Source organism: Micromys minutus (genome assembly GCF_963924665.1).
Source record: "Micromys minutus genome assembly, chromosome: 31".
Classification (NCBI taxonomy): Eukaryota; Metazoa; Chordata; class Mammalia; order Rodentia; family Muridae; genus Micromys; species Micromys minutus.
In genome coordinates this window covers 14,019,535-14,083,750 of record NC_137966.1, presented here as the reverse complement: position 1 = coordinate 14,083,750, position 64,216 = coordinate 14,019,535, and the positions used below count along the sequence as shown (strand labels likewise).

The 64,216-nt window shown below is 50.0% G+C and overlaps 5 protein-coding genes across 8 annotated transcripts in view; 3 read left to right on the top strand and 2 right to left on the bottom strand.

Moving 5' to 3' along the window:
- Nucleotides 1-4,165: 4,165 nt before the first annotated feature.
- On the top strand, nt 4,166-34,973 carry NPRL3 (NPR3 like, GATOR1 complex subunit). 2 transcript variants are annotated; one of them, XM_080942333.1, is made up of 13 exons: nt 4,166-4,232; nt 7,395-7,433; nt 10,718-10,847; nt 12,314-12,388; nt 15,766-15,919; nt 17,946-18,027; nt 24,136-24,273; nt 25,895-26,051; nt 30,268-30,374; nt 30,734-30,863; nt 32,707-32,896; nt 33,549-33,741; nt 34,478-34,973. In XM_080942333.1, the coding sequence occupies exons 3-13, from the start codon at nt 10,764-10,766 to the stop codon at nt 34,641-34,643; spliced, it is 1,476 nt and encodes a 491-aa protein (XP_080798459.1). In that variant the 5' UTR covers nt 4,166-4,232; nt 7,395-7,433; nt 10,718-10,763; the 3' UTR covers nt 34,644-34,973. The 2 variants fall into 2 exon arrangements, with proteins under 2 accessions (XP_080798459.1, XP_080798460.1); XM_080942334.1 differs by lacking the exon at nt 7,395-7,433.
- A 137-nt stretch (nt 34,974-35,110) lies between these two features.
- Nucleotides 35,111-41,981, bottom strand: MPG (N-methylpurine DNA glycosylase). Its single transcript, XM_080942335.1, has 4 exons — nt 41,799-41,981; nt 40,689-40,883; nt 38,091-38,295; nt 35,111-35,869 (listed from the first exon to the last, which is right to left on the bottom strand). Exons 1-4 carry the CDS (start codon nt 41,973-41,975, stop codon nt 35,445-35,447), a joined length of 1,002 nt encoding a protein of 333 aa, XP_080798461.1. The 5' UTR covers nt 41,976-41,981; the 3' UTR covers nt 35,111-35,444.
- Nucleotides 41,982-46,243: 4,262 nt separating this feature from the next.
- On the top strand, nt 46,244-58,714 carry RHBDF1 (rhomboid 5 homolog 1). Of its 2 annotated transcripts, XM_080942073.1 has the most exons (19): nt 46,244-46,331; nt 51,898-52,038; nt 52,116-52,246; nt 52,511-52,615; nt 53,063-53,276; nt 53,592-53,801; nt 53,893-54,015; nt 54,088-54,245; nt 54,641-54,898; nt 54,975-55,086; nt 55,196-55,270; nt 55,354-55,515; nt 56,398-56,498; nt 56,627-56,690; nt 57,070-57,164; nt 57,379-57,454; nt 57,539-57,639; nt 57,749-57,902; nt 58,089-58,714. In XM_080942073.1, the coding sequence occupies exons 2-19, from the start codon at nt 51,922-51,924 to the stop codon at nt 58,506-58,508; spliced, it is 2,676 nt and encodes an 891-aa protein (XP_080798199.1). In that variant the 5' UTR covers nt 46,244-46,331; nt 51,898-51,921; the 3' UTR covers nt 58,509-58,714. The 2 variants fall into 2 exon arrangements, with proteins under 2 accessions (XP_080798199.1, XP_080798200.1); XM_080942074.1 differs by lacking the exon at nt 52,511-52,615.
- A 936-nt stretch (nt 58,715-59,650) lies between these two features.
- On the bottom strand, nt 59,651-62,624 carry SNRNP25 (small nuclear ribonucleoprotein U11/U12 subunit 25). Of its 2 annotated transcripts, none has more exons than XM_080942243.1 (5): nt 62,438-62,624; nt 61,609-61,699; nt 60,960-61,065; nt 60,139-60,213; nt 59,651-59,931 (listed from the first exon to the last, which is right to left on the bottom strand). In XM_080942243.1, exons 1-5 carry the CDS (start codon nt 62,477-62,479, stop codon nt 59,874-59,876), a joined length of 372 nt encoding a protein of 123 aa, XP_080798369.1. In that variant the 5' UTR covers nt 62,480-62,624; the 3' UTR covers nt 59,651-59,873. The 2 variants fall into 2 exon arrangements, with proteins under 2 accessions (XP_080798369.1, XP_080798370.1); XM_080942244.1 differs by having other exon boundaries at nt 60,960-61,048; nt 61,616-61,699.
- The window catches only part of LOC308440265 (interleukin-9 receptor-like), a gene marked incomplete at both ends in the record, with an annotated part of 13,035 nt that continues 11,296 nt past the window's right edge, over nt 62,478-64,216 (top strand). Inside the window, one exon of the mRNA XM_080942280.1 lies at nt 62,478-62,645. Coding sequence (XP_080798406.1) covers nt 62,478-62,645 — 168 coding nt within the window. The remainder of the gene's footprint in view (nt 62,646-64,216) is intronic.

Sequence of the window (64,216 nt, the reverse complement as noted above, 5' to 3'; positions counted from 1 at the left end):
GCCATGAGCCCAAGGCCAGCCTTTTCTCCAGACCAACCCAGAAAGACACCAGGTTTTACACGCACAGACATGGATTTATAAGTTATTTTAGAAAACATAAATGACTGTAAGGTCTAAGTTGGCCTTGAACTCTGCATGCCCACTGTGGGGGATAACTGCACACCATCCTGATAATCACTTCTGTACATAAACTCCGAAAGTGTACCCAGCGAAAAATAAAATACCGTGCCACCCCTCCCTCCAGCCCCTCAACAGATCGCAGGACGCTCGTTTTTTATCTTGTAGCATCTGCCTTGAAGGTCTTTCGAGTTCTTGAGCACACCCCTGGCTAGTTGGGAACATGAATAGCCTTCCTCTGCGGGTGAACATTGTTCTCCCTAATATGATGCAACGGGTCTTAAGTTACAAAGACCAAGTCTGGACCCCTTCCCTAATTCCCCTAAAGGGCAACTACCTTTACCATTTTCCAAACCTATCGTTTATACACAAGCATGAGCACACATATCCCAAGTACGTGTGGAAACACACTGCCTATTTTCCTTCCTTTCTCTCTGTTATTATTAATAACACCACCGCCAGCCACCTTGTTCTTTTTAATGGCTGTAGTGAATTCCATGCGATGAGCATGCTATGGTTTATTCACCCTGCCCTCTGTTAAGGACAGCTTTTTTCAGACTGTCGGGACTGCGCAGGTGGTTTGGCACTTGATCTGCAAGCATGAGACCCTCTCTGTGGGATTCCCAGCACCTATGTAGAAAGCGTGGCTTGGCTGTGGTAATGGCATCACTGACAGATAGAGATGGGCTGATCCCGAGGGTTCCTGGGCAAACCGCCTAGCCTGAAGGGTAAGGTTCTGATTAAGTGAGAGACCCCCTTTCAAGACAGTAAGGTAAAGATAAAGGAGGAACTTGACATTTTGCTCTGGCTCATAGGCCACGTACCCATGTCCCAATCCCACCACCACCACCAAAAACTGCACAAAACCACATATCCTTTCTGGAAATTATTATTTTGTAGAATATCTGTGGGAACAAACCAATCTTGAATCATGTGGTTGAATCTGAGGGCTTATGATCATGTTCTAAACAGATTAATGTTTAGTCTTGATTAGTCTGATGACAAGAAGCTACATCTGATAGTTTTAACTGTGTGAGGTGTTGTTGAGAGCAGGCATGTTTTTCTCTTTCCAGAGCTGTTTGGATTCACCTTTCGGAGAATTCATATCCTGTGCCTGACTTTTTCTTGAGTTTTTCCTTTTAGACTTGAAAGAATTATTTATATATTTTAAGTTTAAAAGTAAGACATTTGGGCCAGGAGTGATATATGTCTTTAATCCCAGCACTCTGGATGCAGAGGCAGGCACATATCTCTGAGTCCCAGGCCAACATGGTTTACATAGTGACTTCCAGATTAGTCAGAGCCACATGGTAAGATCCTGTCTGAAAAAAAAAAAAAAAAACAAAAACAAAAACAAGAAAAGGAGGTTTTGTGTGTGTGTGTGTGTGTGTGTGTGTGTGTGTGTCTTTTTTTTGTCACAATAGGTAGCCAGTTTGCTTTTTCTGTATGATTTTTGTCAGAATTTTGATTTCTATGGTGTCATGTTTTCAGTCTAGTCTCTTGTGGCTTCTGAGTGTTCTTATCTGTAAGGCCTTCTGCTCTGGGAGATGATAATGTTATTTTGTTGTTTTGAGTCAGAGTTTGTCTCTGTGCTCCAGGTTGGCTTGGGATTTACCATGTAGAATAGACTAGCCTTAAACCGATGGTACCTACCTTCTCTGCTTTTGGACTGTAGGATTTCAAGTGAGCACACCCAGGCCCTGACTTTCTCAAGATTATCAACAAGAGACAACTCCTAAGTTTTTCTTTAGAATGCTTAGTGTCTTGTTATAAAGCTAACTTATTTACTTAAGACAGGGTCCCAGTATGTATGTATCCCCGGCTGCTTGGAGTTAGACCACACTAGTCTAGAACTCAGGGAGATCCTCCTTCTTCTGCTTTCTCGGTGCTAGGATTAAAGGTGTGCACCGCCACTCTTGGCCTTACAATTTATTGATCTCAATACAGGGTAGGGGCTCCTAAGAGCTAATATGGTCAGTGTACTTTCCAAGAGTTAAGTGTGTGTTGAGTCCTGTGGCTGGCTAGGCTTGTGGCTGTATGGCTGTTGGATCTCCTTGGGTGTTAGCCTTCAAAAGCCAGCAGAAAGTAAACTTTCTATATGTTTATATTATCTTGCTGAGTAAGTCTCATCATCTTTACCCATACTACATCCCAGTGTTTATTTTGTAAATTTTATCCTTTGATACAAAGTCTCATGTAGCCGAGGATGACCTTTCACCTCCAGAGTGCTGGGATTGCAGGCGTCTACTCTAATGTGCTTCTGTGTGGACCTGGGGATTAAACCTAGGAACTGAATCTAAGTCCCCTCAAAGAACAACCAGTATTTTAATAGCTAAGTCATCTCTCCAACCCCTATTTTTAGTTTGTTTGTTTGAGACAATATTGGATGCCTTTCCCAATCATTTTGTTGCTTTTTTTTTTTTTAAGTAAGGCTTATACTGAACTTAGAGATTAATCCTTTGGCTAGAGTGGAGGCTTTGCAATTTACCTGTTTGTAGCCCCCATTACTAGGGCTATAGGCACATGCTACTATGTCTGGTACTTTTTGTGGATACTGAGGATCTAAACTCAGGTTTTCATACATGCACAGTAGGCACTTTGCCCACAGAGCCATCTCCTTAGCCCTGTTTTCTGTGTCTTTTTTTTTTTTTTTTTTTTTTTTTTTTGAGACAGGGTCTCTCTCTGTCATCTTGGCTATTCTAGAACATGCCCTGTAGAGCCAGGTTGGCCTTGGACTTGCAGCAGTCCTGCCCCCTGCTTCCTTTTTTAAAAAATATTTATTTATTTTATGTATATGAACACACCATTGCTGACACACCAGAAGATCCAGTTGCATCAGATCCCATTACAGATGGTTGTGAACCACCATGTGGTTTCTGGGAATTGAACTCAGGACCTCTGGAAGGGCAGCCCGTGCTCTTAACCCTCTGAGCCATCTCTCCAGCCCCTGCCCCCTGCTTCCTAAGTGCTGAAATTATAGGCATATGCCACCTCATTGCATGGTTTTCTGTTCGTTTTTGGTTTCAAGATAGGGTTCTCTGTGTAGCTGTGGCTGTTATGGAGTTCTCGCTGTAGACCGGGCTGGCCTCAAACTCAGAGATACGCCTGCCTTTGCCTCTTGAGCCCTGGGATTAAAGGCATGAGCTACCACACCTGGCTCATCACATTTTTTTTTTTTTTTTATTTTAAAATCATAATGTTTTAGTAAAGAACATGAAGGTTAAAAATTATTTTCTCTTACCTAATCACTATCACACATTAAGGGTGTTTATGTGCCCATCTCCCATACATATAATTATGTAGATTCAATTTTTTTGTAAGAAAATTAATAGCCATAGCTGGGGCATGGTGGCCACATTTGTAATCCCAACACGCTATTCTCCAACATTTAGGAGCTAGATTAGGATAGATTAGGAGTTTAGGTCTAGCTTCAGCTATGTAGAGGGTGGGACTCGTCCTAGCATTTTAGTGAGATCCTGGTCTCAACTCCTCCTCCAAAAAAATAGCATTTTATCATAACTTCTTGGAAACTGTGCTATAATTTTCTTCTGTGTTTCAGAGAGACCTAGTCTGTCTCATACATGCCAAGCAGTGCCACCGAGCTACATGCATCCCTGACTCCTGAGCATGTTTACTATGGTGTCATAGATACAGTGTAAGATTTGCCAGTTTAATCTTTGGAAGTGTATGACTCAGTAGCATTAGCTGCATTCCTCCCATTGTGAAGCTATCACCACTACATATTTCCAAAACTTTGATCTGAAGTTAAGTTCTGTAATGATGAGTAATGGCTTACCCTCCTGCTTCTAGCCACGGTTAATGCTAGAACATTAACACTTGACTGTGTGCCATAGAGGGTTTTCATAGAAGTGATAGTTGACACTCTGTATCAGACTGACTGTGTTCAGTCTAATATTCCAAGATGTACAAATGTTGGTTCCTCTTTGTAGATGAATAATTGTTAGACAGTGGAAGCTGGTGTTTTAATAGCTCCGCAGTCCTGTGTGTGGAGCATTCTTAGCCATTCTTCCTTTGTCTCCCTCAGATAAACCACGTAGCAGATACGCTGTCAACAACACAGGTGAACACGTTGATGACCAAGATGGTGACTCCAGGTAAGGGCTCAAAGCCATTCTGGGCAGGAAGGCTGGTTCTCTTTCTAGGCCTGGGCAGAGCTCCACCCTCCTGCTGACCCGGATGTTTGTCCCTCTGAGAAACTGGTGCCCTTTGCCATAGAGTGGGTGCTCTTAGCTGGAGTTGCACTGCTAGTCCCTGACTGGGTATAGGAGTCAGAGGATGGATGAGGCATGTCATGTGGCTCATTTCTCTCCAATGAAAGGATCTTAGAGGAAGGCAGATCCTTTGTCATTCTCAGACCTGCTTCCATAGCACATGCCCAATAGTGAGGTGCCGGTGCTCAGGCGCATACCGCCCGGGCGCAGTGGCAGCTGCCGCTGCTCCTTCTGTGCTTGCTCTTCTCTGTGTCTAGGAGGACTGTCAAGGTCTAGATTCGTAAGCTGCACTTCTGCCTTCTTATGTGCATTTGAAAGGTTAGTAAGAGGCAGCATAGGCCTAGATAAAGGAGAGAAGATTACAGTTTACTTGCCTGGATTCCCTAAAACACAGACAGGGCCTGTGTGAGGTAAAGGATAGGGTTTCCAGCCTGGTGGTGGTGGCTCACACCTTCCCGGCACTCGGGAGGCAGAGGCAGACAGATTCCTGGTGAATTCAAGGCCAACTTGGTCTACAGAGTGAGTTCCAGGACAGCCAGGGCTACCCAGAGAAACCCTGTTTCAAAAGACCATTGAAAAAAGGGTAGGGCTTCTCTCCCAGGAGAAGGCAGCTGAGACTCCACACAGGGTCTTTGATGTATAGTGAGTCAGCGCTGTGTCCTGTCAGATCTTTAAAAGGCACCACATCCACCATTCTGGTTTACAGTGCCAAAAGTATGTGGGGTTTTGCTTCTTTGTTTTTGTTTTATTTCACCTCAGGTACTGGGATGACAGGCCTGTGCCACTGTGTCCAGGCCTACATGCATACTATCATCAACAACACAGGCAACCATGTTGATCCATGCATCACATCCTAAGCTTTCAAAGTGTGGCTTTTCAATCCTCTCCTATGAACATGGTAGAAGTGAGGGGAAGGGTAGTATGTTCGGGTGGCTGGGGATAGAAAATTGCTGGTTCTTTCAGAGGAGGGTCTTGACATAGTTTTTCCTTTAAGGCTGGTGGCTTGAAACAAATGTGTCACAGGCTTAGAGAAAGCTTTTGCCCCAGCAGGTTGTGGCGGTACCCTCCGTAATAATAGCACTTGGAAGGTGGACATAGGGATGACCAAGATTTAAGTCCAGCCTTAGCTCTTAGCCAGTTTTGAGGCCAACCTGTGCTACAAGAGACTGTCTCAAAACAACCAAACCCTTTGTTGCTGTATACTGGGCAGGTGTGTCTTGTTTTCTGTCTGTCACAGATCACTGTGGAGCAAAATTCACCTCCCATCAAGATTCACCGGAGCAGAGCCTTTGGACAGGCTCTTTTCAAGACAGGGTTTCTCTGCGTAACCCTGGCTGTTCTGAAACTCTCTGTAGACCAGGCTAGCCTTGAATTCACTGAGATCCACCTGCCTCTGTCTCCTGAGTGCTGGCATCAGAAGTTAACATGCAACCATGTTTAGCTTTGAACAGTCTTTCATATCTAGGTCTGACAACAGCATCAAATTCTTGCAATTGAATTTCAGAGTCTTACAAAGATGTTTTCTAGGGACTCCATTTCAGTACTGAGCATAATAAAATCAGAAAACCTTGGAGGTGAGAGCGCTTTTGTCTTAAGTTCTTCAATTGAACTTGAGAATTGCTTCATTTGGTATTTTTAACTTTATAGCATCTGCCAACCTCTGTACCACATGATTAAAAGATGTAGATTAATTCCCAGTGGTCCTCAGTTTTCTGCCAGTCCCTTCATAACTCCTCAGCTCAGAGCTTCTTTCTGAAGCGGGGCAGTGCTACAGCAAAGCCCACTTTCTGTCCCAAGGGTGCTCCCTTCCTGGGACTTGCAGGGTTTTCCTCCTTGGTAGCTTCTGAGGTAGAGACTTAGCTGAGTGGGGTTGTCTACCTTCTGTAACTAAGGACCAGAACTGCTCTTTAGTCAGGATTTCAGACACTGGCCAGTGTGGCTATTACACAGAAATACGTGGCTTCCAGCCCTTCATAAACTAAGCATGGTGGTGAATTTCTGTAATCCCAGAACTCAAGTGGATCAGAAGATCAAGGCTGTCCTTGGCTATACAGTGGATTTGTGGTTAACTTGGGATATGAGAGTCCCTGTCCCAGAAAAAATAAACAAAATCAAGTAAACACAACTAACCACTCAATAAAAAACATCTCTGAAATTAAAAATGAATCCAGCTTCTCAGTCCTCCCTCACTTGAGGTGCTCAGTGGCTACCAAGTTATGTTTGCACTCTTGGAGTGGATCCAAGTCCTGTCTGTTGGGTGGTCCTTTGTGACTAAGCTGCCAGGATGCGGAGGGAAGTCTGTTCACCTCTCATCCTCCATGCTACATAATCTGATGACGAAGTGTGGAGCTGCTAGGGAAGGGCACTCTTGTACATATTTCTCTTTGGCCATGTGTTTCTTGGGGAGAGCAAGCTGGGGAGCCACAGTGGCCCTTTTGAAGCTTTTCATGGTTGCTTGGAAAGCAGCATGTTCTAGAGTCAAATGTTCTTCATACGAACGTAAAACATTAAAGTACTGAAAATCTAAATCAGCTAGTACAAAGACCCCAGGGTTCTGACAGACGGGCTTGCATCTATTGTGACCTCCTTACCCGCTGGGTGGAAGCTCAGGAGGTGAGTGTGCAGGCGCCCCACACTGTTTCCAGATCTGGGGCTGGATGATATTTGTGGCACCATAGTTCAGAAGGCTTTTCTGTCTGGGCATCTTATTTATCCTCACACATATAAGAAACCTACTTTTGGGAAGATCAGATACTAGGGTCCGCTCTTCCGATGTCCTGGATTCTGAAGTGACTCTCATTCTCTCCTGGCCTGTACTTACATGTGAGAATTTGAGCTTTAGTGAGAAAAAAATCCCCTGGTAAGTGTTCATCTGGGGTATGTGTATCTTTTTCCTCACCTGGTAAGTCGTGTCATTTAGCTAATACTTTATACTGCTGCTTCTGCTAGACTTCAATGCTGTTTTTATAAAACAACCTTGTAACTTTACATGGTTTTAAAGAAAGAATGTTTTGTTTGGTCTTGATGGTCCTGTTCCCATTTCAGCAAGCCATGTCCTCCAACCGATGAGCAATTGGTTGCAGGGTAAGACCAAGATCTCTCCACCCCTTTTCTGTCTTGATTCCGGCTGCCTTCTCTTCTTGTAATTGTGCTTACTGCCTAATTTCTCTCAATGTTGAAGAATGACTAACGAGGTGCATAGGCTCTAGCTTGGAACCCTCCCTGCCTCTCAAGAGCCCAGATTTCCCCACAGCCACTGCCCTTTCTCCACCCAGAATTATTTAGCTATTTCATATCTTCTGAGAACCTAAAGCGTGGTTGTCTGGCACCAGAGAGATTTCTGGACCAGGTATGCTGTGCAAACCTCCTCCCCAAAATGGGAACTAGTAATCTCATGATACTGGGCCAATGTGTGGGTTTCTCATCTCCTGTCCTACTGCACAGCAGGGGCTCATGAGTGCTGCTCCTTTTCTTTAATTTGAGAGAGAGAGGCAGTGGGAGGGAAACAGACAGACAGGCTGACAGACTGTCTGTGTTAACAGCATTTAAGTATTTGAGTGTTTAGATACCCAGGATTAGAAGGAATCAAGTAGTGGCAAAAATGTCCCCATGAAGGTAAGCTACACTGACTAGTCCCCATAACAACTCATCCTGTGTGAGCTGTGGCTGTACACATAGTACGTGTGAACTTCCATCAGCAGGCAAGTTGAGAGGCTGGAGAGAGGGGTCATGGTTAAGAACACATGTTCTTCCACTGGACCTGAGTTCAGTTCCCAGCACCCACATGGTAGCTCACAACCATCTGTAACTTTAGTTCCAGGGCATCCAGTGCCTTCTTCAAGCCCCCCCCCTCCATTGGCCTGAGGTCCATACATGGTGCCCACACAAACACAGGCAAAAACATTCAAACACATTAAAAAAGGAGGGAAGCATGTTGAGGATATAGAGTTGAGCTCCTTTCCTGTCTTTCTCCTATCTGTTTCTAGATAACCCACTCCAGAATGTTTTATTAAAAATAGAATCCTTAAATACTCTAACTAGAAACACTATTCTTTTAAAATAAAAAGAAATTAAAACAAGGAAAAATTCTGGCCTGCTTTTCAACTGGGCTGTTTTATCTTCCTAAATATGTTTTTTCTTGGATGTTCAAGTTAGGAATGTTTAGTTTTTATAGCAGGTGTTTTATTGTCTTATTTTACACTTACCAGGTTTTCAAAGGATTTTTGTAAATTTTGGAAACAGTAAACCTTGTCCCTTGTAGTTTGCTAAGTGTAAGTTATACCCCTTCCCTGGTCTCAGGTTACTTTGTCTTTGTGCGTATTACATTACCAAACACTATGTGAAGTCCATGACCAAGCAAGTATCTTTCATCATAAATGTGTAGTGTTAAAAGGTGGTATGCAGCTCAGACCTGCTCTCATTAGCAGTGGCCTTCCTAAGACAGCCATCTAAGGCGTCATGGCTTAACTTCAGCAGTACATATCCATTTGAGGGTCAGGCCTTTTAGAGGGGAAAGGTTTGATTTTGTTCTTTCAAGGACATATTTGAGTTTTGGTGTCTTTGGGCATCCTGTGGCCAAAGCTGAGGCATGTCTGTGGCTCTTCACAGCAGAGAGAGAGTTTTTAGTGGAGAGTTTTGACTGTGAAGGAAGAAGTGGTCTGTGGTGGTTAAGGTCAGTCTCCCATCTGCTACTTTTGTACATTAACTCGTTGGACAGTACAGTGTTGATGCTGCTTATGTAGATATGATGTGAAATACTGGCTGGATCAGGGCCCAAGTGTTTGGTAGGCTTAGTACCTGAACCTCCTTCCACATCAGTGTGCCCTTCAGGTAGGTGGGACCAGCAGAAAGCTACATAGGTTTTTTTGAAGAAAACCTATAAAATGCCCTTATCTGAGATATTGAGTCTTCCATGTCCTAATATCTCAGACATTAATGTTCCAGGGAAGGGGGACTAAGGGTTTGTCTGGGTCCAAGAATTTTAGTGATAAGACTAGTTCTAGAAGTTCTGACTAAACCCACATTGCAGAGGGTAAGGAAGCCCCTTGTGACCAACTCTGCATCTGGTTTGTGTGGCAGCCAGGGGATCCTGCTACTTTTGAAGGGAACCAGCACAAACCCTCACAGGCATGGGCAGGAGCGGGAGAATTGCACAGCTGCTTGCCTTGCATGTTGCCATGGGCAGGCTCGGCTCCATACCGCCTCCAGGTCCTGCTCTGACAGCCCTGCTCTGTAGGGTGGCCTGGAATGAGTGCCCCATAGACACTTTCTGTCCCAGGGTCATTTACTGCTTTAGAGTTGAGCCACAGCAGCTGTTTGAAGCTGACCTTCCTTTTTCGTCATGCAGTGGAGAAGTTATGTTAGTCTGTTTCCCTTCCCCCACTGAGAATGTCTCCAGAAGAAACAAAACTAAGGTTCCACATAGTCTCATTTACAACTGTAAGGGTCTCCCTGCCCAGGAATAGATAAACCACCCTACCTAGATATTAGAAAGCTTTCTGTGGTAAATAGGTGAGCATAGGTGCTCTCTCCCCTTAGGGCCAGATCAGAAACAGTGCCTGTATGTCTACATTGGAGGCCCTCGGTCCCTGGTCTCTGAGATAAGAGGCAACACCAGGCCCCAGTGCTCTCCTCCCTGCAGACAACTCACTTATCCAGGTCCCCAGACAGGGAGGACTAGGTTTGCCAATAGGGAGACAGATGTACAGATGGCTGTTGGAAAGGGTGAGCTCCCACACCCCAGCCATCCCCACTTCTACATTACACTTGTTTCTGTGCATCCCACATTCTGTAGCACAGTGCATCTGCATGCTTTGTACAACATTCCCTCAGTAAGAATGGAAAGTTCAGCGTAAGGGAGGGGCTGTGCAGCTCTGCTGAGAGGGATGTAGTTAGCATACTGCATGCATCCTTGAGCTCTGTCCCCTGGTCCTTTCTGTGGCCCTGTTGTGGTGGGGCTAGGGACATGGATATTTAGAGGTATAGTTCCCAAACCACAGTGCAATAAGGAGAGGCCCCTCTGCTGTGAGCCCCGGTGAGTGGCTCCTGAGGGCAGCACCAGCCCCAGCTGATCTTTTAAATGCAAACCGCAGCTGTTTCTCTTCTAATTTCATACAGCATGCAAGAAATGACAGCATGTGCCTTCAGCCTGTGCTTCTCCTGCCTTCTACCTGTAATTCTGGTGATTTCACATCCCTAACCTTGGGATTGCTGCAAGAGAGTCACTGATAGAAATGCCACCCTATCATTGGGGACAAAGTAGCTCCACAGAACTGTCATTTCCTGAGCCACCCCCACTTGTGGGTACCTGGGCACGGTGCTGTGATTTCCGTTAATGCGTTTCCGTCCTACCTTTTTACAATTTTAAGGTTCTCGGATGTTATTCTGGCAACAATTTTGGCAACCAAATCTGAAATGTGCGGCCAAAAATTTGAGCTGAAGATTGATAATGTACGGTTTGTTGGGCACCCAACACTGCTGCAGCATGCTCTGGGGCAGGTATGGCTCTCCTCAGCAGGTAGGATTTTTTCTAGGGTGGGTGAGCCTGGCCTTTACTGGTTCTGAGGGTCAGAACCATGCTAACACTGGTGAATGTGTGATTAGGGCAGCAGATCTGATCAACCACTTGCCATGAGACATGCGCCATCATGGGTCCTCGGGATCCAGCAGAGGATGATGAGGTGCTTGCCTCCAGGTGCTGTAGCTTGTCCTTTCATTCAGTGATGGATGGGACCCATAGTCTTCCACATGCTATGCAGTTGTTGGTACACTCAGCTACATCCCCAGCTGTTACTAGCCTTTGCTGACTATATTTTGAATCTCTGCCTTTCCTCTTATATATAGGGAAGGCAAGAATGAGTTTACAGATAGTTGTGCTGAACTTTTAAAAAATGGCACATGCTTCCTGTTAAGTGCTGTTTTAACAGCTCATGTATTTTTAGCACATATTGTTGTGCTAACCTTTCTCTACATGTTCTCTGATGGATGAGTGTTTGGGCACTGAGGAGTGTTAACAAGGTATAATGTGCTAATACCCAAAGACACTTGTACACTAGAGCCAGTCAGCCCTTTTTGTACAGGCAGTCTCCATGACACATCACTTCGATGCAGAAACATTTCAGTAGGCCATGCCATGTAGAGAGTGTATAAAGAGCTGTGCTGGGACTTCTGAAGCCACTGGAAGTATCTCACCTTTGATAGTATCCTCCCTCCCTACAGCGTTCTTTAATGACAGGGCTCTGTCCTGTCTGTGGGTGAGAGGGTGGAGCTGACAGTCATTTCCTGTAGAATTGTAGTGACAGTCAGGGATGGTACATTTCCTTGGTGTTGTAGGGAGAGTTGGGACCCAGGGTTTTCACTCCATCTATAGGCCACACCTGTAATTAGGCTTGAAGAATGCCTCTCCGAGTGGTAGATTTGGCTGCTTTGGCATTTGTTACTGAGACTGCATGGGATGCCAAAACTGGAGAGAGGTATAGACTTGGTTCTGTAGCAAGACTGGCTGCCCCTTTGCATTAGGGATGCTGGGCACTAGCCTATCTCTAAATGCCCTGAGTCCTTGCTATGGCAGCAGAGGCATGGTTCCGGGCTCTCCACCCATGTGCATCCCTCTCTGTCCTGTCACTTTGGGCATCATCAGCATGATTTTTTCAGTTGCTGAACTCCAAGTGCAAGCCATTTTGCTCATTGCACCAGTGTGATTCAGCTGTTTGTGTGGTGGTTGACTCCTCTCTGAGCAAAAGCACTACAGCTTTCTCTAGGAAGTCATGGCTCTCTGCTGGCAGTGGTGTCTCACCCCTCTGATTCCAGTATTGGGAGCCTGAGGTAGGATCACTGTGAGTTCAAGACCAGCTTGGACTCATACTAAGTTCTAGGTCACCCTGCAGTTCATAGTGATACCCTGTCTCAAAGAGACAGATGAGCTGTCGGATCTTTTGATTTATTACAGTTATGCTCTTTTACAGGTCTCCAAAACAGATCCATCTCCAAAGCGGGAAGCACCGACCATGATTCTTTTCAATGTGGTATTTGCACTGAGGGTGAGTGTTGTACAGTGGTTAGGTCCGAAAGGAGGGTCTGAGGGAGAAGAGCCAGTGTCCAGGGAGCTCAGGCTGTGGGCATGGCACTTGCTCTTTTGATAATGTGCAGGTAGAGGCATAGCCCATTGTTTCTCTCTCCTCCCCTTTCTCCTCCAACTTTTTTGTAAAATACATACACATAACAATATTTACTTTATTAACAGTGGTAGGTGGGCTGGAGATCTGGCTCAGCAGTTAAGAGCACTGAGAGGTCCTGAGTTCAAATCCCAGCAACCACATGGTGGCTCACAACCATCTGTGATGAGATCTACTGCCCTCTTCTGGTGTGTCTGAGGATGATGGTGTACTCACATACATAAAATAAATAAAACCTTAAAAGGGGGGAGGGGAAAAACCAAAACAGTGGTAGTTATGGAGCCCAGGGCTTCGTGCATGATGGACAAGCACTGTGTTACTAATTATATCCTTAGCCTTGGATGTTTCCCATTTTAAAGTGAATGGTGGCACACTCCTGTTATCCCAGCATTTGGGAGGCAGAAGATGGAGAATTGTCACAAATTTGAGTCCACCCTGTGCCACAGAATGAGATCCTATTTTAAAAACAAGCAGACGGATAAACACTTAGCTAGACCAGGTGGTACATTCCTATAATCCAACACTTGGGGAACTGAGGTATGACAATCAGGAGTTCAAGGTTAGTTTCTGCTACATGGTGAATTTGAGGCTGGTCTGGGCTGCATGACACCCTATCTTAGTGCCCCATTACTTAGTGCTCCAAAAAGTATACAATTTAAGTCAAGCATGACTGCTTGTCTTTGGCTGTATAGTAGGACCCTGACTCATATCACCAAGTAATAAGCAGTTGTGAACCACCTCATGTGTTCTAAGAACAGAATTTAGGACCTCCGAAGAACAGCAAATGGTCTTAGCCACTGAGCCACCGCTCCAGCACTTCTTTTGGTTTGTTTTTGTTTCTGTCCTTTTGAGACAGGATTTCAGTATGTAACTTTGGATGGCCTGGATATATAGATCAGGCTAGACTGAAACTCACAGAAATCCACCTGTCTCCTGAGTACTGGGATTAAAGTCATGTGCCTCTGTGCCTGGCTTTTGTTACTTTAAAGAAATGGTCTTTGTAAATCCCAGGCTGGCCATGAATACTTGTGTATCTGAGGATGACTTAGAACTCTTGATCCTCCTGTCTCCACCTCACAAGTGCTAAGATTATAGCCATTCATTATTCTGTTACAGGAAATATCTGTAAAACAATGGTTATTTTATGCCACATGAATGCCCTTTTGAATCTGACAAGAATTAACCATGATAAGTCGGCATTAACTAAAACATCCTGATTGCAAATTGTTTTCAGTTGGTCTGTGTGAGCCAAGATGCAAATCCCGCTCCGTGTCTGTGGTCTGTCTCTACTAGTCCCATCACATTTCCCACATCCAGATTTGTCTCCTTGTGCAGACTTCCTGTGTCCTGCAGTCTGGTAGTTACTATGAAGGTGTAGTTATATTGGGAGGCAGAAAGTCCCATGGGGGATGAAATAGTCACTTGGGTGCTGTTTCTTCTTCTGTACTGTGAATGTTCACTTTGTTTGAGATGGTATCACATAGGCCAGGCTGGCCTCAACCTTCATATGTAGACTTGATCCTTCTACCTCTGCCTCCCAAGTGATGGCATTTATAGGGTAAGCTACTACACCTGTAAAAAATATAACTTACTTTTAAATTTTCTTTTTGTCTCTGAAGTCTGTGTCAGCATTTACTCCAATAGCTCTAGCACATTCTAGGTGGCAATTTTCTCAGCATGTCCCTGCCTAGCCTTAGGTGCTGAAGGCGGCTTCCTCAGTGTCAGCTGTGAAACAAGACATACCAGATATCTCCTCGGCATATGTAAATTGAGCCTTACGTAGTGAGAACTGCCTCACACCAAGGGGAAACTCAAACTGTTGGTCCCTAGCAGCTGCTGTAGGGATGCTTTTGTACCTCAGCTAGTGGCACCTTCAGCAGAGAGGATGACTCACAGTGACTTCAGTCATTAGTCAAAGGAAAAGTCTGTGTCCAAGATTATTCGCTGCTTTTCTAGTGGCGTGTTTTTACATAGACTCTTCTTTCTAAATGTGTATTTTGTTTTTAGGCAATTGTATATATATAATCTATATATCTATTATTATATAGATATATAGATGATAAAGATCTATAAATCACCCCTTTTAGGACGTGATCAAGGGGATGCCCCAAGCATGAAGAATCAGGGCAGACTGCCTCGTTGCAAGTTTGCCCAGGTTTTACTCCTGTTTGTAAATATGGGGCTTATTGAGAATGTAGAAAATATTTCCAACTCTAGGTGTACAAAGTGTTGTCTGGGTAAGATTTTGACTTAAAGGTGACAGGCACAGGGTCACTTGGCAAATAAACAGGATGGGAAAACAGCATCAGAAGTCCTAATCAGTGGTGCCATTTGTCCCTTCCCTTCTAAACCTGTATCCCCAAGTATTACTCAGCAGTTCTGGAGGCCTCTAGAAACTCTGAGTCATGCTAGGCTCAGTTATCTGCTTGTTCAGGCATCTCCACAGATCTCACAGTGGCCTGCTCCACCCTTGGCCTGGGTGTGTACACCTGCTGGTTGACTATGGACACTGATAGGTTCCAGAGGGGTGAGGGCACTTCTGACTGAGCACCTTCTGTAGGCTACTTTGGCCTCGTTAGTGTGGGTACAGTAGACACTGGGGAGGGACATGGGCCAAGAGCCTCGTGTTAATCTGATTAACATGTTAAGTCTTTAGTAGGAATAATTCATTCCTGGCAGACATTTAGTAAATAGCATAACACTTTTGTATTGTTTGTCCTGGAACAGTGTGGCCTGTTGTGAATGAACTCCTATACACTATAGGCCAAATCATGAATGGTTGATGCACAACAGTCATTACAGATACCCCCAGAGTTTCGCTCAGGTCAACCTCTGTTCTGAGTGCTGTATGTATTGACTTGTTTCCTCTGCTCAGCCAGTTTTCCTACCTCAGATGATGACCTGTGACCCAAGATCACATAATAGTTGAGTGGGATCAGTTCCCTTAGCTGCCCCTTGCTTTTCTCTCCAAGTCCTAGCATAGTGGGGATGTGTGTTCCCCAACAGTGACTTCCGTAGAGTCATCTCTGCAAGACTAGAAGATGAGGAAGTCGCCACATGCACATAGGTAGGCTATGGCCATGCACAGGGAACTCTGGATGGCAGTTGCTATGAGGAGAAACCTAGTAGGAAGGACTGGAGAGGCCTCTTTCATGGTCTGTGCTTTTGCTATGCACATGTATTAGAGCCTTATAAATGTATCTCTACACACATACTCTGAATGCTCGGCCTCTGTTGTGCAGGCCAACGCTGACCCGTCAGTGATCAACTGTCTACACAACTTGTCCCGGCGCATTGCTACTGTCCTGCAGCATGAGGAGCGCCGCTGCCAGTACCTCACACGAGAGGCCAAGCTGATCCTAGCTCTTCAGGACGAGGTGTCTGCTATGGCTGACGGTGAGTGTGGCAGCCTGCTGAGCACGGTCTGCTCTGGCTGATGGCTTCTCTTTGTGTAGTATCTATAGAGGACCAACTGGTCATTCTGCTTTGTTCTGAGGCAATTGCAGATAATACTTCAAGTTGGCTCTCTAGTTCCAGGGACATTATTAAAGAGATCCTCTGAGCAGGGAAGGGCAGGCTTGCTGCCTGGTTTGCAAGTGTGGTCACATGCCAGTTCTCTTTGTGGACTTGTGGTACCCTGAGAGCAATAGAATCTCCATTTCCAAGGGCCTCTCCCGCACCACAGCACAGCTGTCAGAAGCTAACCAAAGCGTTGGCATTTGGTGAGCTGGACACTGGAGAGAAGTCCGTACAATAGTTGGTAAGCAGAGAATGGCCAGAGAAGTTATAGGAGCTTCACACTGAGCTGGTCATGACCAGTATAAGGAGGCTCTTCTAGGGGTTCACATACAAATCTGCTTTGCTAAATGGATGGGTCTGAATTGATCTCTCTAGGAAGAACCCCACACATTGTTACGTGATCACCTTTCATTTAGGACAGATACTTCTGCCTGGCATTGGTTTTGCTGCATAAGTTTGTCCTGGGATGGGAAACTCAGGGAGGGGCCATTGAGAACAACCAGCTGGTAAATTGGGTGATTTCAGTACCTGGCTTTTAAATTGAAGAACCTAACTGTCCCCTAACCAATCCAAACAATAATCTGTGCTGATAGACACTGTGTAACCTTTAGTGTGCTCAGAGGACCACACTGGACAGAAACTGTAATGACCTCAGCTTCCTTCTCTGAGGCTTACCAGCTATGGAAGAAAGAATGAGGAACAGAACTTAGACCAAACTATTACAAACTAAGAAAGTCTTGTCTGACTCTAATGTATTTTCAGTGAAAACTATACTGTTTCCTTTGAAAATTAGATGAGCATGATGGTGTGCACCTTTTATACTATTCTGTGGGTCGCTGGGTTCCACTTGTACCATGGGCCTGGAAATAGTTGTAGAGTGCTTGCCCAGTATATGTGAGGCTCTGGATTCCAGCCCTAGAACCCAAGTAAAGAGACGGCAAAAACAAACAACACTTAGATTTTCTATCTTAGTTAATTATAAGTGTGATAGGAAACAATCCAGAAATCTTCCTTTAAGATTTGGATCTGGGCATGGTTGGTATTTGCCTTTAATCCTAGGACTTGAGAAAAAGAGGCAAGTGGGGATGTCTGAGTTAGAGGCCAGCCTGGTCTACAGAATGAGGTCTAGGCCAGCCAAGGCTGCACAGTGAGACCCTGCCTCAAAAATAAAGAAACAAACCAAAAACAACAACAACAATCTATTTAAAAAGTAAATATTTAAAAGCCCATGTTTGGGGCTGGAGCGATGACTCAGTGGTTAAGAGCACTGACTGCTCTTCCAGAGGTCCTAAGTTCAAATCCCAGCAACCACATGGTGGCTCACAACCATCTGTAATGAGATCTGAAGCCCTTGTCTGGTGTGTCTGAAGATAGCTACAGTGTGCTCACATACATGAAATAAATAAATCTTAAAAAACAAAACAAAACCTATGTTCACCTTAATTATATTTATTTTTGTTAGAGATTCATGAAGATTAAAAGATACTTCAGTCCTAAAGACACATCTCATGATTGTACAGGGTGGGAGAGGAGTGGGATGGCAGGAACACCCAGTCATGTGACAGGGTGGGGGCCGCTGCCAAGAGACATGCTCCTTCTGTGGGAGGCGTGGAGCTAACACTTGCTCCTGTGACTGCACGGTTGACAAATTTAAATCAAATCGTTTTCATATATGTTTCATAAATAGTTTCTCAGATCAGCCTGAGTCTACTTTTATGTTACAGAGATCAGGGTTATATTGATGATATTGATAATGATGATGATGACGATGACGAGGAGGAGGAGATTTTTGATGTTAATGTAACATTGGTTTAACATCATTTGTTAGTGTTGAATTTGTCCTGTCCATGCATGTTTTCTTGCTGTGGAAGTTATAAATCCTTAACTGTTGTTACTCTTGTAGCCAATGAAGGTCCTCAGTCCCCATCCCACCACATCCTGCCCAAGTGCAAGCTGGCTAGGGACCTCAAAGAAGCTTATGACAGGTAAGACCCCAGGGCCATGCTTGTTGAACCTCCTCTTCCTGGGCCAGCTTCCCCAAGCCTCCAGAATGGAATCCTCTCACAGACAGTTCTGCCATTGGCTCTGTGTGCGCTGGAGCTCTGCTGAGACAGAGGCAAGAAAGGTTAAGGGATGGGACACTTGTGTGGCCACTTTTTAGGAAACCCACTTTGGTGTCCATTTTTCTAATGGCAGCATTTTGTTGAGTGATGTACTTAGCAGAGACAGTTACCTCCTGACTCCTTTACAACAGAAGCTCTGCCCACAACTGTCCACGAAAGCCTGAAAGTGCTTTTGAACCATTGAATGCAGCAATACTTTATTGAGCTTAACCTAGTGCCAAGTTCTTTACCACCTTCATTGACGTAGGTGTCACTGTTGCCTCGTCTCACTCAAGGGACTCCAAGTTCAGTGGCAGAGTTGCAGTGAACTGTGGTAGTCTGTGCTCTGGGAGAGCTGGAGTTTGAGACACTGACTATCTGAGGTCAGCAAGTATTGGGAACACAATTGGAAACTCATGTTGATTTGACTCTATTGGTGGCTGAATACTCCATTAAATATATACTAAATACTTAAGCATGTTTGTGTGTGTGTGTGTGTGTGTGTGTGTGTGTGTGTAGAGAGGGGGGGGGAGAGACATAGAGAGACAGAGAGAGAGAGAGAGAGAGACAGACAGACAGACAGAGAGAGAGAGAGAGAGAGAGAGAGAGAGAGAGAGACTCTCACTAAGTGATCTGGGGTGGCTTGATACAGGCGTGTGATACTCATTCTCTTTTATTTTTTTAGACAGAGTTCCATTATATAGCCCTGGCTGACCTGGAACAAACTCACTTATGTAGACAAGGTTTGGCAGCATAGCATCTAGCAAACAAAGTAAAAAGAAAACCAATGACTTTAGGTTTCTAAAGAAAAAAAAAAAAAAAAAAAAGGATGTGTGGTGGGAAAATCATAAAACCTTAGAAAGCTCTGTCATCTGCCAGGCACAATTCAGAGCGCCACCTAGTGGACCATTTTGGCGGAACACAGGCATTTGAGTTTTTGGTGAGAAAGGCATCCAAGGTCCTTCCAGCCAGATAGCCTGTTTGTTAGTGCATAATGTCTCCTTTCTCCAGGTGATCCTACAGCAGCCAGCCCTGAGTCCAGGAACTTGTCCTGGGAGGCTGAGAGCCACACTTCTCTGGCAGGATATGGCAGTTGTGACCTCCCCTGCTCCCATCCCTGTCTGATATTGTACAGCTCTGTAACTGCCCAGAAGCCCTCTTGGCCTGATTCACTCCCAGCCTCATCCCACAAGGTCTGCGGTGGGCCTCAAGGTCCTGTACTCTTAGCAATAAAAAGGTGTAGCTGAGTATATGTTGGTTGGATAGCATAAAATATGACGTCTATCTTATGACAGTAGTTCTTTGCCAAATCCCTGAGAAAGGTGTGCTCAGAGAAGTCCTAAAAGATAGGAAGTTTCGGGTTTAATTGGCATTGAGGTTTAAGAGCATCCTTTTGGGGGCTGGAGAGATGGCTCAGAGGTCTTGAGTTCAATTCCCAGCAACCACATTGGGGCTCACAACCATCTGAAATGGGATCCAGTGCCTTCTTCTGGTCTGTCTGAAGACAGTGACAGTGTACTTATGTATATTAAATAAATAAATCTTAAAAGGAAAAAAAAGGCATTCTTTCAACAGAATTGTTTTGGATTTACTATAGTTCTAGCTGGCAACCCTAGTCCCTAAGTGTCTATGAATATAGAGTGGAAGTAGGAATCCTTTAGGAGGTCACCCTGGTTGTCCTAGTACCTGTGTCTCCTTGTGGAACTGACTCCATGTTCCCATGTCTCCTCCAGGCTTCATCCCTTAGTAGGGCAGGGATGTCTCCTCGTTCTCTATAACCTAACCCTTTGAAAAGCTCATCCACAGTTAAAGAGATATGGAATAGCAGGAAGGATGAAGATAGAAATTCCTTGTGGTGTGAAGAAGTGTTCTGTTGAGTGGTTCTCTGAATTAACAGGGACTGTGTTTGGGTCTGGGAGGCTCAGATCGTGGAGATGCTGTCTGAGGCCTGGCCAAGTAAGTAGTGCTGGCTGCTCTGTTAACTGCTCAAGAGCAAGAGCAAGCCTTTAAGTGCCTCTCGATGTCCCGAGAGTTACAGTCTGTATTTCATTTTAAAAAATGTACATACATGTAAAGTTTTGTTTGAGGTCTCAAGGTAGGATTTTTGAAGCCTACCCATGTATGACTTTTGTTTTGTGCTGTATCCTACCACATGTAGTAGGAAGCCTGGCTGCCGTGTGGGGCAGAGCACACAGGATACATGACAGAGTCTCAGAGTAGGAAGAGGCGTAGCTGAGGGGAGGTCAGAAGTGACCTGTTGATTATTAGCTAAAGGTAGGCCGAGGAGTGGGGGATGAGATAAGCTTGCACATAGTGTGTCTTGCGTGCAGAAGATAGGACTGTGGTCCTTGGCACAGTCGTGATGTGTAGACATGGGGCCCTGGCAGGAGCATTTATCTCCTGTTGCAGAAGGGCTGGACTCTGGTGCTGTGCGAAGGCTGAATAACTTTGAGGGACTGTTTTTCTGCAGACTGTTTTCAGACTAAACAATAAACTCCTACAAATAGAAACAGAAGCTTCGCAGGAAATTTTCCAGGTGCACACCCTGTGTTTCATCTTGAAATGCAGATCCCACAAGCAGGGCAGCCCTTGCTCTTCCCTTCAACAGACTGTAGTGTGTTTTCTGGTTACACTTTTGCTGTGAAGGATTCCCCTGACTACCTTCAGAGCTAGAGGCTAGAAGCTGGGCAGGCACATTCCTAATGCTCCTTGTCCTCCCAGTGTGCTCCAGAGGTATGTCCAGATGTGCATCTGGTACTCAGGGACTCCAAATGGCAGTGTTCAGTGTCCATACCACAGAGCTTAGTTTGTGAAGAGGCTCCAGCTCAGTACAGACTGTTCAGAGGGAAAATCACAGGCTGGGGATCTGAGTCAGCTGGCATGAGATTAATATGTCCCTCATGCCCACAGCTGGCATTTAATCCTGACCTGCACTGCCACACAAGTCTCTGTGTACCTTTCCCTGTAATTCTGGAGTTGAGTAAGATTCTTCCAAGTATACGGCTGTAATTTATTTCCTCTCTTGCTATGCCCCAAGTACCTGAAATGCTACTTAGAACTGCACTTGGCACATGGTTGTTACCACATCACTGAGGTCCTTGGTAGTCCAGGATCAGCCGTGTTTGAAATGATAGGAGTCTTGGTATTTAGTTCTGATCCCACATTGTTCCAATAGCCACCTTGTACTATACCCTAAATAAGAGCTCAAAACAGGACCTTCTCTTCCTTCCCTTTTGACCACAAGTCAATTGGAGGAGCCTGACTAGTGTTTGTGTGGGCATGACCACAGTGCAGCCTAAGTGTAACCCTTTCTCATCTGTGTATATGTTGAGAATAGTGCAGCTCTAGAAACTGTACACACAGACATACTTGGTTCGGCCTCATTCCTAGAAAGGCTGAGTGTTGACCTCAGGGAGCCTGGGTCTTTGACCCACATCTTGATATTCATTAAACCTTGTTCTTAACACACTTTAAAGTTTGGTTCTCCCTTGAGAACCTCCATGGTAAACCACCATTGTCCTCTAGGCTCAGCCACAGCCTGTGGTGCCCGTTTGCACACCCATCCTCAGTGGTGTTGAGACCCTGGGAGAAGCAGGCATAGATATTTCGAAGCCATGAGGTGGTTTGCATTAAACAGTTGGTGCTGTAGGGATCCTGGGGAGTGAGGGCCATGATGTGGGGAGTGTCACCGATGTGGGGAGTGAGGGTCACCGATGTGGGGAGTGAGGGTCACCAATGTGTTCTTCTCCCGCTTCCTTTCCCCTCTGCCTATTCTCTGCTTGAAGGAGAAAAAGACTTGTTTTTGCTTTTGAATTTGTTGGCTAGAGTTCCTGGCAACCCTCTGGGGAAAATTCAGAAGCTTAGAGCTCTTGTCTATTGCTGGAGGCCTCAGGGAAGAGACTATAATAGTCCTTGGCAGCTCTTGTGGTACATGCTGAGAATCTCAGCATTTGGGAGGTAGAGGCAGGAGGATCACAAGTTTGAGGCCAGTTTACTCTACACAACAAAATTCTGTCTCAAAAACAAAAGGGGGGAGAAAAGAGAGGAAAAAGAGGAGTGAGTGTGGCAACACACATCTTTACTCCCAGCTCTGGGAAGGTGGAGGCAGGCACATCTCTGTGAGTTTGAATCCAGTCTACAGATCAAGATGCAATGTGTAAAGGGACCCTGTCTGGGAAAAAGAAATGGGGCTTGGAGAAAAGAGAAAACAGAAGTGTATTTTTGGGAGCCTGGAGCAAGGACCTTGTTTCTCCCACAGTACCCAAACATTTCACCTTTGACCTGAGCAGGAAGAGCTCTTGCCACACCCCCTTTGACTACTAGCCTGCCCTATCCTTAGCCATTCCCATACTGGGAGCTGAGAATAGCAGCAGAGTGGGTGGTGATGGGAAAATACTTCTTGGCTGCTCTTGTGGGTGGGAGGCAGCAGAGGACACAAGATCCGGGAAGGTGCTGTGGAGATTGGCAGTTTGGAAACCAAGGGCTGTGTCCCGTATGAGAATAGAGTCGTGAAGCTCTAGGTTGTCTTCCCTACCTTGCCTGGTTGAGCTCGACTGGGTTGGGGCAGGTGACAGGAAATACCTTCCTCAGGCAGAATAAGTGCAAGTCACAGGGGCTTTGCCTGACCAGTTACCTTTCTTTATGTCATTTGTATAATTTATATTTCAGAAATGCGCTAACATACTTTTTGCCCACTTAGAATATATACCTGCACAGAGTCTATTTAATAAGCACATATTGTTGTCACCAGGACTGTGTGGCTGAGCCATGGGTGGGACTCCTCCTTCGCACAACCCTTTCCTCCTGGGTGTGGTTCTGTAGGGACAACCTGTCCATAGGATGGGTTTCTGGGAAGACAGTTCCTGAAGACACTGCCTGACTCTGGGTTCTCCTCCTCTTACACTCATGAGTGCTTTGTGTACCAGTGCATACCTTGCACATACCTGGTGTGGTTGGTTAGGTCAGTATTAGTTAGCAAACTGGTAGTGTCCTGTGGTCGTGAGTTCAGGGTACAGGGTGAAGGTGGGGCCAGGGTTCCTGACTGAGCATGTACACCGGAGATGGAGTTAGGGGAAAGTCATGAGGTATCTGGGAAGAGAGGCTATGACAGACTTAAGTGCCAGGGTCCTGAAAGTGGCTGGACTTGAGTGATGGGGAAGGAAATGAGGACAGGAAGTGTGTGCAGCACACACGGGCTTCTCCATGTTAGAAGGCCATGAATTATACTGCCCAGGTAGAAGCTGTAAGGAGAGTGGACCAGGCCACCTCCTCAGGTGCTGGGCAGCTCTGGCCTGGTTTTGCTGAAGAGGTCTGGATTTGCAGGTAGAACACATAGGATTTGTTGATGGTTTGAGCTGTAAGTATGTGTCAATCACTGAGAATGTGGAGGAAAAGGTTTGCCATGGAGGAATATTTGGGCTCTGCTGGGTAGTTACTTATTGTCCTCTGCAATAGCTGTTCCACCACCAGTACAGAACATAAAGGAAGGTGCTCTGTGCTTCCTACCACTAACATTTGTAGGGTCTGACAGCCTTTCTCTTCTACCCATTTCTTCTCCGTGGAGATAAGCCCTATTCTGTCCAGCTGCCCAGCTGTGCTTGGGTCTATATCAGGTGTTCAAGACAGGCCCTCTCAGAGAGAAGATGTTCTGTGAAGGCCAGGTGTTTGCCAGGGATCCAGGCAAGCAGCCAGCCAATGTCTGCCACACTGAATTTCCGGGAGATAGAAGAAGCTTCCTTTAGTCCTGACTAAATGGCTGAATGGATATACATTATTCTAGGCCAGACAGAGTTTGTTTGTGTCTCTGTGTGTATTCCTAACATTTTCTTAGGTATGTTGAGATCTGAAAAGGTATTCTCTTACTCTTGAGATCTCCACCTGCGTTTTCCTCTAGCCAACAGGGCAGTGTATGAGGCCACTATCTGTGAATAGGGTGTTGTTCATTGGGAAAAAGCAGATGTTCCCCATAGTAACAATGCGCACTCTTCACAGCCTGTGCACATCTGGTGTGGTTCGGCTTCACATTAACAGCTGGCTGGAAGTGAGCTTCTGTCTGCCCCACAAGATCCACTATGCAGCTTCAAGTCTGATCCCTCCTGAGGCTATTGAACGGAGCCTGAAAGCCATCCGGTGAGAGATAACCCCGTCCTGCCTTCCCCTCAGCTGCTGTCTAAGACCTTACTAGTTACTCTGTTCTGGAAATTTCATTTCTTCTTCCTGCCTTAGAAATTATCACGTAGGGCTTTGTTGTTAACAAAACCACATGATTTTACATCTAATTCTGCCCAGAATTGACCAATCCTAGGTTTTTCCAGGCCCTTTTGGCATTGCCTCAGTAAGTAAAACCTGCCAAGGGCCTCGCCCAGGCCTGCAGGGAAGCTTGGGGCTAACCCAGCACTTCAGGAGATTGTCTTTACTATTTCATCAGAAATCATGGGGACACAATTACCTTCTGAGATGAGTTGATTTCCCGTAGGGAAAAAGCGGGACTGGGAATGTAAGTTAGCAGTGCAGTGCTTTCTAGACCTGGGCTCTGTTCTCAGCACTGCAAAGAAGGAAACAGATGAAAAGAGATCTGTGTCTCAACACTGGAAATGACAGAAAGCAGATGTCCAGTCATCCTACAGCCCGTGTCTATGCTCCAAGTCAAATGGCTGAGTATCTCTGTAGTTCTATCAGAGTTGGTGGATATTTTGTTTTTCCTGTGTTTAGAAAGATTCCCCCCTCCTTTTTTTGTGGTATTAATGATTAAACCTAGGGCTTTGTACTTGCTAGGCAAGCACTTTATCACTACATGTATGCATACATATATAATACATACATTATCACATGCCTGTATTCCCTCACCCTCCATGAGACAGACTCTCTGTCTTCCTGGCTGCCCGGAAACTCACACCACACAAGGGCAGGCAGCCTTGGATTCATAGATTTGTCTGCCTTTGCCTCTCAGGTGTTGGAATTAAAGATATGAATCAGCCACCATTACTGTTATTTATCTGTATGTATGTGCATGCAGATATACACATGTATGAGATGGCAGAGACAAGCAGATCCCAAAGGCTTGGTGGCCAACAAGTCCAGCCAAAATGACAAGCTTCAGGTTCAATGACAGGTCCTATCTCAAAAAATAAGGTAGAGAGCTAGGTATGATGGCACACACCCTCAATCCCAGCACTTGGGAGGCAGAGGCAGGAAGGTCTCTGAATTCAAGGCCAGCCTCGCCTACAGCCTGGTCCTGAGGTCCAGGACAGCCAGAGAAACCCTGTCTCAAAAATTAAATAAGATTGAGGATTGATAAGCTGGTTCAGCAGGTAAAGACACTCACTGCCAGGCTTGGTATAACCTGAGTTTAATTCCTGGAACCCACGTGGTAGAAGAAGAGAACTGTGTACAAAATGTAAATATATAAGTGTAAAAAAAAGTGGAGAGAGAAAGACATCTGATGCCGGCCTCTGGCCTCCATACTTACTCATGCACTGCCTTCCCTACCCACAGCCTCCCCACATACATATCTCAGTCTCTCTGTCTCTGACACACACACACACACACACACACACACACACACACGGCACTGCAGCAGTAATCCTTGCAGATGTGTAAAAGCCCCTGGACACATAACTGCTTCTCTCTGATTTCCCCTCAACCTCTCCAGTTGCCTACGGACTCTAGCAGTGCCTTGGCGTTCCATGCTTACTTGGTACAGGGTCCCATGGCTCTTTATGTCTTCCTGATGTGTGCCTTTGTCCTTCAGCCCGTACCATGCACTGCTACTACTCAGTGATGAGAAGTCTCTGCTGAGTGAGCTTCCCATTGACTGCTCCCCGGCTCTGGTGCGGGTGATCAAGACCACGTCTGCAGTGAAGAACCTGCAGCAGCTAGCCCAGGATGCTGATCTGGCCTTGCTGCAGGTAGGGCTCAGGCACTTGGAGGAGTGGGACAAAGAGGCCTCTGGGTACGTTTACGGAGGCAGCATGTGGGGATCAGGAAAGCAGACTGCCTGCCCTTGTCTGCCACAGATCAGGATGGGAGGCTCGGGGTTTTGGTATCTTTTTAGTTTCGAGCCACAGAACTGACTTCTTTCTCTGTTAAGGAGAGGTGTGGCAAGCCTTGGGAGGAAGGAGAGAAGTGTCTAGCAAAGGCCTGGAGAACAGTTTGGGGAAGTAGTGGCACATGGTAGATCTACCAGCTCAGGACAGCCTCACACTGTCTGTGAGCAAGCTTGTGGGAAGTGAGAGCTAGGACTTCAGTGGGTAATTTATCCTTCTGTATGGCTTACTTACCCTACTGTGTGGCTTCTAGGTTTTCCACATTTTCCTACCTTTTATTTATTTTTTTCTTTAAATTTGTATTTTATTGTATATGAGTACACTGTCACTGTCTTCAGACACCAGATGAGGGCATCGGATCCCTCTACAGATGGTTGTGAGCCACCATGTGGTTGCTGGGAATTGAACTTAGGACCTCTGGGAAAGCAGTCAGTGCTCTTAACCGCTGAGCCATCTCTCCAGCCCCCTTATTTTTGTCTTTTATAAAAATCATGTCTTTAATGATGAGACATGCAGAGATGCAGCCTTATTCTGGAGGTCAACTAAGTCTGATCAAATGTTCAGAGAAAACCTTTCCTGTAGGACTGAGGATGTGCTCCATTCCGTCTGCCTGTGGGACAAGTGTCTAAGTGAGAGACACTCCATATGCATCCCTTTTGTTCAGCTTCTCTCCTTTTTCCCAAACTAGTCCTAGAGTTATCAACATACTCTCATTCCTGCGGAGGAAGAGGTGTGGCAGAGTGGAGGAGGAAAAGCACAGAAGAAGCTGGTTTTCCTGGGGCCTGGAGTGTTGTCTGGGTCACCTCTGCTGGGGCTGTAGGTACAGGACCAAGGGAATGAATGCCAAGATCCTCATCTAGTAGTGCTGTGCACCCTGTGGCCACCAGAGGGTAGCAGAGGCCTACCTGGGTTTGCTCAAAGGCCAGCCTTCTCAGTGGGATGAAGTGGTCACACCTCCTAGGACTCCTGGCTCTGTGTGGGGCTGAGAAGTGGGTTGACATTGCTGGTATTGTGGGCCTATTGAGCTGCTTTTTCCAAAACCCCTTTCTGTTCTTTTTTTTTTTTTAAGATTTATTTATTTATTTATTTATTTATTTATTTATTTATTTATTTATTTATTTAATGTATGTGAGTACACTGTCACTGTTTTCAGACACACCAGAAAAGGACATTACAGATGGTTGTGAGCCACCATGTGGTTGCAGGGATTTGAACTCAGGATCTTTGGAAGAACAGTCAGTGTTCTTAACCGCTGAGCCATCTTTCCAGCCCACCCCTTTCTATTCTTAGGATAAGTTTGTCCCTTCTTTCTATCTCTGATTCTTCATAGGCTCTGTGAGAGCACTTAGCATATCCTGCCTTTGTATTTCTTTCTTTTTTTTTTTTTTAAGATTTATTTACTTATTATATGTAAGTACAGTGTAGCTGTGTTCAGACACACCAGAAGAGGGCATCAGAACTCATTATAGATGGTTGTGAGCCTCTATGTCGTTGCTGGGATTTGAACTCAGGACCTCCGGAAGGGCAGCCAGTGCTCTTAACTGCTGAGCCATCTGTCCAGCACCAAAGCCAGAGACATTTTTGAAGAAAAATTTTATTATATTAATCTGTATAATATAGTTGTATGTACCTGGGAGAACTGTCAGTGGATGTCAGAGGCATCAGATTTCCCTACAACTAGGCATTCAAGCTCTTTTTTAAAGTTTCATTTATTTATTTATTTATTTATTTATTTATTATTTATATTTATCTTATGTACACTGTTGCTATCTTCAGACACCAGACAAGGGCATCGGAAGAGGGCATCAGATCCCATTACAGATGGTTGTGAATCACCACGTGGTTGCTGGGATTTGAACTCAGAACCTCTGGAAGAGCAGCCAATGCTCTTAACCACTGAGTCATTTCTCCAACCTCCTGCCTTTGATTTCAGCTTGGCATCCAAAGCTGGACAAGATTCAGCAAGGACCTTATTCTGCTTCCCTCTAGCATCTAACACAGAACTTTGACTGTACTCACTGTCCTCAGCACCAGCAGAGAGAGGCAGCCATTGTTCTAAGGAGTCTGGGCTATGTGGATAATGGCTAGTTTTACTTCCTACTCCATGTTTGAAAAGACTTTACTAAGAGGCTGTTTGATGGAATTTGTGCTAGGACTGTGCCTGACTTTACTGTTACAGTGCTCTGATAAACCTTTGATGTCTCTTCCATTTCCTTGTCTTGGTTTTGTCTGGGATCAAGGAGGAGAGTATTTCCTTCCGAATTAACTCCCTGCTGAACCTGACATAAATCGGACTTTGCTGCTGGCATGCCTGAAACCCTGTGAGGTCTAGCCCTGGCCATGCTCTGCAACTCTCCTCACCATTTTCTGCGGTTACTGTTTCCTGTAAATGTCTCTGTGGGAGCAGTGTCCCCAGGGCGCTGAACCTTTCGGGGAACATCTGCCTCAGATGTGAATGTTGCAGATGATATAAGGTTAATCAGATGGACCTTGTGACACACTTGTGTAACCCAAGCCCTCAGGAGGCTGAGGGAGGGTTGTTTGTTTAAGACAGGGTTTCTCTGTAGCCCTGGCTGTCCTGGAACTCGATCTGTAGACCAGGTTGGCCTCAAACTCATAGAGATCCCTGCCTGCCTTCTGAGTGTTAGGATTAAAGGTCTCTCCAGGATTTTGGTTTTTTTGAGATAGGATGTCTTCTGTATAGCCTTGTCTGTTTTCAAACTTGGAATTTCTGCCTCAGCCTCCTGACCTCTTAGGTGTCAGCATCCGCAGGTCTCCTCAGGCTTTACTGTGCATATGCACATGTTGTTTGGGGCAATATCAGAGATTGAAACCAGGGCTTCAACATGAGGAACTGTATTAAAGGGTGTAGCATTAGGAAGGCTGAGAACTGCTGCTTAGATGTTAAGAGCACTCGCTGTTCTCGTAGAAGACCCAAGTTACAATCTCCTGTACCTCTAGTACATCTGATAGCCTCTTCCGGCTTCTGTGGGTACATGAGCATGAACACACACATGCACATACACATATGCATACATACATGCGCACACACACATTCAAACACAAACACATGCATACACACACATGAGTACACACATACATGCGTACACATGAGGGCACACACATACACATGATTTTTAAGATGGGGGTTGAAAGAGAGTTGACTGCAGAGAAGGAGGTGATGTGAATCAAGAGTAGAGATTGGCTTTGATGAGGCTACAAACCCAGGAACAGGCAAGGGTAGATTCTTTGTTGGAACAACCCAGGGGAGCACAGATTTGCTGGCACCTTGGTTCAGCTCTGTCATATTTATTTTGGGTTTCTAGATCCAAGCGTGGCATCCGGACTTGTTAATGGAGAATGTTAGGGTGAAGGGAGGGTAAGACTGGAATCATGGTCTCAGCAGATATAGAGAAAGTGGGTGTGTCTTTGCCTAACAGCTCAAGTCCATGGAATGTGGGGTGAGAACAAAGAGGGTGACGGTGAGATGGCGGTTCCCTCCGTGCTTGAGCTGGTTGTTGGTTGATAACTGCCCTTAGCAGTGTAACAGGCAGAACTCAGCTGGGTCCATCTGCTGAAAGCAGGAGTGCCATTGCTTGAGACTTCACATGCCTTCTCATGAGGGCTGTGGTGCCGTGTGTTCAGGTCTGGTTGCCCCCATAAAGTTGGTGTGTACTGAGGCTGCTCTGGAAGGGATTTCTGGTATCTATCTGTGTATTTCCTGGTATCTGAAAGCCTAGGCGAGCAGAATGGGAGGATGGTGTCTGGGGCAAGCAGAGGGCGTAGGACCTATGAGTATGCAGGGCGGATAGGATGAGACTCCGCTGGGTGTCTGGGGGACATGAGGATGCTGTGCTTCTGGAGCACTCCAGTGTCCCTCTGCGCATGTGCCTACAGCCCAGCAAAACAATGCTATCAAGCAGCACAGGGACTCCTCAGGAACAGCGATGGTGGCACCACTGACTCAGCTGGGGCGCTACAGTGCTGCTTCTAGCTGGAAGAGTTCCAGAGGGCATTTTCTTCAGGCAGGAAGCACATGCCTGCAGGTTTAGTCCTTCCATCTCCCTTTGGTCTGCAGGTCTTCCAGCTTGCAGCTCACCTGGTGTACTGGGGCAAGGCCGTCATCATCTACCCATTGTGTGAGAACAACGTCTATGTCCTGTCTCCCAATGCCAGCGTGTGTCTGTAAGTACTGTTGGCTGACAAAATCTGGAGTCTGGAGCCAAAAATGCCCAGCAAGACCCTTTAATGGTGCCTCCAGTGGCCAGGCCCCAGAGGCTTTGAAATTGAAGCCATGAAGCCAGATCTCACTGTCCTGATGCTGCCAATAGAATGCTCAGGTGCAGATTAATCTGGTTTGGAGTTGTCCATGGTAAGGCCATCTCTTTCTGGCTGAAATCAGAGGGGTTCTGTGGTTCCTACCACACCTTGAGGGACAGTGAGTATAATTCTGCCATTTTGAAGGCCTGCTGGGTCACCATACGCCATTCTGTTACCATTGTGCTCACCCAGATGGTTGCAGTGACCATGGCTGTCTTCCCCAGGTACTCCCCGCTAGCTGAGCAGTTCTCCCGCCAGTTCCCGTCCCATGACCTGCCGTCTGTCCTGGCCAAGTTTTCCTTGCCTGTTTCTTTATCGGAGTTCAGGAGCCCTCTAGCCCCCCCTGCCCAGGAGGTGAGTCACTAGAGCCCCTGTGTGGCTTACAAAGTAGACTGTGTATAACCACCTGTCTAGTGGCCCCTGATTCAAAGCCTCTTAGCATTGTTGACCTTTTTGCCATGGTTTGGGGGGATTTACTAGCAAGCACGGCAGGCTTCCTGTGGTCCATGGAGCCCATGATGGGCATCCTTAGGTCTAGGACTGATTTAAGTTTGCCAGAAGGGCATTAGCTTTTCCTGGGCTGACAAGATTCCCTTGTGCTGCCTTTGGGGCAGGGGCTTTTTACAGATGGAGGTGCAGACAGCTTTGTTCTTACTAAGCCTGGGCCCTGCTTTCCAAGGCAGTTGAGGCGTCCCTTCCTCTAGGGGCTTAGGAACCATGGGGTCTTTGTTTGGAGTCTTGTGTCACTGTGCCTAGAGTTCTTCCCTAAGACCTACAGTATCAGGGTTGAGTCTTGATGGTGGGCCTGGGTCAGGACAGAGGCTGGCAGTTAGAGGCTGGTTGTGATGGGAGTGTTTCTCAAGGTGTGGGGGATGAATTTGCAGTGGGCTGAAGGAGTCAGTCACTTTTCACTGCCCCATGCTTATGAGATGGTGACTTGGAGTTAGAAACTCTGCCCCCTCCCCTCTGCTATGTGCTTTGAGCTCTAGGAAAAGAGCACAGGTGTTAGAGACAAGCTGGGTGATCTCCATGGTTTATCCTCAAAAGCAAAGTATTTGTTTTACTAGCTGCCAGATACACTGGGCAAAATCAGTCCTTAAAGTCAAATACTTCCCCTTCTCAAATTGTGAATGGGAATAAGATCCTGGGTTTTTAGCTCATTTACATGCTGAGTGTGCCAGAGTTCTAAAACTGCCTTTCACAAAGCCCTTGGTTTCCAGGAACAGAGCCAGGAGGATGAAAGATTGAAAGATGCACTTTGCATCTGCACTCCCCCCCACCCCGCCCCCGGGCAGCTCTCTGGGGGAGGGGCTGGCAAAGCTCCCATCCGGCAGAAACTTCCCAGTTGTCTGAATAACGGCAGAGCTTCCAGGCCATGTCTGAGCAGCTGCTTCAGGCCTTGTCAGGGGCTTGGGATGGAGCTGTTTGGTTTGCCACATCCCAGAGACATACTGTCTAGTGCTTATGAAGCTTTCGTGTTTCATATTTTACATTTTGTGTTACAATAGCTTCAATTCTTTAGAATTCTGTTTGGTTGTGATCATGGTTGGTATATATATCTTCCTCCCCGTAACCTGGCCCCCTTCCATGAGTGACCTGGACAGCAGCTCTTCTGTGCCTCCCAAAGATGAGAGCACTGGTACTGTGTTCACACACCGTGCTGTGTGGTGTCTGTGCCTGAGATACGTTTCCATCGGTGCTGGGTACTACCTAGCACTAGGTTCCACTGCTATAGCCCGGTGCTCGGAAGAGCCACTGGCTCCACGTAGGAACAGAAGATCCCTTCCTGTTTCCTTAAAGCGAACTTTGAGGTAGAGCCAAGGACTCATGACAGTTTCCTCTCTGAACTTTGTGTGGGCTCCTAGCAGCGGACTGTCTGGTGGCAGCAGGTCTTAGTGCACTGGAGGTGAGGGTGGCTCTAAGAAAAGTTGGCTCAGAGAAGGGAGGGAACCCAGGTGTATGATGGGAGCTAGTGCACATGTGGTCTGGGAGTTGTTCTGGCCCCACTGTGTTCCCTGGGGCATGCTGATCTTGCAGAGATACCCAGCAGTTGAGGGTTCCTCCTCTAACAGGAGCCCTTCCCGTTTAGGTACTGGGGCTGCTAAGGACCGTGGCTCTTATTCCCCAGGAACAGGAGCCTGTTCCTAAGGCTTGAGTCAGGGAACCAGCCCTGCTGCCTTACTCTGCTCACTTACAGACCCAGCTCATCCAGATGGTGGTGTGGATGCTGCAGCGCCGGCTCCTCATCCAGCTGCACACCTATGTTTGCCTAATGGCCTCACCCAGTGAAGAGGAGCCCCGACTTCGAGAGGATGATGTCCCCTTCACAGCCCGAGTTGGTGGCCGCAGCCTCAGCACACCCAATGCTCTAAGCTTTGGCTCCCCAAGTAGGATCCCCTTCCAGGACATCTGTCTGGTAATGGGGGGGCTGGAAGACTTTGGTGGTGACATCCAGGAAGCCTGGGCACTGTTGGAATAAGTGGTTTTTTACACATCTGTACTCACCTGCCTCTGTGCCTGTGGAAACATCTTCCTCCTGTCTCCCGTGAACTGCCGTGGGTCTGAGGAGGAGGCTCCTCCCCCGAGCAGCTAGTTGAGTCAGGAGCAGCCTTTGCCCACTGCAGAGCAGCTGGACTCTCCTACTCCAGCCTGGGTTCAGAGCAGGGCCTCCTGGTGTCAGCACAGGGACCACAGCTGTCTGGTGTTGGGGTCCATGTACCTCTCTACCTGTCTAGTGCTTTAGCCTCCATGTTGGCTGAGGTGAGACAAAACACCCATTCCTGTTGTAGGGTGTGGTGGGTATGCAGCATGCTTTCATTCTGGGTCCTAGAAGCTACTTCTATAGGGGTAGCTACTTGTAGTCTAGGTTAGCCACATAATAGGCACTTAGGTTGTGGGATGGCAGGGAGTTCTTGCATGAAGGCAGATTGTACATTTGGGCACCAGGAGGAGAGTGTGGCAGTGATCTTAGGATCTGGAGTGCCTTTGGCGCTCCCATCTTGGTACACTGGAATCTAGCTGGCCTATTCCAATCCACAGCCAGCAGTGATGACATGACCCTTACCAGTCCCAGTATGGACAACTCCAGTGCAGAGCTGCTCCCCAGTGGGGACTCACCACTCAACAAGAGGATGACAGAGAACCTGTTGGCCAGCCTCTCAGAGCACGAGCGGGCTGCTATCCTCAATGTGCCTGCAGCCCAAAACCCTGAGGACCTCCGTATGTTTGCCAGGTAGGGACAGATGACATGGAGGATTATACGTGGGAGCACTGGTACCCCTGCACAGCTCCAGTGAAGTGGCGGTCCCTCCCTGGGGTTAGTGTTTGCAGAACAGGAGTGTCTTGTCCTGCTGTGTAGATGCAGGCTCTGGTGCAGTGGGTGCTTACTCAGTACTCTGCTCTCAAGTGCTGACCGCCTTGGCTTAGCAGGCCCTGGAGGGAAATTTAGGGCCCTGTATCACAGCAGCTTGACATCTGTCATGTCCATCCTGCCTTAGGTGATGAAGGGCATGGTATCATGGGAAAGGTTAGATTGTCATTCTTTGTTTGAAGAAACACACTGCAGACTGTTGGAGGGCCATTTACAACTCTAAGTGCTGATCCAGGCCTTTCTATCCCCTGGCCTTCTTTGTGTTGAACTCAGCTGCAGAAAGCTCCCTGGAGCAGACTGCCCCAGTGCCATGGGAGAACAGAAAGAAGCCATTAGCACTCCTCTCTTAACAGGGTTCATGTTCAAGTGGCTCTGAGTCTGCACAGTGATGCTGTGTTGTGGACTCTTTAGACCCAGCACTTGTCACTGGGGGAGGGGGGGTCACTGGGAGGGACTGGTGGACATCGGGTCCAAGATGCTTGGACCCCATCCCACAGCTCCGTACCAGTCTGCAGGCAGCTTGCAGACCTGCAGTAGCACAGGCTGTCCTCAGTAGCACAGGCCTTGGGCTAGGCTCACCTTGTCCTATCCCCTCCAGGCTCCTTCACTACTTCCGTGGCCGCCACCATCTGGAGGAGATCATGTACAATGAGAACACACGGCGCTCCCAGCTGCTCATGCTCTTTGACAAATTCCGCAGTGTGCTGGTGGTGACCACCCATGAGGACCCCGTTATTGCTGTCTTCCAGGCACTGCTCACATGAGCCCAGGCAGCATGCTGAGTGTGTGGATGGGAACAACCTCCCCTCTGTGCAGAGTTCCTGACTGGCCTTAAGGAGGATAGGCAGCCCTAGCCTGGTAGAGTTGCTTCCTGTTTCAGCCAGCCACCAGTCTGCTCAGAAGCAGCCATGGGACAACCATTGCTGGGCTGTTTTTCTCTTGAGACAAAGTCTTCTGTAGCCCAGACCTCATACTTGCTGTGTAGCTAAGGATGGTCTTGAACTCCTGATCTTACTGCCTCTGTCCTCCAAGTGCTATGATTACAGACGAGTGCCATCAAAGTCACTTTAAATATATATATTTATTTATTTTTATTTATGGTTTTGTGTGTATCTGTGTCCTCAGAGGTCAGAAGAAAGCATGCCCTGGAGCTGGAGTTATAGAGGTGAGCCACTGGGTGTGGTGCTGACACAGAACAGAAGAGCAGGAAGCACTCACTTTTAACCATTGCTCTCTTTCCAGACCCACAAGTTTCCTCTTCAGTCTGGTCCTTACAGCAGCTTAATATCGCTGAGCTGGGGAAGGTCTTCCAGGATGTGTCCAAGTCATTTATACACGTATAGGCTGTGTCCTTATCCCTTTCCCGGCCTGCCCCCACGGAGCTGTCCTGGAGTGTCTAAGACACTGTTTAATCCTGCTCCTAGGTGTATATACTGAGCACTGATGCTCTCCTCTCTGTTGCTATACATACTGGGTACCCTGGTTTCCTGACTCAGATAAAGAATTAACTGCATGAGCACAAATTCTGGCTGAGACATGGGGACAGTTCTCTACAAACAGGATGTTTATTTTACTTTTGGACAATTAAAAAGCCCATCAGAGCAGGCTGTTTGCTGAGGTTGATTCATCTGTTCAGCCACTTTATCTACCACACTGACCCATGGGCTGCCCTGGACATAGAAGCGCAGGGGCTTCTGTGTCCACTCCCCGGCATGACCAATACCTATGCGGGCTGCTGCCACCACAGCTGGGCCACTGGACTCCAGAGGGGCATGCTCCAGCCACACAGCCTCATCTTGGGTCAAGTCTCGCTGGTCAAAGCTCTTATCAATGGCTAGGGCCTGGCACAGCTTGGAGGGACCACTGCAGAGCTCACGGTCCTTGAGGGAACGGCCGACAGTGCTTTTCCGGAGGGAGTTACGAAGCTGCCGCATGGTCTCCAGGCCCTCCAGGGGCTCTAGTGCTCTGAGCAAGACACAAGCCCCAGCCCCTGTGGGACAGACAAACAGCTTGGAAGTAAACCTCAGGCCTCCTGCCCACGCACACACCCAGTGTTGCAGAGGTGCTGCTGCTTCCTGCATGTGTAAACTGTATCAGACCCTCTACCTCCCCTTCTCTATAGCATCAGCTGGGCTGCTGAGCCTTCCCTGAGTACCTTGGGAAGCCTCCACCACAGAAGACTGACAGTCCCACCACTGCCCACAAAGCCAGAACTAGGATCAACTGATTGGGAGCGTCTTTGGCATCAGCTTCCTCTTTCTGTAACTTCCCTAGGCTTTTTTAAATGTGTCTCTGCATGTATTCATACATGTATCTATGTGCTCTGGGAGGATCCAGGAGTTAGAGTTACGGGCAGTTATAAACTGCCTGACACGGGATCTGAACTGGGACCTTTGGAAGAGCTGTAAATGCCCTTAACCACTGGGTCATCTCTGTAGCCTGCTCCTCCTAGTCTTAACTGGTAGTGGCTGTGAGGGCGGCAGAGGAAGCCCAGAGAGCTGGCACCCCTAGGATGGAGGTGTCACTCTGCTGGAAAACAGTAAGTCTCAGACCCAGTCCAAGTATGACACAGGTCAGGAAAGCCTGGAAGATCCAGTCAGTCCTTTGACTGTAGGCTGTACCTACAGCACCTGGGACTTGCTCTCTTTTCAGGGAGAAGTGGGTTACAGAGTGTAAGTACAAACACACGCTCCTTTCTCAGCTCCCCAGAGCTGAGACCTTATCCATCACCCCATCTTATCCTGGCTCCTTCTCATTTTCCTGCAAACACCTTTGACCTCCATACCCTTGTGTAACTCTGCTACACATCTGCTTTAACTTGGCATCCTGTGCTCTGCTCTGTTTGGCCTTTGAATCCTCATCTTCTTCCCTCGCCCTCAGCACTCACACCTGGGCAGTGACATCCATGTCCTCAGCCTCTACTCAACATGGATGGCCCTTACCAGGACCATGTGCACCCTTGTGGGGTTGCCCTCAACTTGCGTGGGCCTGGAGGATTTCAGCTATATGTCATTCTTGCCTCTGCCTTGTCCATTGTGTGCTCAGAACCTGTTCCCCTTCCTCAGAGCCTGGAGCACTAACCATTCCTGGCTTGTTTCCTTACTTCAGCCACACAAGCAGAGTTGGTTCTGTCCAAGGCTTCTGTGATCTCTTTTTAATTAAAAAGTGTATTGGTGTTTTGTCTGTATGTATGTTTGCACTACTAGTATGCCTGGGGCTGGGAAGAGAGCCCAGGTCCTTTGCAAGAGCAGTCAATGCTGTTAACAACTGAACTACTCTTTGGCTCTGTCTTGTGATCTTTTTGATATCTAGTCATCCACAGTGTCGCTCAGAATTGGCTTTGTGGTGGGTACACAGCCAGTCCGGTGGTCCACTCACCTCCAACTTCCCAAGTCCCCTGTGGTGGACACTCAGCTGTCTGCTATGGGTAACCACAAGTCCCTGCATCACAAGTACTTGGCCAGCAAACCAAGAACATTGGTCACTTAGGGACAAACAGGGAAAGCTCAGCTCACAGGTACTGAGATATGCCAGCCACATTCTTAGTCAGCAGTGGTTATGGTAAGTGGTACTGGTTCTTCAGGTTCAGGCCACTGAGAAACACAAGGCTACATGCTTGTCAGGACAAAACTGGACCCCAGAGGAGAGTTGGTTTCTCCCATGAACACTGCACCAGCATCCCTCCACTAAAGCTGTTTGGGCCAGGTCTATGTGGTTATCACATTTCTGGCAGCATCCCTGCCTTACCTGCTAGATGCTAGTCTGTCATGATATTCAAATATGTTACCAAACATTGCCTAATGTCCACTATAAGGGCAGAAGTGCTCCTGGCTGAGAGTAACTGAGCTAAACGCATATAAAAGGACTTTCGGCAAGGTTCCTGTATGAGCTCAGCTTACCCCAAACCAGGCTTTTTCCACTTCCCTACCTTCCACCTAACAGCAAATCTAACCCAGGATCAAAAATGTCACTCTAAATTCTGCCCACAGACTGACTGCTTTGCATTCAGGCTGGCCCATAGCCTCTATTCTGTGTAGCCTCAGCTGCTTTGGCCAGCCTCATTCACCCTTCAAGAATAGCCAAGGCTCCTGAAATCCTAACTTGGCCCCTGGCAATGGCATTTTCCTACTCAGATGCCTATCTACCCAAGGCTTTCAGGGTGGTTGGCCAGCTGCTAGCCTGTCTGTTCCCTGAAGCCCAGGACCACTGACCTTGACTGGAGACGTTCAAGCAGAAGTACATGCCGTAGATGATGTACACATACAGGGTCCCAGGTTTCATGAACATGCCACGGTTACGGGGGGTCTGCCGGCCACCCCTTGAGTGAGCAGCTTCATCTTCTGGCCCCAAGTATGCCTCAGTCTCCACAATGCGCCCACGGAGTTCTGTTCCATCAGACAGTCGCCGGACAAGGACCTGTGGGCAGTGAGTGCTCAGGTTGATGGGGGCCAACCCACCTGGATAGTCCCCACCAAGCCCTCTTTTAAACTCAGGATTACCAGGCATCTGGGCCCAGACAGACCCAGCTAGCTACTTGGCTTCTCCATTCTGCCTTTTGGGATCAAGAGCCTGAATGCTGTTAAGTTCACCAGCCCCTCTTGACTAACCCTAGTTCTTATTTACTAAGGGTTCTAAGCACACCTCAGGATTCACTTGGAGTCATGGTGCAGGTTGACTTCCCAGTCCCCTCAGTGGTGTTCTCTGGCTCTTATATCCTCTCCCAGAGTTCCCTTGAGAGAACGTAATGTTCAGTGGGCCCAAGGGTGTCCCTGTTGCGATTTTGTGGTGGGCTTGTGAAGGTAGGCTACCAAGGCAGCCACAAAGTATCCACGTTCTCAGATTGTGCCCACCAGTGCTGAGGTCTGTGGGCTGCTGTCTACATGCAGGTGAGGGCAGGTACAAGATAAAGGCAAGAGCCTGTGACTGGGCTGAGGAAAAGAAAGGTGGGCTGAGAATTTTAAAGACAGGACAGAGTGCTGGGAGGGGAGAAGGAAGATGGAAGAGAAGGATGACCCAGACCCCTGTGGCTTTAAATAGCCACAGGTAGCTATGAATATCCTATAAGGGATGGATTATTACAGGACCATTTGTCTTATCTAGGTAGGCAGTTTATATCAATATCTGAGTTTGTTGTGTGGACATTTTGTGGGGTGAGAATTTACTGATATAAATCTTATGATAAATTACAAGCCTCTAGAGTTTTGATTTTACCGGGTTGCTGGGAATTGTGACAAGAACCACAGGGGGCAGATGCTGGGAATGTGAGCAGAGTCTATGACAAGAGAGCAGGGAGATAGGCGGTCTCTACGTGGGGCTAACCAAGGAGACAGCGAGACCACTGGGGCCAGAGAGTAGCCGGTGCTAGCATAGGATGGTGCATCATTTTTTATTATTTAACGCAACAGAGGCCTTAGTGAGAAATGGCCAGCTGGTTCAGCTCATGCAGTGTCTAGCCTGGACTATATAGTCCTAAGAATGATTCAGCCAGGGCGTGTAGTAGGACTTCAGCATCCATCTATGTCCAATCCCTCACAGGTTTGAGGGATTATTTGGTCAGAAGGCACCTTCTTCTCAGCCCAAGTAGACCCATGGTGCCTCAGGGTAGAGGAAAAGAGATGGCCAGCGTTTGTCATGGAAGCCTGGAAATTCTTTTAAGAACAAAAACCACTAAAGACAGGGATGAATGTTTTAGGAAGATAAAGGCCAGGGAGTGTTTCTTCACAAACTCTACCCGAATGTCTCCAAGGGCCACACTGGGAACCCCACCTGAGCTTCTCAAGGGACCTTCTGGGGCTTTTCCAGTGGAGGGTCTGGAAAACACAACATGATCCTCAGTCCAGAGTAGTCTGCTGTCCTGGAAGCCCACTGCAATGAAACTTTTACTGGGCTTATGACCCACACCTGGGTTTTCCTTGACTGAAGGAATACAGGTGAAAATACCCCTTTCTCTGCCAGACACCATCTTGTCTACCAATGTGGGTTCCAGTGGGCAAAACGAGGAGCCAGCAGATATGCCAGGAAGCTGAGTAGAGGCAGGCAGATATGTGACGGTGGTGACAGTGCTGTTGGACCATCTTTGACCTAAACCTGAGATAAATCTGCCCCACGTTTTATATCGTAACGGTCGATTACAATGGGGCTTTTAGAAGGAACACAGATCCCCACAGCTTAAAATAGCCCAAGAAGAGAATTTTGCCCCTTCTCTAATAGGTCAGGGTCTGTCCCTGGAACTCATAGCACCAGTTCTAGTACAGAAACTACTAGAAGCTTGCTACAGGGAAAGGTAGGCCAGGGAACCAGAGGGGTCAACTCTAGCACCCAGGAGTAGTGGATGTTGGATGAACCCATCCAGCTCCCGTGACATGCACTTCAGAAGGTGACAGGTTGTACTGTAAGCCACACCAGGCTGGGCCTGGAGTAGTCCCTGCCTCCACTGTAAGTATGGCTGGCACAGCCTAGAACTTGGGCTTATACTGAGCCGAAGAGGCCAGCTCTTTCAAGTGATTCAGACGCTAGCAGCCTAATGGTATCCCTGGCCCCAGCCATCAGGGAACAGGGTAGGCAAGAGTGGTCCCTCACAGATGCCGGGGCCAATACCTGTCAACAATCTTTGCAGACAACCTGTCCTAAGGGTATTTTCAGATAGAACAGTCCCTATTTCCCTGATGAATACATGTAAGAACACACCTCTTGTTATTACCAAAGCAGGGCAAGGCGGCTACCTATATACGCACAAGAAAGGCCAAGTCAGAGATGAGACCTAGTAGGAACAGGACTAGCTTCTGAAACCTGCTCCTGTATTGTGTTACCTGTCCCAGAAATGCACGGGCTAGGGTGACTGCGGGCTGGTCAAAAAACTCTGGTCCTAGCCGGACAGGGTGGTCCTTTGGGCTGAAGTAGATACTCCGCTGAAGGCCCGGGGTGGAAGGGAGTCTCTCTTTAGGGGTCTGCTGCTGCTCTGAGCCTGCCAGTCGCTGCTTTTTTTGCCCGATCTTTCGGGAAAGCTGTAATGGGAAAAGAAAAAAAAAAAGTGTTTGCCTGCCTGTTCCTTTATCTGTAAAGTGAGGTGCCCACTGTGTGAGTCATTCTGAGGCATAAACAGAACCCTGCAGCTTATACAGCCTTAGGGGGCCTTCTCTGCCCACCCCTGCTGCACATCGGGGAAACATGGGTAAGGGGCATTAGGAGGTGGGTGCCTATCACATCGGCTCCTAGAAAACTTGTTTCTGGAACCTGGTTCTTTGTTCCTAAATTCATTAAATACAATCAGAACCTGAGTAGGGCCTACAAGAGAAACATACTGAGTTTGTTTAGGCACTGCTCAAAAGATAGGTCACAAGACCCCTCCTCGATATTGACAAGACCATACACACAAATGGGTATGCATGGAGATGACCATCTGCCTGGTCCCATTCTAAGTGTTCATGGTAGAACCCTGCTGGCCCCTATGGGTCTCTAGGACCAGCAGGCGCTACTTTACCAATAGCCCCATAAACAAAGCAAGGAAATCTGACCACATCCTTCAGCCATTGTGGTACAACAGGAGGGATTAAAAGACAACTGGTCAGTGAACATGGGGCCAGGGCCAAGACCTGTTCTCAATCCAAGCTGGGCTGGCTGGCTAAAGAGCCATTTCTTTCTTTCTTTCACTCTTTCTTTCTTTTTTAAAGACAGGGTCCTATGTAGACCATGCTGGCATTGAACTCCTGATCCTCCTGCTTCCATTCATTTCCCAAGTACAGGCGTGCGCTACCACGCCCGGGTAAGACCCATTATTTTTATCTGTTATGCTGACGTCCAGGTTGGACTGAGGCTGCCAGGTTGCCGGGAATGGATGCTGACGTGACCGTCTCTGCAGCCCGACCCACTGTGCCAGCTCGCCGTGGGCTCAGACTCCGCGACGCTGCGCCCCCTCTCACCGGCGCTGGCATTTGGCCGACCTCACGATATCCGGTCACTTGGGATCCTGCTTTGGCATTCTCTGGCCGACAGGCTCCTCCAGGAAATGGAGGCTGCTCGGTGTCGGGGAGCGGGGTCACCGACACTGGCTTCAGGGATCCTCTGCCCAGGCGCGCATTACCACGGCGCACGGGCATGTAGCCGCCGCCAGCATAGACCAGGCCACCGGAAGCGCGGGGAGGGCGGGGACTGGAACATGCGCCTGCGCAGAAGGCATGCAGCGCGGGTGGGGGGGTGGGGCAAATCTATAAAAGAGGCGGAGCGTGGAGCCTAGTGGGAGGGACAAGGCGGAGCCACTGTAGAAACCTTTACTTTCACCACTAGGATTGGAACCTGGGTTCTCCGTGTCTGGTTCTGTCCCAATGGCCCGACTGCCATCAAGTCATCGTCTCTGAACCTGGACTGAATTTTCGAGGGTCCGGGACCAGAAGACCCTGCCTTGAGATAGGGTGGGCCACAGAGGGTGTGCGTTGGGTGTTATAGAGAACAAACACGAGGCCTTGGGAATCTCAGACTGAACTCTGATCCTGGAACTCTCCTTTCCCAACCTTATCGCTGGGTGGTGGAACTGACAGGAAGCGGATGCCTGCCCCATCGGGTGGGTCATCATCACAGCTGATAGGTCGGAGGAAAGGGAATTCTGCCTCTGCAGTGGAGCCCCCACTGACATCCCTGGAACCCTGATGTGAACTGCTGTGAAGAGGGCTTACCACCTAAGCTGAGCTAGCTTGGAGGGCAGGACCAGGGCTGCAGGGAGCTTCTCTGAGACCTAGCCTTGCCATCCATCACCCACCCTAGCTGTAACCTTTCAAATGAGGCTGTGCATCTGTGCAGGAGACTTGACCCTCAAATGGGAAGTGACCTGCCCAAAGGAAGGGGTGGTCAAGGGAAGGAGGGAGGTGTCTCTGCATAGGGTAAGCTGTTCCCCTCCCCCACACCCAGCAGAATGACACTCACCCTCATCTATCATTCGGGGGAGGGGGGTCATGCGGGTCTGAAGGTTTTCTTAGCCGACACAATCCCACCTTCCCCATTCACACTGCCTTATTAAAACCTTTGAGGGCTTGTCAGAGCTGCCTTTGATTTCTGAGACCCTGGCATCTGGCACTGGAGATGTTAAACAGGAGAGAGCAAGAGGCTCTGTGACCCTTATGCTTGTGACCCTTACATGAACAAGGCACTTAGCCTAAGGACTTTCTTGTCCTCAACTGCTTCTCTCCACTGGCCAGCTCAGGGTCTGAACTCTGGCCCAGGCTGGGGCTCAGCTATCCCCTTTCATGGGCCTCAACTAGGACTTCCTGGGGAGGGAGCGGCAGCTTCTGCCTGCCTGCTGGAACTCATCCAGCTGTTTGTGGCACTCTGTGCAGTTTCCGGGGGTGGGGTGGGGGGTAGGGGCAATATGTTGTAAATTTGATCTAACAAGGTTGGCCTTATTCCCCATAGCCATAGTCCAAACAATGCCTTGCTTTTCCTGTGAGGAGAATGCCCCTTCCCAATCTAGAAGGGAAAACTGAGACCCTAGTTGGGTCCCCTGGTGAGGGCATTCTGAAGACTCCTGAAGAGCTATTCCATCCCCCACCTTTGGGTGAGTGAATGGCAAGCTCCTTCTGTTTGGTGGGCAGCCTGACTTCTGCCCCAGGCAGAGACGGAGGTGGTGGCCAGCATCTTATTCTCCAGATGTTCTGGCCAGAGTGTGGGATTGCGCAATGTCTGCCCCTCCTCCCCACTTCCTGGTTTGTGGTGTGAAGCTCCCACTAGAGGCTGGAAGTGCTGGGTTGGGCTTCCCTACTGTGTTTTGCCAGCAGGCCTGCCAGGAATAAAAGAATGTCCAAGAGGAAGGAGCTTGAGACCTCTTCTGTGCCTAGTGTACCTTGTGCCTGGTTGGTGGCAAGGATGCCATTGGGAGATTCTTTGGAAGGAGTCAAGTCTAGGGTCGGTGATGGTGTGAACTATTTTGACTCCTCACAGATTGTGGGAGGGTTAGAGCTGCCTCCAGTAAAGGTGGCATGGGCTGCCAGTCCCTGATAGCTCTGTAGGCTTCAGTTTCCCTGTCTCAGGGGCCTAACACACTGGCTCAGTCTTCTGTCTAACATGGGCAAAGCGGGAGCTGGGCTGGAGTCAGTTGGCTCTTGGTTTGGAAACTAGCAACTTTCAGCAGCTAGCTTCTCAGCAGAGTGGCTGCTGTCACCCCGGCAGGCCTCAGTGGGTCTCTGTAGCTGGGGGACCCTTGATGGTTAGCTATTTCCTGGGCAGAGAGGGTAACCATCAGTAGGCCAAGGGGAGGTAGGCTGTCAAACTGTTAGGATCTTGGCCCAGGAGCTTATAAGGCCCCCTTGCTGAGTCCAATACCATGAGGGGTTTCTTTAGAAATAGCTGGGAACTTCAGGCCTTTGGAATCTAGCCTGGGCTGGAGCAGGACTAGCCTTGGCCACTCTGTCTTTTCCTCAAATAGCTAGTGTCCAGGATCCGTCTCTCCGTGTGGTGCCAGGAAGCTAAGCTGAAGGTTCAGGAAGTATCCGTTGGGAGTCCTGTTACTGCTCAGGGATCCTAACCACACAGGCGACACAGAGTACTACACAAACTTGGAGGTCTGTCTATCCCAACACCTCACCAGTTCCAGAGCATTAGGAATTGCAGCTCAATTTTGCTCTTTATAGTCAATACAAGTATGAGAGAAGCCACGGGTTGGAGTCTGTGTAATGGGTTCTTCCACCCAAAGCTTAGGTAAATAGGACAAGTAGGAGGTACCGGGACAGTAGAGACTGGATAAAGGCCTGAGAATTGGTCCACACTCCTCTGCTCGAACTACCCCGATGCCCTTACTCAGGACTTTGGGATGTGTTTCGTCTGGGGAATCCTGAACCCATGTGCTGAGATGGGCGTCTGTCTGCAGGCACCATGCTCTCAGGAACAACGCCTGTGTGTGTGGGTGGACGTGGAGGGGTTTTGCCAGAGGAGCTGCTGCAGACTCCCCTAGAGTGTGGGAAGTACAGGTCGCTGGAGCAGTGGGTCCTAGAAAGCTGTTTTCCTGTCATTGCATGCAGACAGCCTTGTCTGTGGTACTCTTATATTGAAGATGACTCCAGGGCAGGAAAGATGGCTCAGCAGCTAAGAGTACTTGCTGCTCTTGCAGAGGACCGGAGCTCCGTCCCCAGCACACACACTGAACAGCTCACAACGGTCTGTAACTACAGTTCCAGGGAACTCTGATGCCCCTTCTGGCATCTGTGGGTGCCTGCAACCACACGCAGAGAGACATAAATAAACACAGAATCCTTTTTGTGAGAAAAGAGGACTAACTCCTGGGTGTGTCTTCACAGCGAGTCTCTTACGGGCTTCTTGCAGCTGGGAATAGATTTCTAGGTCTAGGCGACCCTGCAGCATCCACAGCAGGGGAAGAGGAACCTCCAGGCATCAGATGTCCAGCTGTGGCTGGTTCCTGATTTTCCAGAAAGGATGCTACCCCTGCACCTCTAGCCAACCCAATCTGGGCATCCTGCTTACTCAAGCATGCTAGGTATGGACACTGTCCCTTCTCTGGCTTGGCATGTGTGGGCTACAGGAGCCCAGAACATCTGCACCACGACAGCCTTCTTCTCCCTCAGCCTTCAGCCTCAGCTGAGAGCCAAGGAGCATTTTGTGTCCGGCTTACAGGGGGATGAACTGTGCCACATGTGAGGCCTGAGCCCCAAGCAGAGAGGAGAGGGGGAGCACACACGCGGATGTACAGAACGTCGCTGACGCTCTGCACCGTGGCTGGAGGGGTGGCAGGTGCAGTCTGACCCTTGTACCTGCTTGGAAAGACGCAGGGGAAGGGGTCATTGCTGAGCTGCGGTTCCTGTGACAATAGTGTAGCCGTGTTTGAGCCTGCGTGTGAACACGGGGCGGGGGCGGAGAGTGTGAGCCCATGGAAGTGCATTTTGAGCAGGTGTGCTCACGTGTCTGTGTAAACAGGTGCGTGAGAGCTTGACTGCATGAGTATTTATTCGAAAGATCAGACGCGTGTGCACGGGGGAAGTGAGGGCTTCGGGACCCCCAGTGACGTACCAGTGCGTGCCTTCGGAAGGGCGTTCAGTCTGGCTTTTAGGTCCCTCCCGCCCCACCCTCTTGCTCTGGAGGTCCCCTTACCCCCTTCCCATCCCAGGGGCAGCACAAGGTGAAGGAGTTTGGAAAGGCGAGCCCATGACAGATGTTGTGTTCACGGTCGTCACTGGAGAGCCCGACACCCAGCTACAGGTGTCTCTGTGGGACCCCTGGCAGAACGCAGCCGGAGGTCTTCCCGGAGGAGGCGCCCGGGGTTGGCGGCGGGCGGCGCGCATTCCTCAGCCCTGAGTCAGGCGGCCGCCCCTCTGCCGGGCCCGCCCCCGGCGCGCACGCCCCTCGGCCCGTGGCATTCCCAGGCCGACCGGCCGGTGCAGGCAGGGACTAGGCGCGGGCGCCCTCCCGGCCGGCGGCGGCAGCCGGTGCAGATCCCATCGGAGGACCGTGCGGCGGTGAGTGGCGGCCGGGGTCTTTGCGCCGGACTCTGGGCGGGCCGGTGCGGGGCTTGCGTTCTGGCGCGTGTCGCCGATCGCTGGCAGTCGGTGTGCAGAGTTTCTCGAGCGGAGGCGGCTCGGCCCGAATTCCAGCCGGCGCCCCACAGAAATAGCCCGTGGTCGGATCGGCGCGGCCTGGCGGGCGGGGCAGCCGGGCATTGGTCCTGCCGGGTCCCCGGGGCCGGGGAGCCGGAGGGCCGCAGCCGCCCCAAGCGGCCCCTCCGCTGCCAGCCCCTCCCCCATGCCCCCTTGCTCCCAAGTCCCCCGAAGGTGGCGTCGGAAACTCTGGGCAGAGCGCGCGACTTGGGGCCACCGGGTCCGCTTCCTCCCACTGGCGGGAGTAACAGCGGCAGCTGCGAGCCGGGGAGTTCGGCTGGGCCTGCTCGGCCTGTTTCAGCCCGGTTTGCATCGGCAAACTCGGGAAGTGCCTCCAAAGACATCTCCTGCCCTGTAGAGTGGCCCCGAGGGCGTGCCCGAGGCCACACTCGGGGTCTTAAAGTAGGCCAGGGCGAGGTGGGGTAACCGTGGACCCTAAGTGCTCCGGGATAGGCGAGAGGGCCTGTCTGTCCCGCTGGGAGCATGCTAGTAGAGCTGGGTGGAGAATGGTCAGGGGGACTCCCCCTAGGCTTTCTTTCCGCTCTGATAGTCCGGACCAGAGTTCCTGCTCCCCTCTTGGTGTGTCTGTCTGCGTGGGCGGGGCCTGGATCCGGAGGCCCCCCCCCCCGCTCTGTCCTGGGAAAGCCCCCCCTCCCCACTTCCTGTTGAAGCAGGGAGAAGGAAGATTCTGGGATGAAACTGGCTTTTCAGGTTTAGAGCAGCCAAGAAGTCGGGGCAGTCCCAGGCTAGGTGCTCCCCACCTCCATGGGGCGAGCCTCAGCCCCTTGCCCCCGCCCTTAAGCCTAGAGGATGCTGGGGAAAGTCAGCAGCTGGCCGGTTCTCAAGAGGTTCCAGAGGCTGAGCCCAAAGCTACCAGGGTCATTCTGGGCAATCCGGATAAGAGGGCAAAGGTGTCGGGTAGGCCCAGACTGAAGGTGCAGGTTCTGGCACCCTTCCACAACTCCTCCAGGCGGCCTCCATGGCTGCAGGAGCCTTACTGGGAGGTCCACTTGGGTGAGCCAGCCATAGCTCCCCTAGGGGGTCTAGTGGTGCGGGTTTGGGTCTCCCGTTAAGGAATAGTCAGGGTTCCTCCCTCCTACCGCTTTAGCTCTAGTCTGTCCTCAGCGTGCCCCTTCCCTGCAAATGAAGACCTGGCCAGCTCCAAATGCTCTGCAGCCACTGAACGTAAGGATCCCTCCCAGACCCCTGGCAGACCTGGCCGAGGTGCTGAACTCCCTTGAGGCCCTGTGACGGCAGGCCGTGGAAGCCTCTCTGAGTTAATCTGTAAAATGGGTGGACGTAGTGATTACTTTTTGCCATCGGTTATGACATCACCAGGGTTAGTTAGGGCTCAGGTCTGAGGTGGGTATCCCCGGCTTTTGGTGACTGAAGCTGTTGCTGCAGACTCAGTTTACCCTCCTGGAGCCTCTCCAGTTTTGTCCTGCTTCCTGTGGTTCCTGGGAGGCGTTTCTGAGTCAGTCAGTCAGGGCATTTCTGGGGATCTCCGTAGCTCTCCTTCCATTCAGAGACTCAGCTGGACTGCAAACTGGGGACCAGAAGTGCCCATCTTAGTGGGCACTAATCCAGAGTTTGACCCACACTTAACTCCTTACTCCAAGCCCCTTTCGGAGTCAGTGACGCCCCTTTCAGCGTCACATCAGCTGGCTTAAACAGGTTCCCTTTCCCCTCTGAGTCCCATCTGGATCCGAGATTTTTTTAAAAAAATTTATTTACTTGTTTGTTTGTTTGTTTGTTTGTTTATTTAATGTCTACACACCAGAAGAGGGCATCAGACCACACTACAGATGGTTGTGAGCCACCACGTGGTGGCTGGGAATTGAACTCAGGACCTTGGGAAGAGCAGTCGGTGCTCTTAACCACTGAGCCATCTCTCCAGCCCATGGATCTGGGATTTTGAATGGCCATCAGGGACCCCTGGACTATGTTTTGAGCTATGAGAGGTGCCTTTCCCCAGGGATGGCTTCTTTCCTCTCATGTGCTCCTCTGGGGACTAGGTGCTCCCCACAGACCTCGGAGAGTCCCTTGTTCTGTTGTCCTCTCTGTGTGTGCCTGTCTGAGATGGTGGCAGATGAGGAGTGATGGGGACCAGAGAGGGTCCTCGCCAAAGCTAGCCCTGCTCTGCAGCGTCAGAGTGGAGGTAGAGGAGGCCCGGTGGTTCACAAAAGGCCCAGCGAACACTCCATATGAGGCAAAGAGAGGCTGAGGGAAGCCACATGCCATGTGCCGATGGAAAGGGTATAGAGAGCTGTTAATCCCTCCACCAGGGGCAGGCTGAGGCTGGATAAGACAGGTTTCAAGTGCAGTGCTGGAGCGAGAGGTGGCTGTAGCCCACACCCAAGGATGCAGTGTCACATCAGCTGCGGTCACCGATGAACTGGGTGTGCTTCACGGCTGCACTTTCCTGTGCTCTGCCTTTGCAGGGTGCATCCTCTGGTCAGTCCTCTAGCTCCCACCTGCAGCTCCGCCATTTTGTTTTGTTTGTTTGTGACAGGGTTTCATTGTGTAGCCTGGACTGGCTTCCAATTCAGAATCCCCCTTCCCGAGCTGAGTGCCGGGGTCACGGGCGTGCAGCACGGTGCCGGGCCGCACCAAAGAAGCTCTGGCAGTCGCCCTTTCTGTCCATTCAGCTGCCGCTTACTGAGCACCTACTGTGTGCTGGACACTCTCAGCAGCCATTTTCGGATGAGAAAAATGAAGGCTTGCCAGGGGTGGTGGTGCACGCGCATCCGTGATCTCAGCACTTAGGAGGTGCAGGCCAGTACGGGTACCTGAGCATCTGTCTCATAAAACCAAGAAGGGAAAGCCCAGCTGTGCTCTGTAAGGGGTGGAGACAACGGTGTAGGTTATAGTATAGATTTTTGACCCACGTTGCTCCACCTGCCTTCCGGTTTCCTGGCTGTTGTAACTGGATTCATGAACAGGGCACAACCTTCCTCCTTCCCTTCACAGTCACAGTCCACGAGCAAACAGTGCTTGGTGAGATATGGTGCTTCCCTAGCCCCAGGCTCTCCTTGTCCCTCACCCTCCGGAATCTCCCTCAAGCTGCTTGGGGCCCTCCCAAGGCTCTGTTACTGGACCTGACTGCATCCCACCTCCAACCCCTGAGCTTGCCTTCCAACACTTCCCTCTTACTCTGGATCCCTTTTGGGTGGCTCCTTATGCTTTTGGGGTGACTCATGGTGTGTGACCCCAGGCAATCAGCTTCTCCATGGGCCGTGGTTTCTCCACTGGGGCCAGCAGAGGAGAGAATAAGAGCTGTCTGGGAACAAGAGCCCACTGTGTGCCAGAGGGAGATCTAGACACTGAGCCACTGTGGGCCGGCAGCATGCTGCTCCTTGGCCTAGACTCTTTGTCTGGCCTGGTATGCCCCTCCCCCAGGCCTTGTGAATCCCACTAGCTTGAGGCCCTATTAGGAACAGAGCTTAGGGTGGGGCAAGTTGGGAACTCTGGGAAGGGTGGGTGTCCTTTCCCCAAACTGCAGGCCTAGAGTTGTGTGCGTGGGTTCTCTCCTCTTAGGTTTCCTTTCACTGTAGTGTGGAAGGGGACCCCAGGAAACCCAGATGTTTGGTCAGAAGCTGGTCATGGGGTAAGACCCATGTGCTTTTCCACCTCACACTTGTCTAGGTTGGTCAGCTGTTCTCTCTAGGTCCAGCTAAAGGGTCATCTCCCAGAGTCCCCACATCCCCACTCAGAACTGGCACTTGCCACCCTGTGTGTAGATAAGGCAGCACCAGTGGACAGCCCTGGAGGCAGGTAGAAAGCTTGATGCAGGACCCATCTGGAAGAAGGGGAGTGGATCAAAGAGCGTCTTTGGTTAGGGAGATGGAAACTGTTGGAAACAAAAGCTTGCATTCCTGAGAAAGGCACCAGTTCCATACCACCTAGAAGTGCCGAGCACAGGACCTACCTTGTCGGGAGGCCAGTTTTCAGCACTCACCTGGGGTTTGCTCCCTATGTGACCACTCTTGACCACGTTCCTTTCTGGAGCTCCCGAGTAGCTGCTTGGGATGGACCAGAAGGCAGGAAATGTAAAGCATCCTGCATCTTGTCTGGACCAGTCCCCTACCCACTGGGTCTCAAAGGGCTCATCCCAGCTTTGGGGAGTTCACTGCCTTCCAGGCGTCATCTTTCCAGTTTGTACCTTGAGAACTGAACCTCTGTCTCCTCTGATCATTGAGAGGGTGAGTCCTAAGTTGAAGCATCAGCTTCTGCCCCCTGCGAGTGTTACTCCAAGGAGCTCTGCCCTTGCCTGTGTCCTCATGCCCACTGTCTAGATACATAAGGCTCTTCACCTGGAGCAGGGGTTAGGCATATACCTGCCAAGACTGTCATTTATAAAGGGGGAAGTAAGAGGCCCACAGAGGTCAAGACTTGCCTGGTAGTCTAGAGCTGGAAGTTGGCTGGTCTCAAACACACAGATATCTTTGCCTGCTTCTGCCTCCTGAGTGCCAAGACTAAGGGTGTGCAACCGGATGCCTGGCTCAAATGTATATGTATTTCTTTCAAGACAGCGAGTCACTGTGTAACACTGGCTGTCCTGGAACTTGCCATGTAGACCAGACTGGTCTCGGATTCACAGAAGCCTGCCTCTGCCTTCCAAGGGCTGGTACCACCAAACAGGCGATCTTCTGTCTGTCATATCTGTCTGTTTGTCTGTCTGTCTATCTATCTATCTATCTATCTATCTATCTATCTATCTATCTATCTATCTAGTAAGAGGCTGGAGGACTACTTTGTGGATTCAGTTTTCTTTTCCACCTTTTTGTGGTTTCTAGGGATTGAACTGAGGCTTTCGTAGGAAGGGAATGCTTTTCCCTTGTGCAAGGCTTGGGGTCTTAGGTATTCAGGGTGCCTTCCCCAGCCTGTCCCTGCCTCACTGCCTTTTTTGGCAGTTGGCGCCACCTTGTGGTCATTCATTGTGGTTTCTGCTCCAAGGGAGTTTTTTTGTTTTGTTTTGTTTTGTTTTAGACACGGTCTCACTGTGTAGCCCTGGCTGGCCTAGAACCCCACTGTGTAAACTGGGGCAGTCTCGAACTCATAGAGATCCACCTGTCTCTGTTTCCTGAGTGCTGGGATTACCTGGCACCAAGGAATTTCTCTTTGTAAAGTCCTCTGCATACAGGAGCCTGCTGCCCTAGATGTTGCTCTGAAACCCCAAGAAGTCATCTCTTTCTCAAGAGAGCCGGGGTCCTCTGCCAGCCTGTGTTCAGAGTAGGCTTACGCAGTGCTTTACAGTAGATTCCTATGGTTGGTGGAGACCCGTCTGTGCAGAACTCAGGCACAGAGCATGCCAGCACATATCGCAAGCTGTGTGTGAGCACCTCTGTTGGACTTTTTCTAGGTTTAGACCCAATGTGTCCCTGGAGACCTGTCAGGGTTGTCACTCAGCATATTCCTACGTCCCCAGGCCTGTCTTACCACGCCCGGAACCATGAGTGAAGCCCGAAGAGATAGTACAAGCAGTCTGCAACGCAAGAAACCCCCATGGCTCAAGTTGGACATCCCAGCTGTGGTGCCCCCGGCAACAGAAGAGCCCAGCTTCCTGCAGGTAGGTTCTGGCCAGTAGGAAATCTGGGGATTTGGGAACTCCCTGGCCAGGCTCTTCACCACGACTCTGGTGTCTAGCCCCTGCGGCGACAGGCTTTCTTGCGGAGTGTGAGTATGCCGGCTGAGACAGCCCGTGTCCCATCACCCCACCATGAGCCCCGGCGGCTGGTGCTGCAGCGTCAGATGTCCATCACGCAGACCATCCGCAGGTACCGAACCATCCTGGCTGTTACACAGGCTGGGGCTAGGGAGGGACCCTCGAGGTAGGCATACAGAGTCCCTGTTAGGTACTGGGGGTGGGGGTGGGAATGGGGCAAAGGTCCCTTCTCTCTCAGCTTTTCTTCTCCATCTTAATCCCAACACTTCAGCACCCTCCTGTTCTGGGGACCCACTGGTTGGCCCTCCATCTGCCTCTGTGTTCCCCGGGCACACACTCCCCCTTCTCCCTTCTCTAACACCCGGGCTCCTCATAGCCGGCAGGTACGCTTTGGGCGTGTTCATACTCTGCCTCTTTTGAGGCCCCGGGCTGCTCGAAAGGCCCGCCCACAGCGCCAGTCTCTCTCTTGGTCCTTGCTCAGGTACCTTACGCAGGTCTTGAGTGTGTTGGTATTTTTTTGGGCACGTGCATGCCGTATAGCCTCTTAGAGCCTTTGGAGTGTTTGGCATTTCCTGGCTGTTCACGGCAGGGACAATGTTTTTATTTGCATGTTCAAAGATCATGGCCACTTTATTGCTGCTGCTGCTCCTGCTGCTGAGTTCTGTAGTACTGTAGGGTAATGGTGGCTGTCTGAGGCCAAGGCCTTTCTCTGGATGAGGGTGGGTGAGGGCCTATGGGAACCCCTATAGGCATGCAGAATGCTTTAGTAGGAATTGGGGTGGCCACAGTTGGCAGTCCCCTGTCCTGTCCTTGGAGTGACTGGAGGCCTGCTGAAGGGCCCACTACCCAGGTTGGCCTTTGAGGATCCTTGACTGGGGTAGGGGGACAGGAGATAAGGCTTCCCCTTGCTGAGTCCTTCTCGTGCCAGGGGGACAGCCGACTGGTTTGGAGTGAGCAAGGACAGTGACAGCACCCAGAAGTGGCAGCGCAAGAGCATCCGTCACTGCAGCCAGCGGTATGGGAAGCTAAAGCCGCAGGTCATCCGGGAGCTGGACCTGCCCAGCCAGGACAATGTGTCGCTGACCAGCACGGAGACACCACCTCCACTCTATGTGGGCCCATGCCAGCTGGGCATGCAGAAGGTGTGCTGCTGTCCCCTGCGGGGCTCCTCATTCTGTTCCTCTACGTGGGGTGGGAGGAGGGGAGGGATGAGGAGAGAGAGTATCCATCCTAGCCTGTGTGTGGGAGAGCAGCCACAGAGTCTTAGAAAGGCTCCGGAGATACTCCCAGCTAGGGACCCTAGGAGAAAAGTCACGGTATTGTTCCACTTCAGACGCTGGAGAGCAAATTTCAAGGGGAGAAGGACTCCTCTGGGTGCCATGCAGGAGCATGAATCTCTTCATGGAAGTCTTGCCTGGTTCCGTATCTCTGACCTAGCATCTTCTCCATCCCACCAGATCATAGACCCTCTGGCCCGAGGCCGGGCCTTCCGCATGGCCGATGACACTGCCGATGGTCTTAGTGCCCCACACACTCCCGTCACACCGGGTGCCGCCTCCCTCTGCTCCTTCTCCAGCTCCCGCTCCGGTTTCAACAGGCTGCCTCGGCGTCGCAAACGGGAATCGGTGGCCAAGATGAGCTTCCGGGCCGCTGCCGCGCTGGTGAAGGTGAATGCAGGGGACAAGGTCGTAGGTGCGTAGGTGCGGGAGCTGAGCCTGCTCCGACTTCCTGGTCCTAAGGTCACCTCCTCGTCCTCAGGGTCGGTCTATTAGGGATGGCACCTTACGCAGGGCACAGCGCCGAAGCTTTACTCCTGCCAGCTTCCTGGAGGAAGACATGGTGGACTTCCCGGATGAGTTAGATACGTCTTTCTTTGCCCGGGTAAGAAGAGCCTGGGGTGTCGCCCCATCTCCTCTGTCTCTGGATCCACCTTGACCTAACTTACTTGCTCAGGAAGGTGTCCTCCATGAGGAGCTGTCCACATACCCAGATGAGGTGTTTGAGTCCCCGTCCGAAGCAGCGCTCAAGGACTGGGAGAAAGGCCCGGATCAGGCGGACCTCACGGGCGGGGCCCTGGACCGCAGTGAGCTTGAGAGAAGCCACTTGATGCTGTGAGTGCAGCCAGTGGGTGAGGGGAGACTGCCCCGTTGAACCCATGGGCTCCCAGGTACCACGCTGCAGCATTTATAGCTTGGACTAGAGACTTTGGAATCTAGCCTGACCACCGTGGGTGTGTCCAGGGGTAGGCACAACCCTACTTTGATGCCCTCCTACAGAACTCCCAGAGCCCAGGGGCTAGAGTCTAGATGGGAGAAGACCATGGCCTAGTTAACACTGTTGAAAGACAAGAGCCTGAGTCTAGAGGCTCCTCATTCTCTCCCCGCCAAGCTTCGAGGGGCTTACTGGTAAGGCGGAGATGAAGAGGAATGACTTGCTGGGTGTCTAGAGAGAAGGCAGTGTGTAGGTTTCAGACAGGAAGTGAACGCACTGTCCCCCCACTCCCCAGGCCCCTGGAGCGAGGCTGGAGGAAGCAGAAGGAAGGCGGTACGCTAGCCCCGCAGCCCAAGGTGCGGCTTCGCCAGGAGGTGGTCAGCGCGGCTGGACCCAGGAGGGGTCAGCGTATCGCTGTACCAGTGCGCAAGCTCTTCGCCCGGGAAAAACGGCCCTATGGTCTGGGGATGGTGGGACGGCTCACCAACCGCACGTACAGGAAACGTATCGACAGCTATGTCAAGCGGCAGATCGAGGACATGGATGATCACCGGTAGGCTGTGCTGGGCCGGGGGTTAAGGAATCCGAGTCAGGACGTTCCTGATCTCACCTGTCTCACTCTGTCTCAGGCCCTTCTTCACTTACTGGCTCACTTTCGTGCATTCGCTGGTCACCATTCTGGCTGTGTGCATCTACGGCATTGCGCCTGTGGGCTTCTCGCAGCACGAGACGGTGGACTCGGTGAGCCCCGCGCCCAGATAACTTGGAGTCTAGGCTGTGGACGCTGTGGCCCGGCTCTGGGAGGATGGAGCCCTACAGATTTGGTCTGATCTCACTTCCTGCTTTCCAGGTACTTCGGAAGCGGGGTGTCTATGAGAATGTCAAATACGTTCAGCAGGAGAACTTCTGGATTGGCCCCAGCTCGGTGAGGGCAGGGCTGGGGGTGGAGCTTGGAGGTGCCCCACCTATCCTGGGCGGAGTCCACAGCCGCTGTTTCCCTCTTCACAGGAGGCCCTCATTCACCTGGGTGCCAAGTTCTCACCCTGCATGCGCCAGGACCCACAAGTGCACAGCTTCATCCTTGCCGCCCGGGAGCGTGAAAAGCACTCAGCTTGCTGTGTGCGCAATGACCGGTCTGGCTGTGTGCAGACGTCGAAGGAGGAGTGCTCGGTGGGTGGGCTGCAACTCTGGGCTGTCCACTCTTAATCCCAGACTTAGGCCTCACTTAGGAGTTTTTAACTGGCTTCTGGCGGTGTGTGGCCCCTCTCGTCCTTGTCCGTCACTCCCCTGGTTTCTGGTAGAGGATGCTCATTTGACAAATGTGGTCTTGATTTGGACCCCCCTTTTCCCAGCACGTTTGCGTTCTATCCTTTTTTTTTTTTAATTTTAAAGCTTTATTTATGTATGTGAGTACTCTGTAGCTGCCTTCAGACACACCAGCGGAGGGCATCAGATCCCATTACAGCCCGTTTGCATTCTATCTTAAGTGGATAGTACCTCATTTTCCTCTACCAATCTAAAGTCGGAGGTGGTGGTGCAGGCCTGGAAGCCTAGTAGTTAGGGAGCCAAAGTAGGAGCCAATTCCAGGCCAGCCTGGGCTGCATTTCATGGTCTCAGAAGGAAACAAGAAAGAAAAATGCAGGGCTGGAGAGATGGCTCAGTGGTTAAGAGCACTGACTGCTCTTCCAGAGGTCCTGAGTTCAAATCCCAGCAACCACATGGTGGCTCACAACCATTTGTAATGAAATTTGATGCCCTCTTCTGGTGTGTCTGAAGACAGCTACAGTGTACTCATATATAATAAATAAATACATCTTAAAAAAAAAGAAAGAAAGAAAAATGCAAAAGACTCACCCATACTTTGGCACCATATAGCCTATACCCTTTCTTTATTTCAGGCCAGAGGCTGTCTCTATGCCTCGGTTATGCCCTAGGGCACATTGTAATACTCCCCACGTGTTTCTGGGGTTTAACCTAATAGCTGTGTGGAGCCAGGAGTTAGTTCCAGGGCCTTGCTAGGATCTGACTGGTGCTGACCCTGTGTCCCCACAGTCTACGTTGGCAGTGTGGGTGAAGTGGCCTGTTCATCCTAGTGCTCCGGACCTCGCAGGCAACAAGAGGCAGTTTGGTTCTGTCTGCCACCAGGACCCCAGGTGAGTACCCCTAATTGCCCTCTTAGAATGCCTTTGGCTATGTCTGACAGAGTGTAGAGGATCCCTTGTTTGCGGGAGGAGGGTTGCATCTCCATGGACAAAGGCTCTAACCACTTGGGCTCATGCAGGGTGTGCGACGAGCCTTCCTCTGAGGATCCCCATGAGTGGCCGGAGGATATCACCAAGTGGCCGGTGAGCTGGGGTCTAATTGTCGAGTGGGGGAGGAGGGATGATGCAACCTACCTTTACCGGTGCTGCAGGCTTTCCTTGTTGGAGCTCCTGAGTCTTTACACGGCCCTAGCCTTTGCCCAGCCTGTGGGGTACGGCTTGCCTCTGTGAGCGAGGAGTCAGGGCAGGAAAAGTAGGTGAAGACACAAGAGGCCAAATAGTATCATTCGGGTTTGCAGATGGCTCAGCCCAGGCTCTGGGTGTGACTTACTTGACCTGGTTTCTATCTGAGTCTTAACCTTTGTCTTGGTTCCCGATAAGGGTTAGGCCAAAAGGCGTGTCTGTGTCTGTGTGTGTGTGTGTAAAATGACCCTGAAACCTCTTGTTTTTCTTTCTTACCCAGATCTGCACCAAAAACAGCGCGGGCAACCACACTAACCACCCTCACATGGACTGTATCATAACAGGCAGGCCCTGCTGCATTGGTACCAAGGGCAGGTGGGTGCTCTCGGGTAGCTGGTTTGGGGAAGCACTTTTCTTCCTCATTAAAGCCTGACATAACTGGATCTCCAGCAACAAGAGTAAGACTGGGCCAGTGAAGGGCGTGGGGGTGGGGCTGAGATCCTCCTGCGTAGCGTGCAGGTGCCTGTAGACCTCAGCAGCCTCCATCTACGAGGCTGGGCACCCTCCAAACCCTGGTGTGACCCTCTAGGTGCGAGATCACCTCCCGGGAGTACTGTGACTTCATGAGGGGCTACTTCCACGAGGAGGCCACGCTCTGCTCTCAGGTAGGCCCTGAGGGCACGCCCCTCTCTGGACACGCCCCTCTCTGCCCCCGCCCACTGTGGAGGCTGACTGGGCACTCTGCGCAGGTGCACTGCATGGACGACGTGTGTGGCCTCCTGCCGTTCCTCAATCCTGAGGTGCCTGACCAGTTCTACCGCCTGTGGCTGTCCCTCTTCCTGCACGCTGGGCAAGTGCAACTGGGGGCCGGGCTGGTGGTCTCATCCCCCCAGGAGTGGTGGGGCTGGAGGCAAAAGAGAAGCCATCTTCTCTGCTGAGCGCCCCCTCACTGCCCACAGGATCTTGCACTGTCTGGTGTCCGTCTGCTTCCAGATGACAGTCCTGCGGGACCTGGAGAAGCTGGCAGGCTGGCACCGCATAGCTATCATCTACCTACTGAGTGGTGTCACGGGCAATCTAGCCAGTGCCATCTTCCTGCCATACCGGGCAGAGGTAAGATGCTTCCCAGGGTGGGGGACCCTCCATGTGTGCCTGTGGTTAGCATGACCCCGTCTGTGTGGTGGTGAAGTCGCTCCGAGAGGTGGGATGGGAAACTTCTGGAGTGGGGGTGGGGTGGGGTGGGGGTTGGAGGGGGCGGTGCAGCCTCAGTAGCTTGCAGCTTTCAACCCCCAACATCAGGTAGGTCCGGCCGGCTCCCAGTTTGGTATCCTGGCCTGCCTCTTCGTGGAGCTGTTCCAGAGCTGGCAGATCCTGGCCCGACCCTGGCGTGCCTTCTTCAAGCTCCTGGCAGTTGTGCTCTTCCTCTTTGCCTTTGGGCTGCTGCCCTGGATCGACAACTTCGCCCACATCTCGGGCTTCGTCAGCGGCCTCTTCCTTTCCTTTGCCTTCCTGCCTTACATCAGTTTCGGCAAGTTCGACCTGTACCGCAAGCGCTGCCAGATCATCATCTTCCAGGCTGTCTTCCTGGGCCTGCTGGCCGGCCTGGTGGTGCTTTTCTACGTCTACCCAGTGCGCTGCAAATGGTGTGAGTTCCTCACCTGCATCCCTTTCACAGACAAGTTCTGTGAGAAGTACGAGTTGGATGCTCAGCTCCACTGAACCGGCTGTGGTCACCCCAGGCCGCCCCGGGGCCTCCCGCGGCCGAACAGATGGGTGCTTCCTGAACACTGACCTCTCGTGCCTTGCTCGCTCCCGTTGAACCCTTACACTGCTGGACCTTTATTACATGAGTTCCCATGATAACCTTCTAACTAGTCCCCTGACAACCACCTCGTGTGGTCAATAAATGGACTGGGAGCGTTTTAGCTGCCACTAACTTGACCGGGGTTGTCACTCTTTTCCTGGTCTCTGGCTTGGGGTCATGGGGGATGATGGCCTTGGATATACAGTTTGACAAATCAGTGGTTCTCAACCTGTGGGACGTGGCCCCTCTGGCAAACCTCTATCTCTGGGAATATTTACATTAGGATTCAAAAGAGTAGCAAAATTAATTATGAAGTAGCAATGACATAACTTCATGGCTGGTGGTCACTGCAACATGAGGAACTTGTATTAAAGGGTCACAGCATTAGGAAGGTTGAGAACCAGTGTTCTAAAAGGTTTGTTTATTTTTATTTATTTTATGAGCACACTGTAGCTATCCTCAGACACACCAGAACAGGGCATCAGATCCCATTACAGATGGTTGTGAGCCACCATGTGGTTGTTGGGGATTGAACTCAGAACCTCTGGAAGAGCAGTCAGTGCTCTTAACTACTGAGCCCAGCCTGTTCTAAGTCAAAGACATCACTGGCTTTCAACTCTCTGTGAAGTCTTGTAGGACAGCTGGTAGCCAGTGTTGGGACATGGACTTTGGGGTGTGCTGTTGTAGCCCCACAGTAGGCAGTATCTTGTACCCCTGTAACTCATTCCTCACGTTGCTGTCTCTTTCCATGGAGCCTGGGAGAAACATGGCTATAGGGAGTCTCTGGGTGGAGACTTGAAGCCGTTGTCTGCTAAGGCCCTGGGAATGCAGGCTCCTGTCTCCCCACAGTAGAAACAAAGCTAGCTGCTCAGCTTGTGTTTCCTCCTTGCTGAGAGGTCATAGCAAGAGAGGTGAGCAGTGTGGCCCCAGGGCTTAGGTGTGGCTCCTGAGACTTCAGTGCTCCCCAACTCCAGCCTCCTCTGCCCTCACGTCCCTCTGGTATGGGGCAGACCCCACTCACCCACAGAGTACGACTTTTACAAGATACAAAGCAAACATGTTTATTCTATAGGCCAGGCCCACAACCACATAGGACCTTTGGGCCAAGTTCAAAGGAAAATAAAGGGCAGAGGAATTCTCCACATTCCGAGGGTCCCAGGGCTCATGCGGATAGCTCCACCCGGGCATTCAAGGGATGCAGCTACACCAACTTTCTTTCCCCTGAGGACAAGCGGAGGGCGCCATCTTGCCACGAAAGGTCTGATCCCTGTGTCTGGCGTTCATTTATGCCTAAGCTTCTTGATAAAGGAAACCTCATCTCGGTTCCGGATGCCATAACTGGAAAAGATGGGGAGGTGGCAGAGCCCGAGGGATCAGGAACAATCAAGTGAGGACAGCCACACTTGTTTTTCCGTCCCCACGCTGGCTCCCGTGAGAACAGCGGGGCTGTTTCTCTGCCCTGCGTTTCATGGGTGGCCTCAAGGAAATGCCCGCAGGACAGTCAATCCAGCCAGGGACCCTCTTACCACAGATCTACAGACTTACTCTCTGAGCTTCTTCCTGTCCTCCGTGAGCTTCTCCCCAGCTGAGGTCAGATGGTACGTCCGCCACACATAGGACCTGCCAGGAAGGGACTAAGGTGATGCACATGCCACCCCCAGGCCGGAGAATTGAGCAGCTGGGCTGACAGGCTGGCAGCACTCAGCTTAGGGCACACAGGATAACTATAATCCCCTTCTGGACATTTCCCCTACATGATGTAAGGCAGCTGCAGGAGGCGCCGGACACATCTTACTAATGAAATAGATGGCTATACTGAGGGATTTCAGATAACGGGATACTCAATCTGATAGAAGAGTCAGAGCCGGGGCTGGTGCGATGGCTCAGTGGTTAAGAGCACTGACTGCTCTCCCAGAGGTCCCGAGTTCAAATCCCAGCAACCACATGATGGCTCACAATCATCTGCAATGAGATCTGATGCCCTTTTCTGGTGTGTCTGAAGATAGCTACAGTGTACTTACATATAATAAATAAACCTTTTTTAAAAAGTCAGAGCCAACAGTACCATGGTGAGGAGGGAAGGGGGCCACCGATAGATAGATATATCCCATCATTAAGGCGTCAGGTGCCTCCAAGTGATGCTATCCAGCAGTGTGGGTGGGGTCACGTCAGTGCTAGGGTATGTTTAGAAGGGACCATTGAGGCAGGACTCTCAGACACAGTCACCCCACTCTGACATGGGAAAGCTCTCATGACATGGGACTTTTACTGCATCCTTGGTAGTGGATGAACTGAAAGTTGCTTCCCTATAGGGCGTCCATGCAAGCCCAGGGCTGCCACACGAAAGGCATGTCTGCCGCACTCACCAGCTGATGTGCTGAACGCCTCCTTCCCGTTCCTGCTTGAGCTGCACATATCTCTGGATAGCCTTCTTCAGGTCCAGGACTGTGGCATTCTGTACAACGACCACAGCTGTAACCATGGGAACATATGGGAGAAGATTCATGTGGGTGGCCACACACAAGGCCCCAGGCGACAGGAGAGAAATCCAGAGCTCTGCTCTGTTGGGCAGGGTGGCTGTCCCATGACACCTGGGCATGGTCTGGGTTTCTCACTAACTAGCTCTCTGCTAATTCCTTGCTGATGTGAAAGCTCAGGCTCAAAGAGAGAAGCATGGTTGTGGCTTGAATAAGAATGGATCCCACAGACTCAAACATTTGAAGGTTTGCTTTTCAGTGGAACTGTTTGAGAAGGGTTAGGAGGTGTGGCCTTGTTGGAGGCAGTATGTCACTGGGGGTAAGCTTTGAGGTTTCAAAAGCCCACAGCACAGCAAGTAACTCTCCTGTCTCATGCCTTAGATGTAAACTCTCAGGACCACATTTGTTCCCTGCTGTGATAATTGTGAACTACAGCCCTCTGCAATCATAAGCCCCCACAGGCATTTTCTTTTATGAGTTTCCTTGATCGAAGTGTCTCTTTATAGCAAGGGAGAGTAACTAAGACACTGGTACTTACGCATTACCTCTCCATCCATCTTGCACACGCGGACAGTCATCGCCTGGCCATATTCCAGCGCAATCTGGGAGTTGACCTCTTCTAAAGTAACCTGGGGGGGGGGTGAAGATGCCAACTCTTTTAACATTAGATCGACAAAGGAAACCAAGCTTGCCTACTGCTTGTTAGGATTTTCAATTAACACTGAGCCTGGCGATTCTGAGAGTACTATCAAGAGACTCCAGGCTTGTGCCTCAGGACCACGCTGAGGCAGGGCAGGGTGCAATTCACCAGCTACCAAAACCCTGTGATAGCAAAATGCTTTTTGTTTTGAGGCAGGGACCCACTATATTACCCTGGCTGGTCTGGAGTGCTGAATGGATCAGGCTGGCCTCAAGTTCACAGAGATCCTCTTGTTTCAGCCTCCGGGGCTGAGATTAAAGGTCCAGCCAGATTAGGAGATATTTTAATAAAACACCGAGGGAAGCACAAATAAAGTTGTGTAACTCAGGGGTAGAGGACTTATTTAACATTCGAAAGCCTCCAGGTTTGGCCCCCAAGTTCTGTTCGCACACAGACGTTAAATAAAAACACCATTGATTGGCAAGCTTAAAAAAACACATTAGATGACTATTAAGCCACGCACACTTAAGTTTCAGGCAAATGGAAAAGACTAGTCACTCTCACACTGATCATGAGTTAAAATCTTAGTGTTTGTTGAATTCAAACTTCGCGGCTAAGAGGGAGTGTTTTGGGGCTCCTCACCCTAAGCTTTCCGCCAATGCACAGAAGCGTCTTTCGCCGGTGTGACCACCAGTACTCATCCATACCCCGGAGCCCTGTCACCCACCTGAATCGGAAGGTCGCAGAGCAGCGGGTCTTGAACCACCATGGCGAGACCTTCTTGGAACACGTCCACAGCCTCAGAATGGGGCAATGTCTCCTCATCATCATCCTCGTCGTCCTCAGGCACCTCCGGCCGACCCTCAGCCTCCGGGTCCTCCAGGGAAGCCAGCCTGCAGCTTTTCCGGCTCTCCTCCAGCTGGTCCTGGTTCCAGGTAGGAAAAAGGCGCGTGCGCAGTTACTGTGCCCCGCCCCGACGAGATGGCTCAGCCATTGGTGGTTTCAGGAACCAATGAACTATGCGAGTCCCGGGAAGGCTGGGAGCTTGGGGACAGCAGGCTATTGGTCGGATAGAGCAGGTCACGTGCGTGGTGCGAGCGGCGCGGGAGCTTGCGGTGTCCGTTCCTCCGCTGTTCCGCTACGGCCAGACTGACTCTTCTGTCTGGGCTGGTCGTCAAGGAAGGCCAGCACTTCAGTTGTTTCGCGCTGGACACCCGTCCCCATGCACAGCATCACCCCAAAGGGTGACGCTGGGAAGTGGGCGCCTCCTGCTGTCTGGGGCCTGCCATTGCCACTTTGGTGCTATTGCCCCAACCAGGTTTCAGTCACTCTTCTGCCAAGGGCTCCATTCCAAAATGTAGCCTGAAAGGTCCACTTTCAAGTAAGGCGGAAGCAGGGCATGGTGCTGCACGCCCTTAATCCCAGCGTTTAGGAGGCAGAGGCCACCCTGGTCTACAAAGTGAGTTCCAGAACAGCCAGACCATACAGAGAAACCCTGTCTCTAAAACAAAACAAAACTAATAGTAAAAATAAAAAGTGAGGTGGAGCCTTGGTGTGATGGCGCACACCTTTAATCTCAGCATTCATAAGGCAGAGGCAGGTGTGTATCTCTGAGTCCAGAGCTAGGTCTGTATAGTAGAGCCGGGGCTACAGAGGGAAACCCTGTCTAAAAAACTTAACCAGCAAAAAGTCTAGGCGGGACCTGTGGTCCTTGGAGTTGTCCAGGGCGGAGGTGTCATGCACTAAGCTCCAGTCATCTCGTTCTTCCTTTGCTCTTTTACACCACCAGTCCCTGCAACATCTGCTCTTACGGGGGCCTTTTCTTTCTTTGCTGCCGTCACGTTTCCCTTAGTCACTTGTCTCGCTTTTAAAATCTTATGTGTATGGGTGTTTATCTGCATGTATTCCTTCTGGGCACTATAAGTGTGCAATGCCCACAGGGGTCAGAAGAGGGTGTCAGACAGTTGTGAACCATCACGTGTGCGCTGGGAATCAAATTGGGTCCCCTGAAAGAGGAGCGGCCAGTGCTCCTAACTGCTCTGTTCTCTCTCTCTCTCTCTCTCTCTCTCTCTCTCTCTGTCTCTGTCTCTCTCTCTCTCTCTCTCTCTCTCTCTCTCTCTCTGTCTGTCTCTCTCCCTCCTTCCCTCCCTCCCTCTCTCCCTCTCTCCCTCCCTCCCTCCCTCCCTCTCTCTCTCCCTCCCTCTAGCCCTAGGTAGGAATCGAAAAGGGGCGGGGGGGGGGCTGGAGAGATGGCTCAGCGGTTAAGAACACTGACTGCTCTTCCAGAGGTCCTGAGTTCAATTCCCAGCAACCACATGGTGGCTCACAACCATCTTTAATGGGATCTGGTGTGTCTGAAGACAGCTACAGTGTACTTGTATACATAAAATAAATAAATACAATCTTTTAAAAAAGGGTAGAGGGGAAAGGGAGTGATAATATCGTTAGACTATTTCCTGCTGATTAGTGGCATCGAGTTCCCTGGGGTGAGTTTGACTTAGTCATC

What these genes read in the sequence shown, in the direction of transcription:
- SNRNP25 (XM_080942243.1), bottom strand. Translation starts at nt 62,479, where the DNA reads ATGGTGGTTCAAGACCCGCTGCTCTGCGACCTTCCGATTCAG. An exon ending in TCTGCGACCTTCCGATTCAG is followed by an intron (nt 61,700 to 62,437) that starts GTGGGTGACAGG and finishes CCCCCCCCCCAG; the next exon opens with GTTACTTTAGAAGAGGTCAA. An exon ending in GACAGGAAGAAGCTCAGAGA is followed by an intron (nt 59,932 to 60,138) that starts GTAAGTCTGTAG and finishes CATCTTTTCCAG; the next exon opens with TTATGGCATCCGGAACCGAG.
- NPRL3 (XM_080942334.1), top strand. Translation starts at nt 10,764, where the DNA reads ATGTGCGGCCAAAAATTTGAGCTGAAGATTGATAATGTACGGTTTGTT. An exon ending in GGTGTCTGCTATGGCTGACG is followed by an intron (nt 15,920 to 17,945) that starts GTGAGTGTGGCA and finishes TTACTCTTGTAG; the next exon opens with CCAATGAAGGTCCTCAGTCC. An exon ending in CTCAAAGAAGCTTATGACAG is followed by an intron (nt 18,028 to 24,135) that starts GTAAGACCCCAG and finishes CACTCTTCACAG; the next exon opens with CCTGTGCACATCTGGTGTGG.
- RHBDF1 (XM_080942073.1), top strand. Translation starts at nt 51,922, where the DNA reads ATGAGTGAAGCCCGAAGAGATAGTACAAGCAGTCTGCAACGCAAGAAA. An exon ending in CCGCTGCCGCGCTGGTGAAG is followed by an intron (nt 53,802 to 53,892) that starts GTGAATGCAGGG and finishes CCTCGTCCTCAG; the next exon opens with GGTCGGTCTATTAGGGATGG. An exon ending in TGCATTGGTACCAAGGGCAG is followed by an intron (nt 57,165 to 57,378) that starts GTGGGTGCTCTC and finishes GTGACCCTCTAG; the next exon opens with GTGCGAGATCACCTCCCGGG.
- MPG (XM_080942335.1), bottom strand. Translation starts at nt 41,975, where the DNA reads ATGCCCGTGCGCCGTGGTAATGCGCGCCTGGGCAGAGGATCCCTGAAG. An exon ending in TCGGCCAAATGCCAGCGCCG is followed by an intron (nt 40,884 to 41,798) that starts GTGAGAGGGGGC and finishes TTCCCATTACAG; the next exon opens with CTTTCCCGAAAGATCGGGCA. An exon ending in CCCGTGCATTTCTGGGACAG is followed by an intron (nt 38,296 to 40,688) that starts GTAACACAATAC and finishes CACTGCCCACAG; the next exon opens with GTCCTTGTCCGGCGACTGTC.